At 45.9% G+C, this 72,089-nt stretch overlaps 1 long non-coding RNA gene across 1 annotated transcript; it reads right to left on the minus strand.

Annotated features, from left to right (window-relative positions):
• Positions 1-9,244: 9,244 nt before the first annotated feature.
• Positions 9,245-22,829, minus strand: LOC121005161. The gene is made up of 3 exons (XR_005779880.1): positions 22,617-22,829; positions 22,542-22,544; positions 9,245-9,256 (listed from the first exon to the last, which is right to left on the minus strand). It is a non-coding gene; the product is annotated as an uncharacterized LOC121005161 (long non-coding RNA).
• Between the last annotated feature and the right edge of the window lie 49,260 nt (positions 22,830-72,089).

The raw sequence follows: 72,089 nt of genomic DNA on the forward strand, positions 1-72,089 counted from the left end.
CAATACCTAATATGTATACTTTTTTTTATTTAGTGTTTCCATAGTCTGAGAGCCATAGTTTTTTCAGTTTTTGGGCGATTATCTTGGGTAGTGTATGATTTTTGCAGGATGAGATGACGGTTTGATTGGCACTATTTTGGGGTGCGTCTAACTTTTTGATCGCTTGCTATTACACTTTTTGTGATGTAAGGTAACAAAAAATGGTTTATTTAGCACAGTTTTTATTTTTTACGGTGTTCATCTGAGGGGTTAGGTCATGAGATATTTTTATAGAGCCGGTCGATATGGAGGCAGAGATACCTATATGTAAACTTTTATTTATTTATGTAAGTTTTACACAATAACAGCTTTTTTAAAACAAAAAAATAATTAGTTTTAGTGTCTCCATATTCTAAACCATAGTTTTTTTATTTTTTGGGCGATTGTCTCAGGGGCTCATTTTTTGCAGGAGGAGGTGACGTTAGATTGGTACTATTTTGGTGGGCATACGCCTTTTTGATTGCTTGCTGTTGTACTTTTTGTGATGTAAGGTGAGAATTTTATTTTATTTAGCACAGTTTTTATTTATAATTTTTTACGGTGTTCATCTGAGGGGTTAGGTCATGTGATATGTTTATAGAGCCGGTCGATACGGACGCGGCGATACCTAATATGTCTTTTGTTTATTGACTTTTTTGTTTATTTTTACTTGAAACGTAATTTTTTGGGGGGAAAACTTTAATTTTTAAACTTTTTTTTTAAACTTTTTTTTTGTCCCACTTTGGGACTTCAACTTTTGGAGGTCTAATCTTTTACAATGCATTCCAATACTTCTGTATTGGAATGCATTGCCTGTATGAGTAATATGTAACATCCCAGAGTTATGTTACTAAACTCTTTTTCCCCGCTACTATTTGTTGGTAACATGTGCCTTGTCATCTAATGTGATTTTATTAAATATTTCTCACAAATGTGCATTGAAAGCCTTGTTTGAATGTACTTTGCTGTAATTTCCATGTACACCAGCAGGTGTCAGCAATTTGTCAGCAGGGCCTTTGTTCAGTTTAGCATATCTAGACTGGAATAGTACATTCCAGTTTACCTCCCCCCTCCTTGAGCAGAGTGGGCTCGCCCATATCCTGCCTCATGGGGAGGAAAGGAAGTTACAGTTAATGTGCCAGCCACCCCGGCTAGGGGAAGGCTGTGCAAGTAGGAGCTCCCAGTTCTAGGGATCCAAGCCAGTCTCTTGTCTCGGCTGAGACCAAAGATCTTCATGTCCAGTCTGAGCCCTTCAGCCTCAGCTGGTTGACAAGCAAGCAGCCACCTCCGGAACTCCAGGAAGAGCCATTCCCTGTAAGCATAACTGTGAGTACCATCCAGAGACCAGGAGAAACCAAATTCCTCCTCAGCTAGTCAGTCCCATACACAGCAGAAGATAGACAGAGCAGAAGATAGATTCCTGCCATATTCTCCAGGCACATGATAGGAGCAGAAGAGATATTGATCCCTGCCATACATTGCCAATACCTGCTGGGACCCAAGGACTATTGCTGTATCACGTATGGATTAAAGCTGCAACCAGTAAAGACACGTTGAATTATATCCAAAGTCTGGATCTCAATTATTGCTACCAAAACCCTCAATTACTCCTACTAGCAACACACTCATTTATTGCAAGTGAGCCAGGATCCAGGAGTTCAGCCGTACCAAGATAGGAGACACCGTTGACACTATACCTACTACTATATAGAGACATTACACCACTCTGGCATTCCTAACCTGGTATGTGAGTTGCAACACCTTAAAGGGCCCTGAGACTGTACCCTGTGCACGCTGCAATTGGCATCACGAACAAAAACTCTTAACTATCATTTACACCTGACCCAGTCAGTACATATTGTTGCGCCACTGTGCATTAGTCCAATCCGGCTTACTGCATATTCAGTGAGTATTACTCATACAGCTTCCGGCCTGTGAGATCCAGGGGGCTGCATCTCACAGGCACGTCACAGGAAGGCAGCGCCGATGCCTCAGAAAGGCATGGTGCTGCCTTCCATGCCATCGGGTCCCCCCTACAGCCCCACGGGGACCCGATGGCACCTGCGCCCGCCGCCGCACCAGGTAAAAGCCGCAAACCGCAGGTCTGAATTGACCGCGCGGCGGTGATCGGAAAAACACAGGACATACCGGTACGTGCTGTGTCCTTAAGTATCGGAACATCAGGGCGTACCGGTACGCCCTGTGTCCGGAACAGGTTAAAGGGTTGTCCCACAAAAAAAATATTCTACAGTTTTCAAACCAGCACCTGGATCTGAATACTTTTGTAATTGCATATAATTAGGATACTTTCACACTAGCGTTTTTGCTGGTTTAGCAAAAACGCTTCCGTTACGGATAATACAACCGTCTGCATCCGTTATGAATGGATCTGGTTTTATTATCTTTAACATAGCCAAGACGGATCCGTCATGAACTCCATCGAAGGTCAACGGAGGACGGATCCGTTTTCGATTGTGTCAGAATGTGTCAGAGAAAACTGATCCATCCCCATTGACTATCATTGTGGGTCACGACAGATCCGTCTTGCTCCGCATGCCATGACGGAAAGAAAAACGCAGCGAGCTGCAGTTTGCTCTCCGGTATGGGAACTCAACGCATTTTGGAGCATTCTGTTCTGTTCAGTTATGTTTTGTCCCCATTGACAATGAATGGGGACAAAACTGAAGCATTTTTTTCTGGTATTAAGACCCTATGACGGATCTCAATATAGGAAAATAGAAACGCTAGTGTCAAAGTAGCCTTAGACCTTTAGCATAGCTACTGAGTTATTCAATAAAATGTAAAATAATAAAATCTGTGTAGCGCCACCTGCTCTTTCTGAGATGGCCGCACATGCTCCGTTTCATTCTTCAACTGCCTCCTGAGCTGTGATAGGGAGTGAGCTCCAGCGGAAAAGACACGCCTCCTGTGCTTGTGCTGTGATAGGCAGCGCTGAGACACGCCTCCTGAGCTGGAGCAGAAAAGACACTCCCCTTGAGCTTCCAGCTTGACATAAAAGATCTATGGATCCATGCGAGGTACAAGGCTGATTCCAGCTTTGTTAGAAAGATATTGTCATGTACTATATGATTTTAGTTTTTTTTTATATTCCTCATTCTACATTTTTCAAACCAGCACCTGCAACTGAATACTTTTGTAATTGAATGTAATTAAAAATGTTGCATTGCCACTGATTTATTCACTGAAATCTATCTGTAAAGGACCACCTGCTGTTTGCTATTTTTCTAATTTCTATGTCCTGCTCACTGAGATGGAAACACATGCTCAGTCCCATCCTTCAACTGCCATTAGCTGCAGCAGAATGAAAACACCCCTAAGAAAGTGTATGCTTCCTAAGCTGTCAGCTTGAAATAAATCTAGCCGAGCAATAGGACCAATGAATGGGTAAATCTTTGGATCCATGTGAGGTACAGGGCTGGTCTGATTTCATTTTTTACATGAACCCATACATGTATGACAGATGTTGATCTTTAAATATGGGATCCGCTCTAGAGTGGAGCAAACGCTATAGCTAGCGGTAGTGTTGATCGCAATTTTTTTTTTAACACAGTACATATCCGGTAATCATCCCTCCCTTCTTCTAGCTTGTGGGCCAATGAGAAGGCTTTGTCACAGCTGAGCAACAACCCTAGAAACCTACAGAAAAGTTGCCTACCTCTTACTATATAAGATCCTCTCTAGCAGATATTTTCTTAAGTTTATTGCAGTTATAAAAGAGACAGCAGTGTCATTGCTGTGCTCTGTGCTTTGTGTTATTACATTAGACAGTTAACTTATGCCGTATATATAATTCAGATAGTTAGGGGGAGATAGTCAGTGTAGGTTAGATTCTATAGTGTTGCAGATATTGCCAAAAATTCGCAAGGGCGAAAATATTGGCGCACTCTATCTGCATATAAAGCTATTCTAATGTTCTGACGTGTCAATCATTTTCTCCAGTTTAAAAAAACTTATACCAGCTTGAAAAATTTAGCATAAGTGACCTACGCCTGTATTTTGCGCACATTACGCAAATATTACATTGCCGATTTTCTCAATCAAGAATATAATCTCAAATTCGCAAATATATGACGAATACTCTACAAAATATTCGCAAAATTTCTTCACTAGCTAGCGGGTGCCTGTTGTAATGCAGATCAAGGACGCTTAACCCATCAGATTCCGAGAAACCTGGAAATGTGTGCTTCATGGGCAGGAAAGTAATGAGCCTGAGTCTGCATGGGATAACCCATTTTAACCCTTCTGTCATATTGCAGGTGGCATGCCTGGATATCAGCAAATTCAGCTTATCCTGTAGTTCTATGGAAATAGAGTATAAGCTGTAAAAAAAATTGAGTACTAGATATTGGAGCCTCCTGGAAGGGCTATAAAAATGGTAAAAAAAGGAAAAATAAAAAATAAAATATAAAAATTTAAATCACCCCCCTTTCCCTAAAATAAAAAATGAATAAATACATAAACAATTAAAAATATAAACATCATGGGCATCATTGCATCCAAAAACGCCAGTACTATTAAAATATAAATATATATTTATCCACTGCAAATGGGGTAATGAAAATGGCCGATTTGCCATTTCTTTTATCCCTTCTCTTACTCCAAAAAAGTAAATAAAATGTGATCAAAAAGTCACATAGACTCCAAAACTGTATCAATAAAAACGATCTTCCTCCAAAAAATGAGTCCTCCACACAGTTTAATTGACATAACTATAAGAAGGCTATGGGGTTCAGAATATAGTGATGTAAAAAAAAATTTAAAACGTTTTTATTTGTTCAATATTAAAACACAAAAAAAAACTACACATATGTTATGTCATTGTAATCACACTGACCCAGAGAATGTAGAACACAGGTCATTTTTGCCACATAGGGAGCGCCATAGGGGCCAAACCTGTAAAACTGTGGCACAATTTGTCCTGCAACAAAAAACCCTCATAAGGAGGGCAAAATAAAATAAAAAGTTATGACTCCGGGAAGACAGGAAAGGAAAATGAAAATGCAAAAGGAAAAAACTCAGTTATCCAAGGGGTTAAGTCATATATTACTCCAACAGTCTTTATAAAAAAAAAATATATATATATACAGTACAGACCAAAAGTTTGGACACACCTTCTCATTCTAAGAGTTTTCTTTATTTTCATGACTATGAAAATTGTAGATTCACACTGAAGGCATCAAAACTATGAATTAACACATGTGGAATTATATACGTAACAAACAAGTGTGAAAAAACTGAAAATATGTCATATTCTAGGTTCTTCAAAGTAGCCACCTTTTGCTTTGATTACTGATTTGCACACTCTTGGCATTCTCTTGATGAGCTTCAAGAGGTAGTCCCCTGAAATGGTTTTCACTTCACAGGTGTGCCCTGTCAAGTTTAATAAGTGGGATTTCTTGCCTTATAAATGGGGTTGGGACCATCAGTTGCGTTGAGGAGAAGTCAGGTGGATACACAGCTGATAGTCCTACTGAATAGACTGTTAGAATTTGTATTATGGCAAGAAAAAAGCAGCTAAGTAAAGAAAAACGAGTGGCCATCATTACTTTAAGAAATGAAGGTCAGTGAGTCAGCCGAAAAATTGGGAAAACTTTGAAAGTAAGGGCTATTTGACCATGAAGGAGAGTGATGGGGTGCTGCGCCAGAGGACCTGGCCTCCACAGTCACCAGATCTGAACCCAATCGAGATGGTTTGGGGTGAGCTGGACCGCAGAGTGAAGGCAAAAGGGCCAACAAGTGCTAAGCATCTCTGGGAACTCCTTCAAGACTGTTGGAAGACCATTTCAGGGGACTACCTCTTGAAGCTCATCAAGAGAATGCCAAGAGTGTGCAAAGCAGTAATCAAAGCAAAAGGTGGCTACTTTGAAGAACCTAGAATATGTTATGTATATAATTCCACATGTGTTAATTCATAGTTTTGATGCCTTCATAGTCATGAAAATAAAGAAAACTCTTTGAATGAGAAGGTGTGTCCAAACTTTTGGTCTGTACTGTATATATATATATATATATATCATTTTATGTATGTTCAAATCTGTTTCTGTAAATCCTGTGTAGTATAATCCTGAAGTCATTTATTACTTCAGCTTCTTTGCCCTTCTGTTCTTGAGAAATCTACAGACAGCAGAAGTGGGGCATGACTGCAAAAGTAGACAAAACAAAGTGTTTGTAGTCTGTAACCATGGAGACATATTAAATAGGAGATGTGTACACAAAACAACAGTATCATTTTAATGAATACTATTTATTAAGAGCTTACATAACTGCCATTTATCATAGGATTAGCCACACTAGAAATTTGTGTTAAAGACTTACAGGGCTCTCCTTAATATACACTGACCAAAAATATAAACAAAGCACTCTCGGTTTTGCTCCCATTTTGCATGAGCTGAACTCAAAGATCAGAAATATTTTCTACATGCACAAAAGACCCATTACTCTCAAATATTGTTCACAAATCTGTCTAAATCTGTGTTAGTGAGCACTTTTCCTGTAACGGGGTTCCGAAGGTGCACTCGGTCCCCCCATTAGCCGCAGACCTGCTGCTTAGCTTCGGGAGCGAGGATCTGTGTTTGACCTCGTTCCCAGGGCGGCTTTACTAGCTAGGTGGCTCCCTGCTCTTAAGTCTGCCTTGAGCGCCGAGCTGATCACTCGGTGCTCGACTGGTTGGTCTGTCGGTCATGTGACGCTGGCCACGTCACATGACCCTCACTCCCCACTATAAATACAGGCAGCCTGCTGGCCACAGGTTGCCTGTTAATTTAGGTTCCACCTGTGGTTTTGTCTTTCCTGGCGTACTTACCTCCTGCTGAATTCCTGACGATCCTCTGCCTGCTCCTTGTGTACTTTGCTGCTCTCTTGGTATTCTGACCCCGGCCTCCTCCTGACGATCCTCTGCTGACTCCTTTGATACTACACGACTCTCCTGGTATTTATGACCCCGGCTTCTCCTGACAATTCTCTGCTTGCTCCATTTGTACTTTGTAGCTTTCCTGTTATTGACTCGGTCCGTTCTCGTTCTGTTGTTGGTCTGTCTGTCATACCTGCACTTAGTCCAAGCTAGGGATTGCCGTCCAGTTGTCCCCTGTCATTAGGACTCGCGAGGCAAGTAGGCAGGGCCAGGGGTGAAGGTGGAGCGCAGTGGTCACTTTCCTCCCCCCTGTGTGTGTGTGTACGCGACCGTTACATCTCCTTTGCCGAGATAATCCATCCCACCAAAGAATTTCTGCACAAACTGTCAGAAACCGTCTCAGGAAAGCTCATCTGCATGCTCGTCGTCCTCATTGGGGTCTGGCCCTGACTGCAGTTCATCGTCGTAACCGACTTGAGTGGGCAAATGCCCACATTCGTTGGTGTCTGGCACGTTGGAGAGGCGTTCTATTCACGAATGAGTCCCGATTTTCACTGTTCAGGGCAGATGGCAGACAGCGTGTGTGGCATCGTGGGGGTGAGCGGTTTGCTGACGTCAATGTTGTGGATCGAGTGGCCCATGGTGGCGGTGGGGTTATGGTATGGGCAGGCGTATGTTATGGACAACGAACACAGGTGCATTTTAATAATGGCATTTTGAATGCACAGAGATACCGTGATGAGATCCTGAGGCCCATTGTTGTGCCATTCATCCACGACCATCACCTCATGCTGCAGCATGATAATGCACGGCCCCATATTGCAAGGATCTGTACACACTGGCGTACATACAGGGGTCGCAGTTGAGACCGGGCCTGGCACTCCAGGGGGCCAGGCCACCTGTGGACCCCCCCCAGGCCGCTGGCAGGGGCCCCGCTGTACTCACATGTAATGGAGCGCTCTGATGGGGCATGAAGTACGGTGGCAATTTCGGGCCCCATCAGAGCGCTCCATACCTCCATTACATGTATAATATAGGGGGGGTGAAGGAAGAGGCGGGGGAGCGCGCACTCACTCACACACACCCGGCCAGGCAGGTCGTTTCCATAGCGAAGCAGGAAAACCTCTCTGCTCCCTGATCCACTGATCCCCCTGCTGGCCCCACATCGCGCTGCTGGCTATGGGAGGAGAGCTGAAAGCCCGGGAATTTGACTTCAGCACAGCCAGCAGCGCGATGAGTGTGGGAGCCTGTCATCAAGGAAGAAGGTAAGTATGTGTTGTTTTTTTTTAACGCTGCAGACTGGGGGCAAGGGGGGGGGTGTTTGATGGGCACAACTTGAGTGAGGGGGCACAAAAGTTGGCATCTCTACTAACGGGCACCTAATCTGCCATAACTAATTTGAGGGGCCACCTAATCTGGCATAACTACTGTGAGGGGGGCACATATGAAAGCATAACTATGAGGGGGCACATATGAAGGCATAACTACTGTGAGGGGGCATGTAATCTGCCATAACTACTGTGAAGGGCACATATGTGGGCATATTTAATGTGAGGGGCACATAATCTGGCATAACCACTCTGAGGGGGCACATATCTGGGCATATCTACTTTGAGGGGGTATATAACTGGACATAAATACTGTGAAGGGGCACATAATCTGGCATTACTACTGTGAGGGGACACATATTCTGGCATAACCACTCTGAGGGGGCACATATCTGGGCATATCTACTGTGAGGGGACACATAATCTGGCATTACTACTGTGAGGGGCACATAATCTGGCATTACTACTGTGGGGGGGCACATAATCTGGCATTACTACTGTGGGGGGGCACATAATCTGGCATTACTACTGTGAGGAGCCACATAATCTGGCATTACTACTCTGAAGGGACACATAATCTGGCATTACTACTGTGGGGGGACACATAATATGGGCATTACTACTGTGAGGGGCACATAATATGGGCATTACTACTGTGAGGGGCACATATTTGGTATTACTACTGTGAGGGGACACATAATATGGCATTACTACTGTGAGGGAGGCACATATCTGGGCATAACTACTGTGACAGGAACAAAGGTGGGCATAACTACTGTGAGGGGCCACAAGGTGGGCATTAGTACTGTATGGTTGCACTTAGGGGAAATGTCCTAGATTACCCTGCTATACATTGGCATGGCTCAGTCTTACAGGCCAGCATAGTGCCCCCTGCTGGTGATTTCACAGGGGCAGTCACCATCCCTTCCTTATGTGATTATTCTTTTTTTCTCACCACAGGGACCTTGTTCTGGATCCAGTGGATATCACGCCGACTCCAGTGACACCCTGGATGAGGTAGGACCAGATTTTATTAGGACTGGGTGAGTGTAGCCATGCATTGGGCTTAGGGCTCTTTAACACGAGCGGATCCTGAGTGGGTAATTTGCTGCGTGAAAGAGAGCCAAGCCCCGTTCCGGACAACAAAGACACGGAGCATTACCATGATTGATAATGCTCCATGCCTCTCTATGATCTTTTTACTAAAAAATCACAGTGAGATAAAGTTGTCACCATGATTTTGTAGTAAAAAGATCACAGTCAATCATGTTACTGCTCGTGTCTCTGCTGTCCAGAATGGGGCTTGGCACTCATTCATGCAGTGGATTAGCCGCCCGGAAAGAGCCCTTAGTAATAAAATCTGTCGCTTCTTTGTAAAAATGGGGGGGGGGGGGGGAGCCCAATCCAAAGTTTGCACTGTGGCCCATAACACTATAGGGGGTGGAGGCAGGTTGGGGGGGGTGATGGGGAGGGGGCCCTATGGATTATTTTCACACCGGGGCCCCATTGATTGTGTGTACGCCACTGTCTGTAGACAATTTCTGGAAGCTGAAAACATCCCAGTTCTTGCATGGCCAGCATAGTTACCGAACATGTCACCCATTGAGCATGTTTGAGATGCTCTGGATCGGCATCTATGACAGCGTGTTCCAGTTCCTGCCAATATTCTGCAACTTCGCACAGCTATTGAAGAGGAGTGGACCAATATTCCACAGGCCACAATCAACAACCTGATCAACTCTATGCGACGGAGATGTGTTGCACTGCTTGAGCTAAATGGTAGCCACACTAGATACTGACTGGTTTTCTGATCCCCCCCCCCTCCAGTAAGGCAAAACTGTGGGCAGTCTAAGGCACACCTGTGCAATATTCATAGAAAATTGATGCGGCACCTGAGGGGTTAATTGTGCGGATTACAGCCCCCTGTAAGAGATCGGGTGCTGCCAGGCAGCAGGGGGCCGTTATGTACACAGTTCTTAGTATATTCTAACTTGAAGCGTCCCCATCACCATGGGAACGCCTCTGTGTTAGAATATACTGTCGGATCTGAGTTTTCACGATCGTGAAAACTCAGATCTGAAAAAGCTAATACTATTATTTTTCGTTATAACCATGTTATAATGGAAAATAATAAAGTGAAGTTCGGGTCCCCATTGACTTTAATAGGGTTTGGGTTCGGGTCCAAGTTCGGATCCAGTTCGGGTCCCGAACCCGAATTTTTTTTTATAGTTCGGCCGAACTCCCCGAACCAGAACATCTAGGTGTTCGCTCAACTCTAGCGGTACCGGCTGCTCATCGAGCCAGATACTTCTGGGGGAACCTGCCTGGCATGAACTATTGGGACAAATCGAATTTAAGTTTAGTTTTTTATAAGTTTAATCAAGTTTTGGTTCCATTTAATATTAAATATTTAATACATTTTATTAAAATAATGAATTGTTGCCTAAGACAGGAGAGAATTGTCCAGTCTTCTGGTTAGCTACAGACAATGAGAACACAAAGCTTCAAGATTGTTTGGAGCCCGGACGAGTCGCAAAGTTCATCAAGATTCAAACCATAACTACCAGCCCCTGGTCTCTTCATCAGGGAAATCATCACGAGTTCCTAGTCATCATTGAAAAAGCTTAGAATTAACGTTGAAAAATATATGGCGGAGGTGTGTGAGGACATCATCATGATAGGACGGGTACGCCATCCAGGGCAGATTGTATATGTGGGCGACATACAGAATATAACCAGGAATCAGATCAGACAATTCAATCTGATAATTGGCGGCAGTCCTTGTAATGAATTATCTGTGGTTAATCCGCACCGGAAAGGCCTTTATGGGGGAAGTGGACAACAGTTTTTTTTACTTTCCACGATTACTCAATAAAGTGTTGCCTAAGACAGGAGAATTGGCCAGTCTTCTTGTTATTCAAGAACGTGGTTGTGATGGAGAAAGTATTCCAAAACACAATTTCTCTCCACCTGTAGACGAATCCTGTCAAGATTGATGCAAGTGCGGTATCGGCTGCTCATCGAGCCATATACTTCTGGGGGAACCTGCCTGGCATGACCAAGCCTCTAGTAGCTACAGACAATGAGAAGACAAAGCTTCAAGATTGCTTGGAGGCGGAAGAGTTGCAATGTTCATCAAGATTTAAACCATAACTACCAGCCCCAGATCTCTTCGTCAGGGAAAACATCACAAGTTCCTAGTCAGCATGGAGGACATCCTGTGGTGCACGGAGATGGAGAGGGTCTTCGGATTTCCCCTGCACTATACGAACGTCTCAGAAATGAACCGCTGCTCCCGACAGAAGCTCCTCGGAAGGTCATGGAGAGTCCCAGTCATCCGGCATCTATTCGCCCAAGCTAAAGAAATATTTTGAAAGTGTGAAGAAGCCACACAGGGCTCCCACGCTGCAGATTTATCATGGAGACACCGGATTTTAAAATATTACATTGTATATCTCAAAAAAGGAAACAGGCTCTTGGCAATAACCAAAGACAATTACCTTTCCCAACTGGTTCAGGACCCGACTAGAGGGACGGCCATACTGGACTTAGTATTAACCAATAGACCTGACAGAACAACAGATGTGCAGGTTGGGGGTCACCTGGGAAATAGTGACCATAAAGTAATAACCATCCAAATATCATTCAAAAAAGTGTTTCTTCAGGGAGGAACAAAAATGCCAAACTTCAAAAAAGCTAAATTTGGACAACTAAGAGAGGTCATAGGCCTAACTAACTGGGACAAAGTTTGTTGGGTGACATATACCCATTTTTGGTGTGAGGTACACCTGCACTGTATCTGTGACAGGGAAATTAATATAGTTAAACCGTCTGTTAGTTCAATGGGTGACATATACCCATTTCTTTGTGTGAGGTACACCTGCACTACATCTGTGACAGGGAAATTAATATAGTTAATCTGTCTGTTAGTTCAGTGGGTGACCTCAAAGAATAAGGAGAGCATCAAATAAGGGATGTGGCCCTGGTCGTGGTGCTGCTGGTGTTGGTGGAGCTCTTGTTGCAGGGTGAGCATATGGTCGATCTGTGCCAGCTACACGCCCAAATGAAACACCTTCCTCAGGTACACATAGGCGACAAAACGTTCAGCGTTATTTTGTAGGCCCCAATACCAGTGCACTAATGGTGAGGTCAGAACAAGTAGATTCGATAGTAGATTGGGTGGCTGACAGTGCCTCCAGTTCCTTCACATTGTCTACCACCCGGTCCCATGCTGGAAGCGCAGAGTTTGCACCTGCAGTTCATTAGCACCTGTCTTTCACCCTACCCCCTTACCCCCATCAGCCAAGCAGTCTGAGCCCCAAGTCATGCAACAGTCTCCTATGCTTTTTGATGACTCTGCTTGCAGGGTTTTCCAGGGCCATCCACCTAGCCCTGCCCCAGAAGTAGAAGAGATTGAGTGCACTGATGCCCAACTACTTATGTTTCAGGATGTGGACATGGGAGGCCCACCGCAGCACGTCTCTGATGATGACGAAACACAGGTGCCAACTGCTGTGGCTTTTTGCAGTGTGCAGACCGGCAAGGAGGGCAGGGGTGAATAGTGGGTGGAAGATAATGTGGAGGATGATGAGGTCCTAGACCCCACATGGAATCAAGGTCATGCGAGTGACGTGTGCAGTTCAGAGGAAGAGGTGGTGGTCACACAGCGCCAGCCGCACAGCAAAAGAGGGAGCAGGGTGCAAAATCAGAGTGGCGTCCCCTAGTCAGTACGCCTGCTACTGCCCACCGCACCCAGGGACTGAGCACACCAAAGCCAGCTGCAAGGAGTTCCCTGGCGTGGCAGTTCTTCAGACAATGTGCTGACGACAAGACGTGAGTGGTTTGCATGCTGAGCAATCGGAGCCTGAAGCGAGGCATGAATGTTCTAAACTTAAGCACCACCTGCATGACCATTACACACCTCAAAAACCACAAAGGATCTCAGGCTCCTCCTGGTCCCTCTTATGCTTCAGTCTCAGCCTCTTCCTCTCCCTCTGGAGTGACAGTGGCTCCTGCCACCCCGCAAACAGAGGAAGTGGCAGCAACACCACCACCACTTCCGTCACCAAGCATCTCCACACTGTCCCATGGAAGCGTTCAACTGTCCATCCCCCAAACACTGGAGAGAAAGAGGAAGTACCCCCCTACCCACCAGCGATCACTGGCCCTGAATGCCAGCATTTCAATATTCCTGGCCTTTGAAATGCTGTCATTCCGTCTGGTGGAGACTTTTAAAAACCTTATGGCGGTGGCTGTCCCACAGTACGTGGTTCACAGCCGCCACTACTTTTCCAGGCGAGCCATCCCTGCCCTGCACAACCAAGTAGCGGACAAAATCAGGTTTGCACTGCGCAATGCCATCTGTGGCAAGGACTACATAACTACCGATACGTGGATCAGTAAGCACAGGCAGGGATGTTATATCTCCCTAACTGCACACTGTGTAAATGCAGTGGTGGCTGGGCTTGAGGCGGATAGAGGTTTGTCCTTCCACCACTGAGGATTGCAGGACATTTCTCTTTGCCTCCTGTTGCCTCCTCCTCCTACTCCGCTTCACCCTCTACTGCCTCCTCATCCGGTCAGTGTAACACCTGCACCACCAACTTCAGCACAGCCAGGGGGCTGTTTTTAAACTCATCTGTTTGGGGGAAAAACCCCACACCGTGCAGGAGCTGTGGACTGGCATGGAACAACAGACCGATGAGTGGTTGGTGCCAGTGAGCCTCAAAGTAATTTTTCAGAGGTGATTTGTTTAACCTGTCTTGAAGGAGTGACACCTTCATTTGTGAATATGCTCCTATCTTGGGAGCAGGGGCGGACTGACAACTCATGGGGCCCCCGGGCAATAGGAGAATATGGGGCCCCTGTGTCCCCGCCAACCCTCAAGCCACACCCACGCACAGCCCGACCCACATATTGCGCCACGCCGGCTCTAGTCTCAGTGGGCCCCCCTATACAGTGATAACCTTCTGAGTACAGATAATATAGTAGATGTCCCCTGCAGTCCTATGTAACAACACAAATAACACAGTGATGGCTATCTGAGTACAGAAAATGTAGTAGTGTTACCTGCAGTCCTATGTAAAACCACAGATAACACTAGTGCTGATAATGTGGCAGTGTTACCTACGTCCTTTGTGTGCCTCTCCCACGGACTCCATGTTGGTGGCGCTGCCTCCTCTTCCATCTTCTTCTTCTTGCCCAGCACAGAACTCCCTGATTCAGCTGCGTCAAGACATAGGAACACTGTGGGCATGGTGATAGAGACAGACACAGGGAGAGACACACATGGACAGACACACACACACAGGGACAGACACACACACTGGGATGGTCAAATACACACAGGGACAGATGCACACAAAGAGACTGACACACACACACACACAGGGACAGACTTACACACAGGGACAGACACACACACACAGGGAAAGACACACACACAGGGACAGACAGACACGCACACACACAGGGACAGACACACACACAGGGACAGACAGACACGCACACACACAGGGACAGACACACAGCTAGGCCTCACCACAATCCAGCCAGGCTCCTCTCTGTACAGGAACACACAGAGTCACTAGTGGGGGAGAGCAGGGTCAATAGTGGGGGGGAGCAGGGTCACTAGTGGGGTGACAGGAGGAGGGAGGAGCAGAGTCACCAGTGGGGTAAAAGGATGAGTGGGGAGCAGGATCACTAGTGGGGGGACAGGAGGAGTGGGGGGACAGGAGGAGTGGGGATCAGGGTCAGGGCCGGCATCATAACCAGGCAAACCCGGGGCCCAATGCTCCTGGGGGGGCCACTGAGCTGCTATGAGCACTTCCATCATTCTATTTAGTTGTTTTACTGTTTCATTAAGCAGTTTGCCTCCATGACACCTGCCCCCCCCCCATATCCTGTCCTATCACATCCTCATGGAGCCCCTGCTGTCTCCTTTCCTCCCTCATGTATCCAGAGCTCCTGTTCCACCCTCCTATCTCCTAATGCTGCCCTGCACAGACCTCCTGCCACTACTTGTTGTATGAATCCCCCTCAGAGCCCCTTCCACCTACTTGCTGTGTCCACCCCTCCTGTCCATCCAGGACCCCTGTCTCACTCCTCTGCCTCTCATTATGGTGGCAACTGAACTGTATTCACCATAAGGACCTTCTAACGTCACAGAGTCATTTGACTGTTCCCCCCACCCAGTACTGTGCCCCTCACCCCATACTGTGCCCCTTTATACCCTGCATTGTGCCCTCTTACCACACCCTGTACAGTGCCCCTAGTCACTCCCTGTACTGTGCCCTCTTATACCCTTTTATCCGGTCACTGTATGGTGGTTTTATCATTGTATGGAGGTGGTATCCAATAACTGTATGGTGGTGGTATCCAATAACTGTATCCCCTTCCCTGCCCATGCAACTTTTTTTAGATCTGGCATGAGCAGGAAAAGATACAGATTGCGGTGCTAAGGACCTTTGCGCCACATCTGTGTCAGAAATACGCCTAACATAGACGTATTTCTATATAATAAATGACCCCCTAATTGTATTATTATTCGGGGGTAGGGCTAATATCTTTAGATTATATAGATTCTGGTGTATTATACTGTGCCCTGTATTTCCCAGTAGAAAATTATCCTTGGGAAACACAGTCCTCATCCCTGACCTTATTCTGAATGGGGGGCGACTGGGGGTTATGATTCTGAATGGAGGGCCGCTGTGGGGTCATTATACTGTGTGGGGGGCATTGGGGAGTCATTATACTGTGTGAAGGGCCACTAGTGGTTATTATACTGTATAGGGGCCACTGGGGGTCATTATACCGTGTGGGAGCCATAGAGGGACATGTAATTGTAAAAAAAATGCCTCAAGAGGGCCCACTGGGATATATCACCCAAAGGCCCACATGATCCTGAAGCCGGCCCTGATCAGGGTCACTAGTGGGGTGACAGGAGGAGGGGAAGCAGGGTCACTAGTGGGGTCATGGACTGCAGTTGCAGCCCTGTTTCAAAGATGGAAAGCTGGCGCTGCTCTACAAAATGTCTAAGTGTAGCGGCAGCCCCAGCCATTAACTATAGAACATGTCACTCTATATGAGGCTTGTGATTTATTAATCTGTACATTGAAGAAGCAGTTATGTAATGTTAATACTAGGGTTAATAGTTATTGAAGCAGTTATGTTAATGCTAACTAACATATCCACCTGTGCCATCTCCTGTCCGGGGGCATGGTCAGCGCTCATGTATTGTCACACGCACCCTGACATGAGATGGCACAGCCTGATATGTATTAGCCTAGTTAGTATTAACATAACTGCTTCAATGCACAGCACAGATTATGAAATCACAAGGACACAAGCCTCATGGGCAGACTAGATGGGCCAAATGGTTCTTATCTGCCGACACATTCTATGTTTCTATGACGTCTGTTTTTATTATGAATGAATTATTTAATTATTTTCATTGTAACATACTCTATAACTTTACTCACTATCATCTTACAGACTACAAGCGCCTTGGTGGGCGTTGCGAACTTGCGTAGCAGCAGCAGGCCGGCAAGAAAGCAGTGTAAGTTCGTCACTCACCGCGTTACGCTGCTCCTCCCACTTATGAAGCAGGCGGAGCAGGCGCGTGACGAAGTGAATGACGTTACACTTCCGTCCGGCCAGGCCTGCCTGCTGTGCGCTACTTTGATAGTGAGACTCACCACTCGTCGAAATCATGGGCGAGTAGTAGTACAGTACATAGTAGACCCTGCAGGATCCTCTCACCGGGGCGTGCCCCCTAGTGGCCGAGGGCCCTCGGTCCATGCCCGAAGGGTCAGTCCGCCCCTGATTGGAAGTAATATTCATGTGCACCTATCTAATAGGCGACCTTGATTTAAGGTGGTACATATAGTTGTGTGTGCTCCTCCTTCCACCGGTTGCTTCTGCACATGAAGGTAACTAGGAGCAACACACTATATGTGTGGGGTCTGCACTCCTGAACATAAATGCATAATGGCATAGGCAGGTTTAGCGTAGGACCCGCCTGAACTGAGACCACCTTGTCGCTTGGTAGGTGGGCTTAGATGTGTTTTGATAAAAATGTATTGAATGACCAAGTGTCTCAGATTTTATCAATAGAGTCAGGGCTTAGTCCATATGTTATGCTTGCATCTATTATTATAGTGCATTATTTTCTGTGATTGTATAAATGTAGCCATGTACATCCGCAACATTCATTATCATATCGTGCAAGATGTTTTTTTATTTTATTTTTTTCTGTGATTTTATTTTTAAGAGGTTCCTGAAAAATTACCCCGATATGTCACAGCTGCTGCAGAAAGTGTGGTCCGTCTGTGCGCGCTTTCGGCATTTGAACCCTGCTGCTGCTCGCCTGTCTGCGCTGCAGCGTAACTTCAGCCTTCCCACTCACCACCTCATATGTGACATACCCACAAGATGGAACTCCACCTTGCACATGCTGGAGAGACTGTGCGAGCAGCAGCGGGCAATAGAGGAGTGTCAGCTGCAGCATGAATGGGTGAGTCGCTCTGCAGAACAGCACTACTTCACCACCAACGAGTGGACCTCCATACGGGACGTGTGGGCTGTGTTGCGCTGTTTTGAGTACACCACAAACATGGCCAGTGCCGATGACACCGTCCTCAGCGTTACTATGCCACTTCTATGTCTCCTTGAAAAAAAACGCTTCGGGCGATGATGGAAGAGGACGTGACAGAAGTAAGAGGAGGAGGAAGAGAAATCATTTCCAAAGATATCAGGCCAGTCATTCACAAGTGGCTCAGAGGGTGGGTTCCTGCACCAACAGAGGCCAGGTACACAACTGTCCAGCCAGGACACAGTTCTGGAGGATGAGGATAATGAGGAGGAAGAACCGTGTTCACAGCAGGGTGGCACCCAAAGCAGCTCCTGGGCATCACTGGAGCGTGGCTGGGGGAATACAGAGGACACAGACGATACACCTCCCACAGAGAACAGCTTTTCGTTGCCTCTGGGCAGCCTGGGACACATGAGCAACTACATGCTGCAGTGCCTGTGTAACGACCGCCGAGTTGCCCACGTTCTAACCAGTGCTGATTACTGGGTGGCCACCCTGCTGGATGCCCGCTACAAGGACAATGTGCCATCCTTAATTCCATCACTGGAGCGTGATCGGAAGATGCGCAAGTACAATCGCACGCTGGTAGACGCGCTGCTATTGGCATTCCCACCTAACAGCGGGGGCTCAGTGGAACCACAAGGCAAAGGAGAAGAAAGAAGTCACCAACACAGCTGGGTCACCGCGACCACATCAGAAGGGAGGGTTAGCATGGCCGAAATGTGGAAAAGCTTTGTCAGCACGCCACAACAGCCAGCACCACCAGCTGATACGGAACGTCTTAGCAGGAGGGAGCATTTCAGCAACATGGTGGAACAGTACGTGTGCACACACCTACATGTAATGATTGATGGGTCTGCCCCATTCAACTTCTGGGTCTCCAAATTGGGCACATGGCTTGAGCTTGCCCTTTACGCCTTGGAGGTGCTGGCCTGCCCTGCGGCCAGTGTATTGTCCGAACGTTTGTTTAGCATGGCAGAGGGGGTGATCACAGACAAGCGCAGCCGCCTGTCCACAGCCAACGTGGACATATTCACATTAATTAAAATGAACCAGGCATGGATCCCACAGGACTTTTGTCTGTAACTTGTGCTGAAAAAACAAGTATACCGGCCGCACCAAGCCATTGTACTCCAGCGCACTTTTTCTTTGCGTTCTCTTTTCTATTTGCCAATGTTTTGGGGCCTTCCCAAATTTATAAAAAAGAAATAGCCAAGACTGTTTTTGTTTTTTGTTTATCTCCTCCACCACCGCCTCCACCTACACCGCCACGTTTACTGCCTCCTCAACCTCCTACTCCACTTTGACCTCCGCCTCCTAGTTCAAGATTATTATTTTATTTTTTTTCTATTCTATGTTATTTTGAGTCATTTCCCTATCCACATTTGTTTTCAGGACAATTGCCCTGCTCTTACCCCCATTTTGCTTCCTTTTGCAGCCCTCTAGCTCTTACTACAACTGTATGACTATTTTACAGCCATTTTAGTGCACCAAAGTTCGGCTCCCCATTGACTTCAATGGGGTTCGAGTAGTGCACCAAATATCGGCTGAACCCGGCGAACCCGAACATCCACGGGTCTGTTCATCCCTACTCTTGAGCCCAAACCTGAAATCTGTAGCTAGGTTCCACCTGCATCCATATGACATTTATTATATTGGTGTCTTCTTATGTAGCAGAGAGGTCTTTGAAACCGCTCAGACATGAGGGCCTACAGTAGGTACAACTGTTATATCTATATACCTGATCCTTCTCCAAGCTTTTTAGCAACTCATTGTTTAAATAGTCCCCCCTAATGATAAGCTAGTCACAGTGTTTCCTGCTGCTGGGACTTTCCAGAAATGTAGGGGAGGCTGCTGGCATGTGTTCAATTCTTTCACTGTGCCACCACATAGGAAAGAAGGCATTGAATGGACGACCTATTGAGCACAATCATGGCAAATCAACAAATAACTGACTTTGATTTAAATCAGTAACACTATTTTACAGTACTTCACCGAGCCATTTTGGGGCAAAAAGGAGGCAATTAAGACAAATTCAGCACTGCTACATCTTTAGGTCTACCCATTATTTATTGCATAGTTACACTAGCTGGAGGTATTCCCAAATGTCTTCTTTGGGCCTTGGCAATTTTAATGCAAATATTTGTACTTTCCTGTGATAAATAGTCATAATAGCTTCCCTTAAGCTAATATTTTCTTGTGTACTCTTTTCATTTTTTTTTGCATAAACATGTTAATAAGACAGATATTAGGTCAAAAAGATGCCAGGAGGGAAATTTTTTACAAATATTTTAAAACAAACTATAATCCTTCCTAACAAGTAGAGGGTTTGGTTGTATAGCCCCCCCTTCCTAATAAATTCTTGTAGCGCTGCTATAGTAACTGTCTTAACTTCGATTAATGTAGAACGCATTAGGAAAGCATGTTATTATTATTCTAAATTAGGTTTTGCTTGAATTAATTTTTATGCTTGGCTGCAGGGATGTAAAGAGTTTGAAAATGATAATTCTAACAGTCTTGTGCTTTTAAGATGAGATAGCGAACACAAGGGCACCCTGCTGAACGCATTTTGTATGTTGGATGTGTAGCTGCAGGCCTGACATATTGGTGCATCATCTGCTAAACTAACATTGTTCCGCCGTGACGCTAAATGAGAATTTGGGATTAAATACTGCAGATAGCTCTCAAATTTCATGGAATGGGAGATGTAGGTTTCTTTTAATGTTGAAGTGAACTTGCTAAGATTGTTACTTTCTTATGGACTTCTCAAAAGAGGAAAGAACCATGTAAAGAATTTGATTACACGTTGGTTCCCAGTCTGGTGAATGAAGCTTGCAATTGGGCCTTGATGATAGATTTAAATCTCCACAATTGATGCAAAGTTTGCAAACCAAGGCCAAGTGGTGAACAGAGCATAAATGTAAATGGTGAACACTGCCAATTGTGTTTCTTTGTGGATATATAATGCTAAGTAAACTGCAATATTCTAGCAGTGTCATTAGGTTGTGCGCTTTGATTATGAAAAGCTGTGTCATATGATCACCAGTCTGACTACCAGTTCAGGGCTTGCTCTCCTGTGTGCCGTGCATGAGAGATATGTGATCTGCACACCAAATACACACCTGGTGCAAGTGGAAGGCAGTCAACAATCTCAGAATGTAAAGTAAGTCACAGCACTCCTGGAGTAACATAGTAACATAGCAGCATAGTATATAAGGCCGAAAAAATACATTTGTCCATCCAGTTCGGCCTGTTTTCTTGCAAGTTGATCCAGAGGAAGGCAAAAAAAGCCCTGTGAGGTAGAAGCCAATTTTCCCCACTCCAATCAGGCAATCAGAATAACTCCCTGGATCAACGACTCCTCTCTAGTAGCTATAGCCTGTAATATTATTACGCTCCAGAAATACATCCAGGCCCCTCTTGAATTCTTTTATTGTACTCACCATCACCACCTCCTCAGGCAGAGAGTTCCATAGTCTCACTGCTCTTACCGTAAAGAATCCTCTTCTATGTTTGTGTACAAACCTTCTTTCCTCCAGACGCAGAGGATGTCCCCTTGTCACAGTCACAGTCCTGGGGACAAATAGATGATAGGAGAGATCTCTGTACTGACCCCTGATATATTTATACATAGCAATTAAATCTCCTCTCAGTCGTCTTTTTTCTAAAGTGAATAACCCTAATTTTGATAATCTTTCAGGGTACTGTAGTTCCCTCATTCCCGTAATTACTTTAGTTGCCCTCCTCTGAACCCTCTCAAGCTCTTCTATGTCTGACTTGTTCACAGGAGCCCAGAACTGTACACAGTACTCCATGTGAGGTCTGACCAGTGATTTGTAAAGTGGTAGGACTATGTTCTCATCACGGGCATCTATGCCCCTTTTGATGCAACCCATTATCTTATTGGCCTTGGCAGCAGCTGCCTGACACTGGTTTTTGCAGCTTAGTTTGCTTTTCAGAAAAATGCCTAGGTCCTTTTCCATGTCAGTGATACCCAGTGTTTTACCATTTAGTATGTACGGGTGACTTGCATTATTCCTTACCATGTGCATAACCTTACATTTATCAGTGTTAAACCTCATCTGCCACTTATCTGCTCAAGCCTCCAGTCTATCCAGATCGCTCTGTAGTAGTTTACTGTCCTCTTCAGTGTCAATTACTTTACACAGTTTAGTGTCATCTGCAAAAATGTATATTTTACTGTGCAAACCTTCTACAAGATCATTAATAAATATATTGAAGAGGATAGGGCCCAGTACTGACCCCTGAGGTACTCCGCTAGTGACAGTGACCCAATCTGAGTGTGAACCGTTAATAACCACCCTCTGTTTTCTATCATTGAGCCAGTTACTTACCCACATACAGACGTTTTCTCCCAGTCCGAGCATTCTCATTTTATATACTAACATTTTATGTGGTACAGTGTCAAATGCTTTGGAGAAGTCCAGATATACGACATCCATTGATTCACCGCTCTCAAGTCTAGAACTTACCTCCTCATACAAACTGATTAAATTAGTTTGAAATGACCGATCCCTAATGAAGCCATGCTGATATGGTGTTATTTGCTTATTTTCATTGAGGTGCTCCAAGATAGCATCTCTTAGAAAACCTTCAAACAGTTTACCCACGACGGATGTTAAACTTACCGACCTATAGTTTCCGGGCTCTGTTTTTAGACCCTTTTAGAATATTGGCACCACATTTGCTATGCGCCAATCCTGTAGAACACTCCCTGTCAGTATAGAGTCCTTAAATATCAGAAATAATGTCTGGCTATGACATTACCTAATTCTCTTTAAGTAACGGGGGTGTACGCCATCTAGTCCTGGTGATTTTTCTATTTTAATCTTTTTAGGACGCCGCTGTACTTCTCCCTGGATCAGACAGGGCTTTTTTATTGGGGAATTTACTTTTACATTCTGCATTTCATCTGACAGTTTATTTTCTTCAGTGAATACGGTGGAGAAAAAAATATTTAATAGCTTTGCTTTCTCCTCATCGCTTTCTGCAACTACCCCCTCATCACTCTGTAAAGGGCTGACACCTTCAGATTTATACTTTTTACTATTTATATAATTGAAGAACATTTTAGGGTTAGTTTTGCTCTCTTTGGCAATTAATCTCTCGGTGTCTAGTTTGGCTGCTTTTATTTGTTTTTTACATATTCTAGTTTTGAAGTGCTTCCTCGCTACCCTCCTATTTTAGTGACTTAAATGCTTTATTTTTGTCATTTATTGCCTTCTTTACAGTTCTATTTATCCACATTGGTTTCTTCTTGTTCCTTAACCTTTTATTCCCATAAGGTATGTATCTCTCACAATTCGATTTTAGGATGCTTTTAAAAATATGCCATTTTGTGGCTGTATTTTTATTTTTGAGGACTTTGTCCCAGTTAGTTAGGCCTATGGCCTCTCTTAGTTGGCAAAATGTCGATTTTTTTTAAGTTTGGTATTTTTGTTCCTCCCTAAAAAAACGCTCTTTTGAATGATAATTGGAAGGTTATTACTTTATGGTCACTATTTCCCAGGTGTCCCCCAACCTGCACATCTGTTGCTCTGTCAGGTCTATTGGTTAATACTAAGTCTAGTTTAAAATGAACTCCAATTAGTATTTTATTAATGTTTTTGCCTTTATGTATTTCTAACTACAGTGACTCCACATGTTCATGTCCCTCCCTTATATCTTCTCGGACTGTGGGCTTTAGACAGGACTTTGGTTTTGGCGATCCTTTTTAAACAGACTGTAACCCTGTACATTAACTTTCCAGTCATAACTACCATCCAGTCATGTCTCAGTTTTTTCCACTATGTCATAGTCCTCCTCACACATCACTAATTCCAGTTCCCCAGTTTTATTAGTCAGGCTTCTGACATTAGTATACATACATTTAAGAGGTTTATTTATATTTTTAACCCTACACCTTTCCTTCTGAACTGTTCTAGTCCCTCCATCCATTCCTCCATCTTATTCAATGCTTTTTAATAAATCATAAGTGATGATCATACATCAAATTCATATCCAGAGTTATTTTCATATTGTATAAAGCCCAATTATAGTATCCAAACGTTTTGGTCACCCAGTGACCTTTGTCAACGGTTTCTGTCACATTTGAATGATGTATGAAGACAGATCTCTGTACAGCATTTGCTCAACACTAGGGGTGAAGTAATCAGTGATGACGTCTAGAAATAAGATCAGTTTAAAAAAAATTCATTTAGTCGGTTCGCCAAATGTTTCCCAAAAATTTGCTTTGATTAGAATTAATTCATCATGAAGCACGTTAAATCAGGCCTACCATTTAAATCCTGTTAAATACCCGTTTAATCAGGTCTAAACTTTTGACAAAATCCATCCTGGTGTACATCACTGTGCAGTGCAGCAACTGGCATAGCTAGTCCTTTCTGGTAGTGAAACAGTTACTGTGCGTCTGAATGACAAAAGAAAAAAAAAAGGAAAAAACACTGCACTCCCCTGAAGGTTTCCCAATGACTCTTTATTGGAAAAAAATAAGGACATGGAGGTAGCGCCAATAAAGTAGTGGAGAAAAAAAAGGTTATTTTAATCCATGTTATGCAAACACATACATTTGAATCCCTTCTGTTAGATGTGGAATGACTGTGCGTCACTATTAGGCTTTACTATTAGTTCACACTTCACTTATTTGGTGAGTAATTGTCAGCCCAAAGCAGGTGCCTATCAAACTCACAGAACAGGTGCAGATCTATTCTTATTACCTAATCAGAGAGTAGGCTTGGCTCCTGAATTTGCCTCACAATAAGTGATATAAATAACTGACCAAATAACAGAAGTGAGAACTATGCCTTACAGGTCTCCTGTTTCCACAGAGATTGCTTGAGAACCTGGTGTGTAACACATTGATACAAGTAGTGGCCCCATTAGAGTGGAGAGGGTGTCAGCAGTTAGGCCATGTTCACATCACTGTTTATTTTTTAATTCTTCTGATCTGTCAGAGGAAACAGCCCCGAAAAAGCGTATCCTGTAGTTTGAGCATCTGCCTTCACATTATCAGTATTTGGTCAGCATTTGATCAGTATTGGTAAGGCAAAAACAGGAGTGGGTCCAAAACAGAAATAACATGTGATGGAAATATTTGCATGTCTTCTGTGTTTTGGACCAACTCCTGCTTTGGGCTACCAAATCATGATCAAATCCTGATGCAAAATATTGCCCGTATTAAATAAACTTCATGCTCAATTTGCATAAGTTTTGGCCATCTAAAATCGGTTTAATACAGATGGAAAAGAAGTCCTGTATGCAGGACTTTAATGGCCTCCATTCGGTCAATATTTAGTCAGTTTTTGCATCAGTATTTGATCAGTATTGGTAAGGCAAAAGTGATCGATTCCTGGCGAAACACGTGATGAGGAGTAGAAGGAGCATCAGGAGCAATAGACGAAGGGAAGGAATGGCAGCTTCCATCTGCTGCTAAGGTTTAGGATTAACTGCTGGAGAAGGCATGCAGGCTGCTGGTAGATGCAGTGGTTGCTGCATCAGGCTGGACCCCTACATTAGTGCCACGATTTTCCCAGGCCACTTTATGGTGATGCTCCATGTGTTGACGCTTGGTCGTGGTGCCAACATTAGCACCCTGACTGTGCTTCACCTTCTTCCCACATCTCCTGCATACCCCCACGCTAACGTCCTCCAGCGACTTGATAAAAAATTCCCATACTTCAGAGTATGGCATTTTTTTTCCCCCCCACCACTCCATGCTGACTGCCTGCCGCTGCCTTTATGAACCTGTGAACTGCTAGTTGTTTCCTGACAGGTAAGCTCCTGAATAGCAAACTGTCTTCTCTGGGTGCGTTTGGTTCCAGTTTTTCCACTGCTTCCACCCTGCTGGCTCAATGGCAAGCTTCTACCCTGCTGCTGTCTCATGGGCCTGCTACCAACCTCACCCCTTTGCAAAACGTGCTCCTGACTGCTTGCAAAACGTGCTCCTACCTGACTGTCATCATCGGTAGTTGCATGCCTAAGGGAGGGCACAGTGGTCCTCATCTCCAAGTCGGTGCTGGCCTGTAGCTGCTGACTCACTAAGCTCGTCTTCGCTGAAAAGCAGAGCAGATCTGGCAGCATACATAACTTCCCAAGCAGAAGGAGCAGCAAAAAAAATAGGCAGGACAGGTGAGGGCACAGGAGTTGTTCCTGGGCCATGCCAACTGAGTGTGGCGTCAGAGGAACACACCTATTCCTGGCTATGTGTATCTGTTGTCACCCGATATGATGTTGAAGAGCGAGTCAACCATTTCAGTACAGCTGGATTGTTGGTCAAAACACGACCGCTGGATGACAGTGGCAGCGCTGGCCTCTTGCTGTGGTTGCTGCTACCACCACACCTCCTTCTACTGCTACTTGTGCTGGCTACAGCAACATTTTTGCCACTGCCTGTTCCTTTTGAGGGCCTAGGCAACTGTCTGTTGGTCATAGGGTACAGTAACTGAATCAACTGTAACTGTAACAGATGAAATATGAATGGTGCAGCAGATAGACTAGAAAAATGTCCCTTTATATTACACCATTAACATTGTCTGTTGACAATAAGTCTGATGCACAGTCTATGTATAACAGAAAAGAGTACATATAAATGGCCCAGCAGATATAAACTTGCCTATATCTTACACCGCTTGTTGACAATGAGTGTGATGCACAGTATGTCTATGTATAACTGAACAGATTAATTATTAACGACGCAGAAGATTAACTAGGTACATAAGCCTATACATTAGACCAGCTGTTGAGGCTAAGTCTGGTACACAGTCAGTCTATGTATAACAGAACAGATTAAGAATCAATGACACAACAGTGGAAAAAGATGCACAGGACGATTACACAGAGCCTGCACTGTCCCTGCAGTCTCCCTATGCTCTCCCTATGCTCTCCTTACAGTGTCTGAAAACTTTCCCTACGATCTCTCTACACTGCACTGTCCCTATCCAAGATTCAACAATTAAATCTTAGTTAAACTCAGTCCTTAGCACTTCGCACATCTGTGCTCAGTTCACTGTAAAATGGCGCAGAGCGGACAGGATTTGGCTTTTTTCTCTACGGCTGTGACATCACAAGGGATGGCTGGGATCTGCTAATTGGCTGGCTGCATGTCATTATGGGTCATATCTCCCTCCCTGGCTTTTTACTTTCACTTTGTAACACTTGTAGCCACCATTTTAGGAAAAAATTCTGATTAATTGCGAATCAAACTTTTCCTGAAATTCAGATCATATTAAATTTGTTTCATTTCGATTTTCTCAACACTAAAGACGTTACCACACCAGGCCAGCGTTGACGTGGTGACAGACACAAATGGATAAGGTGAGTATTTTTCTTCACCCTAATTAACCCTTGAAAGGCCTCATATGCTGCAATCAGAGATGAAAGCAGCATCTGAGGGGTTCACTGAGATCACTGTGAACTATAGGATTACATAATGAGATTGAGGGGTGTTGATGTCTGTGTACACAGGCTGGGGCCTAGTGAAGGCCCAGGGCTTGCCTCCAGTGTGTTTTATTAAAATAAAAAGTAAAAAAAATACCTTTTTTCAATTGAAATTGAAAAAATGGCACCACACAATTATCATGTAATTTATCCCATTTGATGAAACCCAAAATGCATCTACAACTTGTTTCACAAAAAAGAAGCCCTTATACGGCTACATCTATGGGGGGAAAAAAATTATAGCTCTTGGAATGCAATAATGAAAAAAAATAAAATAAATGGCTTGGTCATTAAGGCCCAAAACAAGCTGATCACTAAGGGGTTAAATGAATAAATAACATGCATTACTGAATCCTGTTCCCACAAAACTATATATCAATCTGCTTAGCTCCTCCTGCTCTATTACATGCTTCCTGCAGATTGAACCGCATTTAGCAGTGACAGGTTCCCTTTAGGCCTAGCTCACACGAACGTATGGCTTTTATAGTTTTTTGCGGTCCGTTTTTTACGGATTCGTTGTTCCGTTTTTGAGTTCCGTTGTGTTTCCGTTTCCGTTCCGTTTTTCAGTATGGCATATACAGTATACATTAATTACATAGAAAAAATTGGGCTGGGCATAACATTTTCACTGAAATGACCGTATACGGACCGTATACGGAACACAAAGAAAGTCCCGTACACTCGCAAAAAAAACGATCGTGTGAACTAGGCCTCACAACGGAACAATGGATCCGTAAAAAAAACGGACCGCAAAAAACTATAAAAGCCATACGTTCGTGTGAACTAGGCCTTAGGCCTCATGCACACGGCTGTTGTGCATCACGGTTGCGGACCCATTCACTTGAATTGGTCTGTAATTCCGGAGATGTGGAACGGAGTCACGAAACGGAACACCGGAAGCACTACGGAGTGCTTTCGTGGTGTTTATTTCCGTTGTTCCGCACTGCAAATAAATATGACATGTCGTATTTTTTTGCGGTGCGGACAGACCACGGACCCATTCAAGTTGAATAGGTCTGGCCCGCTGCACGAATGTTGCCTGTGCATTGAAGACCGCAATTGCGGTCCCAATGCACAGAATGGCCGCACAACAGCCGTGTGCATGAGGCCTTAAGAGGATGCACCTATATGGAATAACCATTTTTCTATACCAAAATCACACGCATTTCTATTTTTCAGTTCACAGACAATGGAAAGTTCTGTTTGTTGTCTTACAACCCTTCAAAGCCAATTATATTTTCCTGAAGGCTCAGAATACGGGATGGCACCTTAAAAGGTTTTTGCTGGCACTCTCCATCCAGTGGCTTATGTATTAATAATAGATACTCTTTTTGATTTATATTGTATACAGATAGCACTGCCATCCAGCATCTTTTGAGGAGAAAAATCACCTCTGACCTGCTGAATAACTCAAACTTTTACAACATTTGGCCAATTATCGACAGAGGAGAACCGTAGGTCTATACAAAGGCACTTTGGATCCTGTAAATCACCTGGAGGACAGGAGGGTGAAGGGTGTCGGCAACTGGGGATAGATTCTTACCTACTTGATTATGGCTAAGATAAATGACCAGTGTGGAGCTATCCCAAAATGAAAAATGGTCTAGATACAGGAATGTACATATGTTGTTTGTTAGCAGGAAATAGGTCGGTATAGCAAAGAACCAAGGCTAAGCAGAAAGTCATTATCATTGCCTCCTCTGGACAATATGAGTTTCTTCATATTAAATGGAATGTGTCCCCTTAGGCCTCTTTCACACAAGCAAGTTTTCCGTCCGGGTGTGATGCGTGAAGCAAAAACATAGCATCTGGATTGAATCCTAACCAATTCATTTCAATGGGTCTGTGTACATGAGCGTTTTTTTTCATGCATCAGTTCTGCGTTGCGTGAAAAACACAGCATGTTCTATATTCTGCATTTTTCACGCAGCCCTGGCACCATAGAAGTGAATGGGGCTTCAGTGAAAAACGCATGTTGTTTGTAAACATTCAGTTTTTTATCACGTGCGTGAAAAACGCTTTAAAACGCATTGCACCCGCACTAAAAAACTGAACGCAATTGCAGACAAAACTGACTGAACTTGCTTGCAAAATGGTGCAAGTTTCACTGAACGCACCCTGAACGCATCCGGACCAAATCCATCACGCTCATGTGAAAGAGGCCTTATTCTTTTACCAAATAAACTGTAAATTGGTCTTCAGTTTTCTCTATATGATTTTGGAGGTAGCTATCTTGTTTGAGCTGGAGCCAAAGTAGCTATTGAGGAAGTTGGAAAAATACTTGAGCATGCTCTGTGGCCGAGGCAGAGGTCACTTTGCAGGCCATCATCTATTGTAAATGGTGGATCCTGTGTTATATGCCTTTATAATCAAGGTGTGGATTTGTATTCTTGCTGTCTGATGATAATAAGGTAGCGGGGTATATACAAACCTAAAACACCCTTTTTCTAATTTATGGCAGGGGGGTTCTAATATATAGCCACTTCAAAGCAACTTCAGAACTGAATCAGTCCCTAAAAAATAGGATTTGGAAATATTCTTAAAAATTTGTACACTTGCTGCTAGTCTTCTAATGCCACCTTCCCTCCAAAAAAATTAAAGTAATTTTCAAAAATGATGCCAACATAAACTGGAAAATGTTACATATAAACTTTTTTGTGTGGTATGACTATCTGTCTTCAAATCTTGGAAATTGCTAATTTCCCCCCATTTTGATTTTTGTAGACAAAAGCACAAACCACAACAACCCAAATTTGACACTAGTATAAAGTAAAATATTTTGCAAAAAACAATCATCACTTGCATAGGTAGATGCATTCCAAAGTTATTACCACATAAAGATTTGAAACATGGGGCATGCGTCTTTAAGGTCAAATAAGGCTTTGTATGTAAGGGGTTAAATAGATCAGCTACTATACAATGTAGGGCACTGTGCTCAGTATACTATAACAGGGATATAGTGCTCATTGGAGCGAGTGCCATGGCCCCTTCAAACAGCTGAATAGAAGGGATGTCAGCCTAGGTGAAGGCCAGAGCACAGATTTGGCGTACCCTCGGCTTTGGCTGGGAGTTGCCTTTTTGTCTCGGGCCCTTGCAGGGGCCTTCTGGCCTGAAGGGACTGGGAAAGATTTATGGGGGGCCCTTCTCTTACAGAGTGGGCCTGCAATAAACAGTAAACTTGCGAACGTTTTTGTGTGGTAAGCTTCACGATTTTGATGCATGAGTGTAGAAAGCACGCTCCTCGGGCTTTAAAAAATTAAAATAAAAAAGTAGTTAGCAAATAAAGTGGTGCTGCTATAATGACAGGTAGCATTTCTCTGGTAATACTTATTTATCATTACAAGCAGTACACAGGGGTCATTCCATGAGGAGGATAAAATGCGATGGTGTAGTTCCTTCAAAAGTGTTTTACCATTAGGGGGAAAATGCCTTCTGTGTTTTGTGAGGAGGCAGAGAGAATAATTTCATTATCACTGTGGAAAAATAACAATGCTTTGAAGCTAATTAGTACATTGACGATGACCCAGGCAATCATAGCCAGTGAAGCTTGGCTTTCTTCTCCCTCGATGCGTTTGTTGGCTATTCTCTTTGTAGAGAATTAATATTTAAAAATTCTGACTTTTGGGAAAGTAATGGCTAGACGGTCGATTAGCGGTGGGAAAAGCCCAGGACCTGCTCTGCACAGTAGTCAAGGCAGTCATAATATCACATGAGATGGCGGTGTGAAGGAAATTTATTCAAGAGCTGTCAGCCACAATGCCAGGATTCATGTTCAGTTCACAAACAACAAACAGGGTGTCAGAAGTTCTGTATAAAGCCAGATAGCACATGAAGTAGACACAGAGCACTGGCAGCAGTAAGAACTAGTTGTAGATATGGCACTTTGAGGATAATTACCATAGTGTTACTCCTTCTAAATAAGAATATAACTACTATAATACTGCCCCTTTTGTACAAGAATATGACTATCATAATACGTTCTCCAGTGTACATGAATATAGCTATTATAATAATGAACTCCTATAATACTGACCCCTATGTAGAAGAACATTACTGTAATACTGCAGTTTATGTACAAGAATAAAACAAATACAATACTGTCCTCTATGTACAAGAGTATATATACTATAATACTGCCCTTATGTGCAAGTATATAACTACTAGTGTTGAGCGAAGCATCCAAAGCGGAATTCGGTCCGAAGTTTAGGAAAACTCTAAACTAATTTGAATTTCCTTGCACCTCGTGGTAACGAATCAGGTTTCCCAAAATGGCGGCTGCACATTTTAAAGTAAGTGTAGAGGAGAGAGTCCCAGGAAAGTGACATCACCCATAATGCATTGTAGCAGGCCAATCTGCAGGTAGAAATCCCCCTGTGATGTCGCAGCTAGGCAGAGCCCTATAAAACCCTGATCCAGAGTAGCTGCCGTCTTGCTGTGTTGTTGCAAACTTTTAACAGAGATTGTAAGAAAATATTGTACATACAGAGTGCACGGAGAGTGGAGGGAGAGCGCAGGAGATTGCTGAATTACAGACTCTGCTACAATTTATCTCCATGTACTTAACTGTGCAGTGCACCAAGATTCATAGCTAATCGATTCTGTTCACTGTAGAGTTACTGTGCCATCAGTATTACAAGGCAGGTCTAATTTATAGCCATGTACATAAATGTGCAGTGCAGAAATATTCATAGCTAATCCGTTCTGTTAGCTGTAGAGTTACTATGTGTCAGTATTACAAGCAAGTCTAATTTATCACCATTTACAAATGTGTGCAGTGCACCAAGATTCATAGCTAATTCATTTCGTTAGTTGTAGCGTTACTGTGCGTCAGTATTGCAGGCCATTGTTACCGGCAAGTCTAATTTAATGACGTGTACATAACTGTGCAGTGCACTATTCATAGCTAATCTGTTCTGTTAGAGATATAGTTGTTATATACTATAGTCAACAGACAGTTGCCTGGGCCCTCCAAAGGAACGGGCAGTGGCAAAAATTATGCTGTATCCACCACAAGTAGCAGCAGAAGAAGGGGTGGTGGTAGCAGCAGGCCAGAGCTGCCACTTTCATCCAGCGTTCGTGTTTTAAGGACCGCTAGAGAAGAGGCTTTCAAAAGCCGGTCGTCCAGATAAGGAATGATGGTCAGTCCTTGAAATCTCAAAGCCGCCACCACAGAAACCACCACCTTGGTAAAAGTTTGAGGGGCAGAAGAAATGCCAAAGGTAAGGGCAACAAACTGAAGATGCCCGACGATCCCGGAAACCTGGACCACGATCTTGAGATACTTCCTGGAAGCAGGATGGATCGGGATGTGCAGATATGCATCCTTGAGGTCCAGGGTTGCCATCACATCCCAGGATTGAGGACGTGAACTACTGACCTGACATTTTCCATACGAAACTTCACCTTCCTTATGAACTGATTGAAATACCTCAGATCTATAATCATCCGGAGATCTCCTGAACCTTTGGGAACCAGAAAAACTGGTGAATAGATCTCTAGGCCTCGTTCTCCTGCCAGAACCTCCTCCAGAGCCCCATTGCAGATGTAGTCCTGAATGTAGGACTCCAGGATCGCCTGCCTGGTAGCTTGTAGAAGGTTGGTCTTGACAAACCTGTCCAGAGGTATAATTAAATTTCCCTCGGAAATGATGTTAAGGACCCAGGGATCCAAGATCTCTCGGATCCACTCTTCCCTGAAGTGGGAGAGACGACCCCCGATACGTACATGAAAAATAGGAATGGGGGAGCTTACTGGCAGGAGCAACGGGACTCAGGGCTGGCGCCACCCATAAGCAGAGTAGGCAACCGCGTAGAGCGCACTCTGCCTGGGGGTGCCTTGCACCAGCCCTGACGGGACTTATCCAAGAGCCTCGAAGAGGCCCGAAGTCAGGAGGTGGATTTTCCATCTTTGGCTCCTCCACGAGAGCGCCTCGAACCCCTTCTCCAGTCCCTTCGAGACCTTGCTTGCTGGCCAGACCTACCTCCGCGGTTTTGTCTGCCCCGCCCTCAAAAGGACTGCTGGGGAAGGCTCCTCCCCTTCTTGTCTGAAAGGCCCTCCATGATTTTATCCAGCTCCGAACCGAACAAGCGGTTGGGCTCAAATGGAAGGCCACATAAGCTATATTTTGAGGAATTGTCAGCGACCCAAGGCTTAAGCCATAAAGGCCTAGGGGCCGCCTGTCACAGCGGGCGTGCACATAGTATAACAGATAACGCACCAACCAGGCTCTGGGCGAGAGACAGGGGAAGGGTCACCTCCTAGCTAATCCCTGACCTCTTTCTCTGCACTGCTCAGCCCACCTACAGACCTTGAAGGTAGATCTGAGATGTCCCCGTGCCTGGGCTGACAAAACCCTGACTTCCCTGAGATGGTGAAGTGGGAAATAGGAGCAGCCTGCTCGCACAAAACCTGGATGGGATAGATGACACAAAACAACCAACTAGAAACAACACTTATCTTCCTGAGCTGGAACAGACAGCCAACCTTCATTCCTAGCTTCCAAGACCACAATGATGAGTATAATCCGCTCAGGGCACTGGGCTGAGGAGCTATTTAAACTAATGACTCCATCCAGTGCACCTGATGAGGGGCGGATCCAGCACGACTCCAAAACAAACACTAAACTCGTGCTGCAATCCTGGCCGACCTCCGCACATCGTCAGAGTGGGGCATGACACCGCCGATACCAGGGCCATGGATTTGGCCGCTAACTTCAACTGGAACTGTGCGGTATCGCACAAAATGTCCGTAGCCAGGTTGATGGTCTTGAAGGCAGTCAGTATGTCGTCCCGGGAAACCCTCCGGTCCATGTCAACTTGGATTTGATTCAGGCGAGACCAGAGGAACGTAGAGACCTCAGAAGCCGCTATGGCTGTGAAAGTGGAAGCTGCAGCTGCCGTATAACCCCGTCTTAGGGTGTACTCTGCTCTCCGGTCAAGAGGATCCTGCAGACTAGACCCATCATCTGCAGGAACCAGAATGCGCTTGGACAACTTGGCAATAGCCATGTCCACCTTGGGAATGGACCCCCATGAATCCACCAAGGGTTTAGCCAACGGGGACATGGATTTAAACTTCTTTGTTAAAACCGGACCTTTCTCTGTTTTTTTCCACTCTGTACGCATGACAGAGAGGCGGGTCTCATCCGCTTTGAAGACAGGAGGTGCCCGACTAGCGGGAATCGGAAGGCTCCCCAGGGTCAACATCATGGTCCCCCGACTTGATGGACTTGAGCAATTTTTGTGTCTTTTCAAGGGGGAAAAAACACGACATCAGCTCCTCCTCATCCGAGGAGGAAGAACCTAAGGAGACCACAGAAGGTCTCTCCACCGGGACAGAGGTCTCCATTGGGGCCTGGGCAGGCATAGGAAGCCTTTCATCCAGCAGGCCTATGACTCCCTTAATAGAGCCATCCACAAAAGTATTCACCCACTGATACATCTCCTGCATCGTAGGTTCACTTGAGGGCTGAACCCTCGAACGACAGCTGTTACATCTGGAGTAGGGACAGCTGTCCTCCAGCAGGGCGCTACAATCGTAGCAGGATAGATGCTTCTTCTTGGAACTCACTTTCCTGCCTTCCGAATCCCGCGGAGATGACATCACTGCGGGAAAAAAAAGAAGAAATAAGACATTTGTAAATTACCTATCTCAGCGAGAAAGGTAGAAAAACAGACCGGAGGCAGCTGGAATAAGGACCGGAGGAAAAAGACACCACAAGTGGAACAACACCAACTTCAGGACTCTGGTAGCTAGCTTGAAAAGCATGTGCATCCAGAGACCAAATTGATGCACACTGCTTCCTTAAATAAGGGAAGGGGAGGGCTCAGCCAAATCACGTTGAACGAAATACCCCGAAGTGACACGATGGAGAATCCCCACGTCACTTCCGGAAGATGGTGGCGCCCAGGGACCGAAAACCTGGAACGAGGACGCCACCAACCTACCTTAGCCAGGCGCAATAGCGCGGGCCTGGCAGCATATAAGCTGCCGGCAACCTAACAAGGTGCATAAGAAAAAAGGGGCAACCCTGTTACCCAACGAAAAAAAGGATCCCCGCGCTTTCAGAGAGAAAGGGGGGGGATCAACCGCCTAGTCCACCTGTCCGGGAGGACAGAAAAAAAAACAGTGGGCTGGGGGTTGACTCTCTCCTTTTAATGGGATACTTAATTGTTAAATTGAGTTATTATGCTTGGGCTCATTAAACATTCCGCCGGTCCTACCAGTCCACAGGGACACTCACCAATTATAAATCGCCGGAAGAAGCCAGGTTGCTGGCGAAACGGCGTTGGGAGAAGGAGACTTAGGGATCGGCGCGCCTACCTTGGGTATTTTTCTGAGCTTCTTGAATTCCACATTGCCTACTTATGCTCCTATTGGATTTTTTGTCCAGGGTTCCTTGTCTTTTTTGGCCCTTATGTGGCGTTTCACAATACTTTTTGTATGCCCATGTGTGTTGATCGCCCAGTCCCCTTCGGGTTTTTTCCTTACTGAAATATGCCGGTCTACTGCTGTTTTTATATATGACAATAATATGTGATAATATTTATTCAATAAAGATTTTTTCTTACTATGAGATGGAGCTTTAGTTCTATTGTTTGGATATCATTCCACTGGGAGTGGTTAACCCCATCTGTGCTGCTACTAGGACATAGGGGAAGGCAAAATTCTCTTCCCCAACATCGCCTGATAACTGACGTTATCTGTTGAAACGCCTCTTTCCATATGTTAGACCGCCTGTATGAGCAGAGGAGGTTGTCAATGATTTCTTAGGGTACTTTCACACTAGCGTTAGAAGAATCCAGCAGGCATTTCCATTGCCGGAACTGCCTGCCAGATCCTGAAATCCGTATGCAGATATCATTTGTTTCCAGATCCAGATCCGTCTGACGAATGCATTGAAATACCGTCTCTACGATGTCATCCGGAAAAACGGATCCGGTATTTATTTTTTTAAACATTTTTAAAGGTCTGCATGTGCGCAGACTTGAAGACCGGATCCGTCAATGCGGCAATTTCCTGAACACTTGGTACCAGACACGGCATTAATACATTTCAATGGAAATGAATGCCGGATCTGGCAATCCAGCAAGTGTTCTGGAATTTTGGCCGAAAAAACACCCCAGAATGCTGCAGTATTTTCTCCAGCCAAATACCGTAAATTGGACGGAACGGAAGACATCCTGATGCATACTGAACGGATTGCTTTCCATTCAGAATGCATTAGGACAAAACATGCGTTTTTTTCCGGTATTGAGCCCCTATGACAGAACTCAATACCGGAAAACTTGAACGTTAGTGTCAAAGTACCCTTAATGCAGTAGACAGACAGGATAACTTCCCAGTGTAATTTCCATGTTAACCAGTGGCAGCTCATGCATGACACGTGCTGTTTGCTTAAGCCCTTTGAGAAGGCCACTTTATTTGTCAGTCGGCAGAACTACGGGATGAATTATGCCATTTAATTCCTTCACATCCTGGAGGTGATGCTGAGAAACATGATGAGAGGACAGAAATGCCCAGGAATTTTATCTTCCCAAGGGACAGGAAAGGAGCGAGAAGAGCATGAGATGCTAGAGGACGACGACGGAGATGAGGCAGATAACCCAGACAGACCGTTGCAGTATGCAGTGGAGATGGAGGCAGGGAGGCCCTCTGAGTTCTTGGTGCAAATGGGCAGATGCATGCATTGCTGTCATATTTGCATACTGAGAGTTGCATTGTCAGGAGAAGCACCAGCTCCATAAGCAGCAAGTTAAGTCTTGAGTCTCCGATGACCAGTTTTCTTCAGCCGCCTTCTGAAGAAACCACCCAGCTGCAGTGGGACATCCAGATCAACCTGAACAGGTAGGTGGTGGCATACTTCGACAGCACCCTGTCACCCATGATCCAAGATCCCCTGGCTGAGTTTGCCATGGGCATGCTTTCCTACACGGCCAGTAGTGTGGCATCATAGCGGGTGTTCAGTGGGGCGGGGGGCATAGTTACTCCTAAGAGAACTTGCCATTCCTCCAGAATTGTAGCAGTGGCCGGACTGAGGGGGGGCGGAGCCCCCTTTAGGGGAGGCCCCCATGACTGGGGTTTGGTTTCAGTGAGCTGGGGGGGGAGTGGTCGGGCTAGGGGAGAGGGAGGGGGCTTTGGCAGGGAGAATAAGTTAGGATAGGTTAGGGGTGTGAGGGGGTGGAGTCGAGGGGTTTAAATTGGCAGGGAAGAAGAAGGCTACGGGCCATTTTAGGTAGAGAGAAAAGCTGGTACATCACCTGAGAGATGGAGCGTCTGGAGGCCATGATCGGCGAGTTGCGGGCAGCGGCTGAGGTGAGAGGCCCAGCGTGGGTCCAGGAGCAGATCCAGCTGCTGCTGAGGGGGCCGAGTGAGGTGCCTGTCTTGCCTCACTCACCGGTATTACGGCTGTGGCGGGCCAGGCCGCCGGTGCGCCTTTCCCCATCAACTTCCCCCCCTAGGGCTCAGCGCCGTATTAGGAGCCCCTCTCTGGACCCTCCACGTCGGGTGCCGCTGACACCAGCTTCTACTAGGCCCCGGCGTGGGAGGAATCCTCACTGTAGGCGGAGTCTTGTGGGCGGCCGGGCCCGGCCGTCCACTCCTGCAAGCGGCGACGGCGTGGGAGCGGGACCGGGCACTGCGGGCGCCCCTGTAACTCCTGGCACAGGGGCGGCCCCTCGGCGTGGGAGGTCAGGCATTCAGCGCAGGGCTGCTGCATGTGGATCCGGTGGTAGCAGCAGGCCCCAGGTTGCAGACAGCTCGAGAGGCTCCGCCCCCAGGAGCAGTTATGATGACATCGTTAACCCTGTTTTTTTATAGAGCCAGGGGACAGGAGCCGACCGAGCCCAGGAGATGTGAGGAGGTCCGGATCGTGGAGGGATCCTGTTGCAACGCGCGTTCCTGCCCTGCCAGGAGGCAGGGTGAGGATGAAGGTTCCAGCGGCATAGTCTATCCGGGAGAGGATGTCCCTGGTCCCAGCGGGTCCAGGGGACAGAGAGACGGCGACAGCGTGACGCAGAGGAGGGATCTTCAGGAGTCAGGACTTGCGGCTGATGGGAACAAAGCGCCCAGGCAGCCAGGTGAGATTGCATGGGGTCCACTTGCGCAGGTAGTGCAGGGTGTGGGGGCTGGGGTGGGGGGTGTTTCCCAGTTAGAGTTGAGTAAGGGCCTGGGGCAATTGTTGGGGGGTCTGGCGGGGTTGGTTGCTAGTTGGGGGTTGAGTGGGGGGACACCGTTGCAGGCCTGGGGCGTGCAAGGTTTGGCTGCAAGCGGAGGGTCGTCGGTGGAGCCGCAGCGGGGGTTGCCGGGTGTGGGGGTGTCGGTACAGACGCAGGCGGGAACGGAGGGCGACGAGGATTCTGTGCGGGTTGATGATAAAGCAAAAGGGGAGGTTTATGTTTGCTTTGAGGGTCCGTTAAGGGCGCATTTGAAGTCGGAGGTGAGGGAGAGGATTTGGAAGGGGGAATATGTGGAGATATTTTCCTTGCTTCCTTTGGACCGCTTCAATCTGGATAGGGTGCGAAGGGAAGATGGTAAGCGGGAGGAGGAGGAGAAGCGCCGGTATAGGTTAATACCGAGGACGTTTGCAAACTGGTTGCAGGCGTTCGCGATATTGGCGAGTGTGATTGGGGAGAAGACTCCGGAGGCTTGTTCGGGGTTGTTTTGATATTTGGACGCAATCGGGGAGGCGTATCGGGTGTATGGGGGAGTGGCGTGGTTGCGGTATGACGAACAGTTCCGGCAGAGGAAGGCGGTTCGCCCTGAGATGCGGTGGGACCATAAGGATATTGCTTTATGGCTGAAGGTTACGGCCCCAGTGCGTTCGGGGCAGCCCTTTCGTGGGGAAGGTAGTAGTGGGGGGTCGGGCAATACAGCGGTTGCCTCAGCGAGGGGACTGTGTTTTGCCTTCAATGAAGGCACCTGTAGGTTCGGGCCTAAATGTAAATTTAAGCACGAATGCTCAGGCTGTGGAGGGAATCACGGGGCAGCGCGGTGTTTTAAGGGAGGCAAGCAGAGAGGGGGGGATGGTTTTGGGAAAGGGGGTGATGCCGGTTCGGCTGGAAAGGATGCAACCGTACTTAGATAGGTACCCCAATAGGGAGGGGGCGGGTTTGTTGGTTTTGGGTTTTGCGGAAGGTTTTCGAATTCCGTTTGTTCCGGGTGAGGCGGTGTTGCTCAGGAAGAATTTGCGGTCTGCTAGGGAGAATCAAGAGGTGGTGGGGGAGAAGTTGGGGAAGGAGGTGATGCTGGGGCGGATGGCGGGTCCGTTTTTAGAGCCACCGGTTTACAATTTGCGGGTGTCACCGCTGGGGGTTGTACCTAAGAAAGAGGCGAATAAGTTTCGCTTGATTCATCACCTGCCGTTCCCGAGGGGCTCCTCGGTCAATGATGGTATTGACCCGGCGGTTTGTTCTGTAGTATATACATCGTTTGACGCAGCGGTCGGTTGGGTGAGGCGTTTTGGGGCGGGAGCGTTGATGGCAAAGACGGATATTGAGGCGGCGTTTCGGTTGTTGCCGGTTCATCCGGATTGTCAGCATTTGTTGGGATGTTTTTGGGATGGGGGGTTCTTTGTGGATCGGTGTTTACCCATGGGGTGTTCATTGTCGTGCGCTTACTTTGAAACTTTCAGCTCGTTTTTGGAGTGGGCAGTGGTGGACTCGTTGGGTTGTGAATCGCTGATTCATTACCTGGATGATTTTTTGTGCATAGGCCCCCCGGGGTCGCCGGTTTGCGCATTATTGTTGGCAACGTTGAGTTCGGTTTTTGAGAGGTTTGGGGTCCCGCTGGCGGAGGGTAAGACAGTGGGGCCGGTGTCAGAATTGAGTTTCCTTGGCATAGTGATTGACTGACTCGGTGAGGATGGAGTGTCGGTTGCCGGGCGATAAGCTGGTAGATCTGAAAGGCTTGGTGGCTAGGGCGATTCGGGCAAAAAAGTTGCAGTTGAGGGAGCTTCAGTCGCTGTTGGGGAAGCTTAATTTTGCTTGCCGGATAATGCCCATGGGGCGAGTGTTCTGTAGGCGGTTGGCGCAGGCAACTGGGGGGGTGGTGGCTCCGCATCATTATATTCGGTTGGGTAGGGAGCTGTGGGCGGACTTACAGGTTTGGAGTTCTTTTCTGGACCAATACAACGGTCGCTCGCTGTTCATGGGGGAAGTTGTTGAGGCGTTTGATTTTGAATTATTCATGGATGCGGCGGGGGGTTCAGGTTTTGGGGCTTTTTGTGGAGGTCAATGGTGCGCTGGAGTGTGGCCAGCTGTTTGGGTGGAACGGGGCTGGGTGAAGAATCTGGCTTTGTTAGAGTTGTTCCCTATTGTGCTGGCGGTTGTGTTGTGGGGAGAGCGGTTCCGAGATAAAAAGGTTCGTTTTCACTGCGACAACATGGGGGTGGTTCAAGCGATAAATGGGCTGTCGGCATTGTCGCCATTGGTGGTGCGGCTGTTGCAGCGGTTTGTGTTAGAGTGCTTGTCACTTAATGCTTGGGTTGTAGCGGTGCATGTGCTGGGGGTTGACAATTGTATTGCTGACGCCCTTTCTCGTTCGCAGTGGAATCGTTTTCGGCAGTTGGCTCCGGAGGCGGAGGTGATTGGATTGGAGTGTCCGGGTTGCCTGTGGGAGCTGCTGGAGGAGCATTGATGGGGCTTATTCGGGCGTCATTAGCTCCGGGTATGTGGGATGCGTATATGAGGGCTTGGAGGGTGTGGGAGGACTGGTGTGCCGCTTTGGGAGGAGGGATTGAGGAGCCGGAGTTGGTTTTGCTAATGTTTTTGGGTCACGGTAGGGAGCAGGGTTGGTCGGTTAGCAAGATAAACAGTTACATGGCCGGGTTGGCTTTTGGTTTTAAGGCTCGGCGGATGGTGGATGTGACAAAGTAATTTTTGGTGGTGCAGGCATTAAAAGGTTGGAGGAGGATGGGTGCTGGGGTGGACGGGAGGAGGCCAGTCTCGTTTGGGTTGTTGCTTAAGTTGGGGGGGCAGTTGCGGACGGTTTGTCGGTCAGAGGGGGAAACGAGGTTGTTCCGGTTGGCTTTCACGCTGGCCTTTTTTGGGGCTATGCGGGTGGGGGAGTTGGTTTGTCCGTCGGTGAGTCGGGTTGGGGGACTTTTGAGGAGGGATGTTGAGCTGTTTGATGATAGGGTAGAGTTTTATTATTCGGCGGTCAAAGACGGATACGTTGGGTAAAGGGAAGAAGGTGGTGCTTTTCCGGGTGGAGGATTGTGACATGTGCCCGGTTCACTGTTTGCGGGATTATGGGTTAAGGGGGGGGGACGGGTCCCCATTGTTGGTTCATATGGATGGCACCTTTTTGTCTCGCTTTCAGTTTTCTGCTATTTTTTCGAGGTGTTTGAGCCCTGGGGGTGGATAAGGTGGGGTATTCTAGCCACTCCTTTAGAATCGGGGCAGCGACAGAAGCGGCTAGATGGGGTGGGGGTGAAGACGTTATTAAAAGGATTGGCCGTTGGGAATCGGCGAGGTTTAAATCTTATGTGCGTTTGGATCGCTTGTAAAGTGTGGAGGGTTGGTTGGTGTTAGGTTTATTGTGTTTGTGCAAAGCTGCGGTATTGTTCTTTTTGTTCTCTCGTTACAGATACAGCGCCCGCTCTGGTGTGGATTGTGGGGCATTCCTATGTCTTCTGGGGGGCCGTCCGGGCAGCGGTTCGACCGGACGGTCAACAGCTAGGATTTGACAGGGAGTCTGCGGTGGTAAGGTGGATTGGGAGGCGGGGTATGGTTTGTAAATGGGTGCTGCCTGAAATTCATAGGTTCGTGAGGATGGATAGGGCACCGGAGGTGTTGGTGGTACATGCGGGGGGCAATGATTTGGCGGCGAAGCCTATCCGGGAGTTGGTTAAGGAGATCAAGTGGGATTTCTTACGGTTGTGGTCGTTATTTCCGGATATTGTGACCATATGGTCGGATATTGTCCCCCGGCAGGTGTGGAGGGAGGCTAGGTCTGTGGATGCGGTGAATAAGGCGAGGATAAAGGTGAACAGGGCAGTTGGGCGTTTTATGGCTAGGAACGGGGCGGTGGTAGTCAGGCATAGGGATTTGGAGGCGGGAACGGGGGCTTTTTGGAGATCGGACGGAGTGCATTTGAATGCGGTGGGGTTGGATATGTGGAGTTTGGCGTTGCAGGAAGGCATTGAGGTGGCCCTGAGGTTGTGGAGGAACGCCCGGAGTTGAGGTGGTCAAGTCCGGTCGTTGGTGGCGGTGGGGGGGGGGGGGTCCTTGGAGTTGGGCACGGTGGAATCTGAGGACAATTGGGGGGGCCCCACCGTGGGGGCTGGACTCCCAGGTGGACCGAGCGGTTGTGGTGAATCGAGGGGGGGTCATTCGATGGTGCCTTTGAGCTGGGCGGTACGGCTGGAGGCAAGAATGGCTCACCCTGGTTTGACAGCTCGATGTTTTGGGGCTTCAAGGACCTCCCCCCATTGGGGTTTTATACTGTATTATGTTATGTTATGGTTGTAAATGTTATTTAATAAACGGCTGCTGTGGCCATTACATTTCCAATTGGTGGTCCGAGTTTTATTGGGATTAGAGTTCTGCGGTGGAAAAGTGTAATGGTGGTTTAGAGGTGAGTAAGGTGGGTATGAAAGTAATGGTCGAGGCGAACATGGATAACCAATACCCTCGTCAAGCAGTGGCCGGACTGAGGGGGGGCGGAGCCCCCTTTAGGGGAGGCCCCCATGATGGGAGTTTGGTTTCAGTGAGCTGGGGGGGGGGAGTGGTCGGGCTAGGGGAGAGGGAGGGGGCTTTGGCAGGGAGAATAGGTTAGGATAGGTTAGGGGTGTGAGGGGGTGGAGTCGAGGGGTTTAAATTGGCAGGGAAGAAGAAGGCTAGGGGCCATTTTAGGTAGAGAGAAAAGCTCCCACCCACCCTCCCCCTTTTTTGTTGGGCAGTTTTGGAATGGAGGGGAGCGGGGTTGTGGTGCTGGGATTTATTGTGGGGAGTGGGTTTTTTGTCACGGCGGCTTGTGGCGGTGGGGGGGGGGTCCTTGGAGTTGGGCACGGTGGAATCTGAGGACAATTGGGGGGGGCCCCACCGTGGGGGCTGGACTCCCAGGTGGACCGAGCGGTTGTGGTGAATCGAGGGGGGGGGGTCATTCGATGGTGCCTTTGAGCTGGGCGGTACGGCTGGAGGCAAGAATGGCTCACCCTGGTTTGACAGCTCGATGTTTTGGGGCTTCAAGGACCTCCCCCCATTGGGGTTTTATACTGTATTATGTTATGTTATGGTTGTAAATGTTATTTAATAAACGGCTGCTGTGGCCATTACATTTCCAATTGGTGGTCCGAGTTTTATTGGGATTAGAGTTCTGGGGTGGAAAAGTGTAATGGTGGTTTAGAGGTGAGTAAGGTGAGTATGAAAGTAATGGTCGAGGCGAACATGGATAACCAATACCCTCGTCATGAGAAACCAACCTTCAGAAAGATGATTCAGGCATGGATCAACCAGGATTTCCAGACATTGGTGCCTGATGCAACAGAATAGATCATTCAGCCACTAATAATCATACTGTAGTGTGCTGGCACATCGGAATATTCAGCAAAATTTGCCACGGGCTGCTGCCACCATTTTCTGATGCCACCTGCCTGCTGCCTCTACTGCCATTCCTATAATGGGGCTTCTTGGTATACTGATATGTACTTCTTACATTTTTAAAAGGATATGCATGCCATTGGGCCTTGCTATTACACTGCTGTTTTTAGGCTCTGCTACTACTGTGATCTGCCGTCATCTTGTGCTGTAAGCCACTGCTGCTGTTCCCCTCCCCACTCTGTCATGGGGCCACTATTGTCACTGTTACTGCCACTGCTGCTGCCATCCTCCCACTCTGTCATGGGGCCACTACTGTCACTGCTACTGCCACTGCTGCCATACTCCCCACTCTGTCATGAGGCCATTACTGTCACTGCTTCTGCCACTGCTGCAACACTCCTGATTGTGTCATGCGGCCACTACTGTCACTGCCGCTGATGCTGCTGCCACCCTCCCCACTCTGTCATGAGGCCATTATTGTCACTGAGACTGCCACTGATTCTGCTGCCACCCTCCCCACTCTGTCATGGGGCCACCACTGTCACTGCTACTGCTGCTGCCATCCTTTCCACTCTGCCATTGGGACACTACTGTAACTGCTACTGACACTACTGCTGCTGCTACTGCCACCCTCCTTACTCTGTCATGAGGCCACTACTGTCACTGCTACTGCCACTGCTCCTGCAACCCTCCCCAATCTGTCATGAGGCCACTATTACCACTGTTACTTCCACTGCCACTGCTGCTGCCACCCTCCCCACTCTGTCATGGAGCTTCAACTGTCACTGCTACTGCCACTGCTGCAGCTACCCTCCCCTCTCTGTCATGGGGCCACTATTGTCACTGTTACTGTCACTGCTGCTGCTGCTTCCACCATCCGCACTCTGTCATAAGGCCACTATTGCCACTGTTACTTCCACTGCTGCCACCCAGGGCCTGTTTTAGACAAAATGTGGCCCTGGGCAAAATCAAAAGTGGGACCCCAAATCTTGGAATAATGTACTAACAACACATTTACATTCTTTCGATTCCGGCGCTCCCTCACAGATTTACACCCCATAAAGCTCCTCACACAGTTATTCACCCTCATGGCCCCAGAATACACCACATGCCCCCTCCCCATACAGCAACGAGTTCCCCTCACTCACGGCACCTGAGAGTGTTAAAAACCAGAAGCAGGGGATTCCTCTTCAGGTGCGTTTTTTCCCAGCGGACTTCGGAGAAAGCACCCTGTTCTAAAAATGAGCCGCAGCCTGTACTAGGCTTCCAGGCTCATTGTTAGTATAACCCAGTTCAGACCACTAGGTGGCATCACTGAACTGTGATATAGTAATTTCTATACAAAATAATGGAGTAATTTACATCTGATGATTGTAAGTTGTGGTCCACTTGGGGAACTTAACAAAAAGTACAAAAAAATTTTTAAAAAGTTTTGAAAATATAAAAAAAACCTTAAAAATTTTAATCAGCCCATTCCCCAAAATAAAGAGAAACAAAAAAAATTGCATTATGGGCATCACTGCATGCGAAAACGCCTATACTATTTTAATATTTTTTAAAAGTTAGCCCATATGGTGAATGGCGTAACATAAATAAAAAAAAAAAAGGCTGATTCGCGTTTTTTTCAGCACTTTATCTCCCAAGAAAATTGAATAAAAATTCATACACACAAAAAGTTATGAGGGTCAGAATATCGCGATGAAAAGAGAAAAATAATGTTTTACGAAGTGAGTCCTGATGAGGCTTAGCTTGCTGCAGAGAGTGGGCCTATAGACATTCTGAGATGGAGTGCTGTTAGGGTTGCCACCTTTTCCAACAAAAAATACTGGTTATACTTGGTTGTATTTAATCATATTTTACATTTTGCTCTATTTTATTGAGAAATAATTAAACAATTAAAACAATTAAAAAGATATAAAAATTCAAATCACCCCCCTTTCCCCCAAAAAAAAAAAAAAAACACATCATAGGTATCCCGGCGTGCAAAAATGTCCATACTATTAAAATATAAAAAATTAAATCCCATATGGAAAATGGCGAAACCAAAAAAAAGTTGAAATGGCCGATTCGTTGTTTTTTGGTCGCTTCTTCTCCAACAAAAATTTTTTCATAAAAAGTGATAAAAAAGTCGTACACAAAATGGTTGAAATAATTGAAAAGTAGAGATCTTCACGAAGAGCCGCATACATAAATACAAAAAAGTTATAGGGATCAGAATATGGAGACTAAAACAAAAATATTTTTTTTCAAGGTTTTTATTTTTTTTCAATATTAAAAAAAAATATATATATATATATACATATGTGGAATTGCCATATTCATACTGACCTGGAGAATGAAAGCAACTGGTCAGTTTTATGATAAAGGCAACGCCATAAAAACAAAACCCCAAAAAATGTTCTGGAATTGTTTTATTTCTAATTTCACCCCATTTATAATTTTTTTTCTGGGCGGCCCACCACAATGTATTTAACCATCAATAGTGCCATTGGAAAGGACACATAGCACTCATACAGCTAAGTGAACAGAAAAATAAAAAAATAAGTTATGGCTTTGAGAGGGCTGGAGTAAAAAACGATAAAATAAAAAACATCTGGTCATAAAAGGGTTAAGATAAATGATCGGCAATAGCTACTTTCTGCACAGTTTTGACTTCCTAAATCATGACTATTATCAACAGACATATTGATGACAGGTCCTCATCTCTGAGGACCATGGCTGAGCTCCAGTGGCTGGAACTTATCATGTGGACAGATGTTTTTACAGAGATCAAAATAGAAGGCAGCGAGGGCAATATATGTTATGTCTATAATTACTGCAAAAGTTCATTGTGACATTTTGTTGAAAATACTTTCCTCTTTGCAGATGCTGGTGCTTTGACAGGTTCAGTTAAAACATAAGAGGGCCAATAACGGCTACTGGATGCGGCCTGTCTTTGACAAGCTTGATAAGTCAGCAACCTGACTCAAAGCTCCTTAATTGCCCAAAAAATTCAAATAATTCCATATTGTTCATGGTAGCAGGGTCTTTTCTAAAGGCTATTAATCAGTCAGTGGAAGGTCTTCTTCCATATTGAACAGCAGAAAGAGGTATGTGTCTGCTCTGCCTAGAAATCTTAACAATTTCAATACCATCGTCCCTTTGTTCCCTATGTTCTCTATGATTTGTATAATGCCAAGACTTTAGTCTTGCAAAAGGGGTTAAATGTTTTAGAAAATGTATTTTCCTCATAGCAGGGGAATATGTCACTCTGTTTTGCTCTTTTCAGCTTGGTCTTGTAAAGGTGAACGATGTTTGGGTGCCTGATTGGTACTCCGAATACCTGAAGATCTAGTTGTATATAATGGGTTTTAAATAATGGTGTTTATGTGGGGCTATTTTTAAAGATTTATGGTGATGTGAGTGCTAAAGTGTATAAAGAAGTCCCGGAAGAGGGGTATATCTCACCCAGGTTCCTCAACTGGGTGAGGTAAGTAAAGTTCCAGAGTGGTGCTGGATTCAGCAAGGCATAGTTGCTGGAGCTATTTTGTTTAGTATTTAAAGAGAGTCTTTCACCTATACTGACCGTTATAGAACACTAACACCATTATCAGCATTATAGTCCCCATATGTGAATGCTACTTACTGTTTAGCTGGCCGTTGCTTATTTTCTTCAAAAAACACTTTTATTCAATATGCAAATTAGGTCTGAAGGTGCCCAGGGGCGGCGTTCAAGCGGCCGGTGCCCAGGCCCCTCGTCGCTATTTATCTGAAACCCCTCCCCTTCCACCACTCTGGCTCTGGTTCTTCTGATAGTGTGAAATGCCGCGCCTGCGACATGCATCCGAATCACCGCGCCTACGCACAGCATTACCGATTATGGGCATCGGCATCCGAGCATTTATTGCGCATGCGCCGGCCCCAACATCCTGATCTAGCATGTCCCGAATCAGAGAGAGTGCTGCTGGAGATGCCATCAGTTCGGAAAGTGTGCACCTGATTGTCCTATGGTCAGGAGTCATACGACCACGAATCAAAGGTGGGAGGTGCCTATAATAAAGGAGAAGGATGATGACCTCGGTGGGGATGTTCCTGGAGACCCCTCACCTCCTGAGCCTGACAACCCCGTGATGCCAATGGGTAAGACTGTTCCTATTATTGATTGTGTAGCTGGGGACAATGTAAGGGACATTTGTGCGGATAGGAAGAACTATACGGTGGCTCTCACTGAGTGTGAGACACCAGTGCGAACTGGGAATTATGAACTGAGGGTTGCTGATATGCTTGGGCTGTGCTTTCCCCTCGTTTTGGAAGTTGTCATGAAATGGAGACACATCTGCAGTCAGTGATGCAACTCCTGCAGAAGTTGTACCTGTCCCTTTAAGGGAAGATGTCAAGTTAAATGCATTTCCTGATGAAGGTGTAAAGTTATGTAAAATATGTAGTAATGATGAAGGTTTATTTTCTGCATCTGGTATTTTTCAAGAAGAACTTTATGACTTGATCAGGAGGTCTGAAGAATTGCATATAAGTAATGTGGATTCCTCTGAAATATCAGAGGATGTCAACACATTTTCTTTGCAGGCTGTGACTGGCAAAGAAGCTCTCCCTGTTGGTAAAAATGTGTATGGTATAAAAATGATGATTGATGTTGAAAGTTCACAGCTCAGGGAACCCACTGTGGAAAATGTGCAAGGAAATGTGGCAGGGCTAGAGTATGTACCACACATACCAGAGGAGAATGTGCAGTCTCTCCAGTAATCTATGGTTAATAGGGAAATGTCCAAAGTGGGGATTAGCTTATGTGTGGACCCAGAGGTCAGAGTTGATAATGACCCGAGCGGTATATATGACATATGTGCTGTGACCGATAGCAACTCAGAGTAAATCTACCACGTCAAGGTCTTGCGAATTTAAGGTAGTTACTAGTAGCGACCAGACGACAGTTATACCTGACGTGACGAGAGTTAAGTGGGGGAACGTCAGCATAGGGTCTGAGAATTATACCCAGGCAGTGGAAGACTTCCTGGCAGATCTGACCAACCAAAAATAGCATGCAGAAAAGCATGACCGACTGCTGGCAGAGGCTCATTACCAACTGGGCCTGGCAGGTCAGTACAGCTGCAAACTTGAAGATGTTTTCGCTTGCTCCGCACAGTCCCTAGATACACTAGAGAAGGGACTAGCTGTTCTCACGGAGCAACTAGAGAAAGCTCCAGAAGAATCAAAAGAGGAGACTCAGAAAGAGATAAATGAGGATCTAGAGTCACAAATAGAAGCAGAAATTCTCCAACTTCAAGAGGAACTTGCAGCTTCTGAGCGATCCAGATGTCATGCGGAGCAGGAAAGAGATGAGCTGGCTGATGAGGTCTCAAACAACATCTCAGGAAAATCTGCTCTCTTGGAGGAGAAAAGACATTTGGAAGCCAGGATTGCTCAACTTGATCAAGAGTTGCATGATCGTATGGTGGACCTGGACCACCAGAGACAAATTGTGTCTAAGTTGAAGAAGAAACAGAAAAAGTTTGACCAGCTCCTGGTGTAGTGTCCCACTACGTAAGGGTGGGCACTACACAAGGGTCAATTGGGTCACGTTGTTCTCCACCGCCTGAGGAACATGGTCATTGTATTTTATATTACATTTTAATGTATATTGTCATGTTATTTATGTTTCCTGTGTACCAGGCCTGTTAGGGGTGTAGTTTCTCCTCCCAAGCTGTAGAGGGAGCTAGGGAACCCCCTAGTATATATAGTTATGCCCAAACAGGAAAGAGTCAGTTAGAGTAGAGTGTTCAGAAGCCAAGAGTCACTTCAGCCAGGCAGGAGCTGAGGAGCAGCTTCTGACATGCAGCTAGATAGCCCAGGCTCCTAGCTTGCCACCAGGGGAAGAAGTTACCTCCTGAGAAACCAAGTTCCTATGAAAGTACAGTGCAGAGCCAAGTTGATTCCAGCCAAACAGAGAGCTGAAGGGCAGAAGGATATATTCCATAGCAAGGAGACACATACCAGAGGAAGTTTTCCCTACCCAAGGAAAAAGCCATCAATAGGGCATACGGGCCTTGGAGAAAGTCAGACAGGATTCTGAGAAAATGCAGCCTGATCTGTAAGTGTTTAACCCTCTGAGTATCTTGCAAGAACATTGCCTGCCATTTGATATATAAAGCCTGCCTGTTACAACCTTTTTACATGTGTAACTGACTAAAGACTGTAAATAGTTGAACTGTTCAGTAAAAGGAAGTTTTGGTTCACTGCAACGTGTGTTCCTCAATTATTATTACAAAAAAATCGGTGTGCCACCGTTACCGGCACTGGCGTCACAAACTTACAGGGATCTTGCCACCGGCACACTAAACCTACAACACCCAGGGTACCTCACCTACCACCTGGCCTGGTCCCTATACACAGAGTTCCCCAGAGGATCCATGTGCCAGCCTCTCCATCACTGCTGTACGCCTGCCCAGGGTATATAAAAACTGTGAGTACCAAGAGCAACCCTCAGTTTGTTAACTACCCCTGTGACCTCACCATTCGCTCACCCTGCAGGGCTGCATACTGCACTGGCTGAAGAGAAAGACACCTCGGCCCGGTATGCCGAAGAACATGACCGAGCGGAGACTGATGCTCGGGAGAAAGAGACCAAGGCCCTCTCCTTGGCTAGAGCCCTTGAAGAAGCGATTGAGGAGCAAGATAAATTTGAGAGGCTGAACAGGAAATTCAGAGCAGAGATGGAAGATCTCATGAGCTCAAAGGATAACGTCAGATAGAACATCTGTGAGCTGGAGAAGTCTAAGCATGCTTTCGAGCAGCAGGTGGAAGAAATGAGGACTAAACTTGAAGAATTAGAGGCAAGAGTTTCTCGATGACAGGTTGGCTCAATCAAAGGAAAATTAGAAACCTGAAGAGGAGAGTCCTCTGAAAGATGCCAAGAAGTCTAAGCCAGAGCCTGTTAAGAATTGGTCTGGAGATGGTGGCGCCGTGGTGCCGGCCAAGGCAGAGAAGATGGAAGATGGTTCTGCGGAACCAGGTAACGTGGCTGATATGGAAGGTGCATCCGTTTGCAGTTCCTGTCTATTACGATGGGCTGGCTCTCCTGAATCCTGCCCGAAAGGAGAACAATATCCTGGGTGAGCCTATGGAGAAAATGCCAGAAGATGAAGAGTCTGATAAGGACCCCAGTATGCTCAGTGCCACCAACCTTGATGCCAAAAAAAGGAGGAATTGGGAGTGCCGGTATGTGATACCCTATCTGAGAGGGATGAGAAAAATATTACAGAAAATGGTGACTCCAAGAAGGCAAAGGCTGAAGAAGCTAAGGCCGATGTGTTGGAGTGGGAGAAATCCTCAGATGCTGTAGAGCCCAAAGAAGAGGCTGAAGGAGAGTCTGCCAAACCTGAGAAAACCACTGCTGAAGAGAAGGAAGTGCAGGGAAATGAAACTTCTTATCGTTCCAGAAATAGCAAAACTGGAAGCAGAAATGCTGGAAAAACTGTAAAAAAAAAGATGCTATCTTTTGATGAAATAAAGAGTGAGATCAGAGTGCGAGAGCATATCATCGTAGCTTGTAAAAGAAAAAAAAAAAGAGAGTATCTGGCCATTAGGCACTAGAGTCCGTTAGATATTATTTACTGGGAAGAAAGTCAGTATTAGTGATAAATAGGGTTGAGCGAACCTGAACTGAACGGGTTTCTACCGAACTTAAGGATTTTTGGACCCCGGACACGAACCCGAACTTTTCAGTAAAATAACTTTTATCTGTCTGTTAGTTAGGTGGTCGGCGGCGGCCATTTTATGCAAGTTCTGTGCACCAGCACAGCATATGTGCATTTGTGACAGTCAAATAGAAGCTTGAAATACTGCAATTATATTCTGGGTTTAAAAAAAATCACCCATTTTTGGCAAGACCCTACATCTGTGGACTTTGCAGCATTTTCATTGTTAAATACAAGCTTGAAACACTGCACTAATTTTCTGGGTTTAAAAAAGCACCAATCTTTGGCAATACCCTCCATCTGGGGCCTATGCAGCATTTGCCAATGGGCAATTTAAGCTTTAAATATTGCAATAATTTTCTGGGTTTTAAAAAACACCCTTTTTGGGCAAAATACAAAATTTTACAGCACTTGCTGCATCTGTCAGTGTGAAATACACGCGTTAGATACGGCTGTCATCTTCTGTTATTAAAAAAAACACCCATTTATTGAAAACTACAAAATTTACAGCACTTGCTGCATCTGTCCGTGTAAAATACACGCGTTAGATACTGCTGTCATCTTCTGTTATAAAAAAAAACACCCATTTTGGGAAAATACTAAATTTGCAGCCTTTGCTGCATCTGTCAGTGTGAAATACACGTGTTAGATACTGCTGTTATCTTCTGTTTTAAAAAAAAACACCCATTTTGGGAAAAATACTAAATTTGCGGAGAATGAGGAGAGCGTCGAATAAGGGACGTGGCCTGCTGGTGGAGCTCCTGTTGCAGGGAGAGGACGTGGTCGATCTGTGTCAGCTACACGCACAAGTGAAACACCTTCTTCAGGTGCGAGTAGTCGACAGAACCTTCAGCATTATTTGGTCGGGTCTAATGCGGCTCTACGAATGGTGAGGCCGGAACAAGTACAGGTGATAGTAGATTGGGTTGCTGACAGTGCCTCCAGTTCCTTCACATTGTCTCCAACCCAGTCACCTGCTGAAAGATCAGAGTTGGCACCTGTAGCCCATGGCCATCAGTCTTTCACCTCACCCCCATGCAAATCACCCAAGCAGTCTAAGCCCCAAGCCATGCAGCAGTCTTTTCTGCTTTTTGATGACTCTGCTAGCAGGGTTTCCCAGGGCCATCCACATAGCCCTGCCCCAGAAATGGAAGAGGTACATGGAAGGAACACCGCAGCACGTCTCGGATGATGACGAAACACAGGTGCCAACTGCAGTGGCTTTCTGCAGTGTGCAGACCGACAAGGAGGGTAGGTGTGAAGACTGGGTGGAAGATAATGTGGAGGACGATGAGGTCCTCGACCCCACATGGAATCAAGGTCATGCGAGTGACCTGTGTAGTTCGGAGGAAGAGGCGGTGTTTGCACAGAACCACCAACACAGCAGAAGAGGGAGCAGGGTGCAAAAGCGGAGCCGCCGTCCCCTAGACAGTACGCCTGCTACAGCCGAACGCAGCAAGGGACCGAGCACACCAAAGCCAGCTCCAAGGAGATCCCTGGTGTGGCAGTTCTTCAGACACTGTGCTGACGACAAGACACAAGTGATTTGCACTTTCAGAGTCTAAAGCGAGGCATAAACGCTCTCAACCTGAGCACAACCTGCATGACCAGGCATCTAAGTGCTAAGCACGAACTGCAGTGGAGTATACAACTCAAAAACAAAGAAAGGTCTCTGGCTCCTCCTGCTTCCTCTTACTGCTGCAGTCTCTGCCTCTTCATCCACCTCTGGAGTGACAGTGGCACCTGCCACCCCACCAACAGAGGATCTGCCAGCAACACCACCACCTGGGTCACCAAGCATCTCCACAATGTCCCACGGAAGCGTTCAGCTCTCCATCTCTCCAAACACTGGAGCATAAGAGGAAGTACCCCCCTACCCACCCATGATCGCTGGCCCTAAATGCCAGCATTTCAAAATTACTGGTTTTAAAATGCTGTCATTCCGTCTGGTGGAGACAGAGCGTTTTAAAAGCCTTATGGCGGTGGCTGTCCCACAGTACATCGCGCTCAGCTGCCACTACTTTTCAAGGCGAGCCATCCCTTCCCTGCACAACCAAGTGGGGGACAAAATCAGGTGTGCACTGTGCAACGCCATCTGTGGCCAGGTCCACCTAACTACGGATATGTGGAACAGTAATCACTGGGTAAATGCAGTGGCCGCTGGGCCTGAGGCGGATAGCAGTTTGGCGCATGTCCTTCCACCACCGAGGATTGCGGGGCACTTCAGTTTGCCTCCTGTTGCTTCCTCCTCCTACTCCGCTTCCTCATCCTCTACTGCCTCCTCATCCGGTCAGCATAACAACTTCACCACCAACTTCAGCACAGCCAGGGGTAAACAACAAGAGGCAGTTTTAAAACGTATCTGTTTGCTGGACAAACCCCACAACGTGCAGGAGCTATGGACGGGCATGGAACATCAGTCTGATGAGTGCTTGGCGCAGTGAGCCTCAAGCCCGGCCTGGTGGTGTGCGATAATGGGCGAAATCTTGTAGCAGCTCTGGGACTAGCCGGTTTGACGCACATCCCTTGCCTGGCGCATGTGCTGAATATGGTGGTGCAGAGGTTTCTTAAAAATTACCCCGATATGTCAAAGCTGCTGCAGAAAGTGTGGGCCGTCTGTGCGCGCTTTTGGCGTTCACACCCTGCTGCTGCTCGCCTGTCAGCGCTGCAGTGTGACTTCTGCCTTCCCGCTCACCGCCTCATATACGACGTGCCCACAAGGTGGAACTCCACCTTGCACATGCTGGCCAGACTGTGTAAGCAGCAGGAGGCGATAGTGGAGTTTCAGCTGCAGCACGCACAGGTGAGTCACTCTGTTGAACAGCACCACTGCACTACCAATGACTGGGCCTCCATGCGAGACCTATGTTGCGCTGTTTCAAGTACTCCACTAACATGGCCAGTGCCGATAACGCCATTCTCAGCGTTACTATCCCACTTCTATGCCTCCTTGAAAAAACACTTTGGGCTATGATGGAAGAGGATGTGGCACAGGAAGAGGCTCTGAGGGTGGGTTACTGCACCCACAAACGACAGGTACACAATTGTCCAGCCAGGGCACAGTTCTGGAGGATGATAAGGTGGAGGATGAGGAGGAGGAGATGGAGGAGAAACCGTGGTCACAGAATAGCACCCAAACCAGCTCATTGCCATCACTGGTGAGTGGCTGGGAGAATACAGAGGACATAGACGATGCAACTCCCACAGAGGACAGCTCGTCATTGTCTCTGGGCAGCCTGGCACACATTAAGTCTCTCTGCAATGACCGCTGAGTTGCCCACATGCTAACTTGTGCTGATTACTGGGTGGCCACGCTGCTAGATCCACGTTACAAGGACAACGTACCGTCCTTAATTCCGTGTACAAAGAGGGTTCGGACCGCGCGTATCGTAAATAGACGGTATAAAACAGGTTTTTTTCTCTTTCTCCCTTCAAAAAGGTACCGAGGTCCTTAATTCCGTCACTGGAGCATGATCGTAAGATGCGCGAGTACAAGTGCACGCTGGTAGACGTGTTGCTGGTGGCATTTCCACCTGAAAGCGGGGGCACAGTGGAAGCACAAGGCGAAGGCAGAGGAGGAAGAGGTCGCCAACGCAACTGGGGCACCAACAGCACCTCAAAAGGCAGGGTTAACATGGCCGAAATGTGGAAAAGCTTTGTCAGCACGCCACAACAAACAGCATCACTAGCTGATATGGAACGTCTTAGCAGGAGGCAGCATTTCACCAACATGGTGGAGCAGTATGTGTGCACATACCTACGTGTACTGAATGACTGGTTTGCCCCCTCCAACTTCTGGGTTTTCAAATTGGGCACATGGCCTGAACTTGCCCTTTATGCCTTGGAAGTGCTGGCCTGCCCTGTTTCCAGTGTATTATCTGAATGTGTGTTTACTACGGCAGGGGGCGTTATTACAGACAAGTGCAGCCACCTGTCCACAGCCAATGTGGACAATCTCACGTTCATTAAAATTAACCAGGCATGGATCCCACAGGACTTGTCCGTACCTTGTGCAGAATAGACATGTATACCAGCCTTACCCAGCCATTGTTATACTCCAGCGCAATTGCTCATTGTTGTATTTTTGATATTTCCCACTCTTTTGGAGTGTACCCTAATTTAAAAAAATAAAATTAAAAAATTAAAACCAAAAACCGGTGTTGGCTACCTTGTCCTCCTCCACCGCCGGTTCCACCTACACCGCTATGTCCACCGCCTCCTCAACCTCCTACTCCATATGGACCTCCACCTCATACATCAAGATTATTTTTTGTACGTATTTGTAATTTGTACAGATTTTATTTTATTTGATGTAATTTCACAAATTTGTCTGTTACATTTTCGAATGAAATTCACCAATTTTTGGCTGTGATATACCCCTGCTCTACATAGTAGACAGGTAAACAAATTTCACTAATTTGTCTGTTACATTGTCGGGCGACAATCACCAATTTTTGGCTGTGATATACCCCTGCTCTACCTTGTTGACAGGTTAATACATTTCACTAATTTTTCTGTTACATAGTTGGGTGACATTCACCAATTTTTGGCTGTGATGTACCCTGATCTACCTAGTAGACAGGTAAACAAATATCACTAATTTGTCTGTTACATTTTCGGGTGAAATTCACAAATTTTTGGCTGTGATATACCCCTGCTCTACCTAATAGACAGGTTAATAAATTTCACTAATTTTTCTGTTACATTGTCGGGCGACAATCACCAATTTTTGGCTGTTATATACCCCTGCTCTACCTTGTTGACAGGTTCATAAATTTCACTAATTTTTCAGTTACATTCTTGGGTGACATTTTACCATTTTTGCCATGGGACCGGTGACAGGGACCGAAATTTTAAAAAATCATCTGTTCCATTGGTGGGTGACAAATAACCCATTTCTGGCGATGAAAACCACCTGCTCTGCATTGTTGACAGGGACTTAAATTTCTAAAGTTCATTTTTAATTGGCCCTTTCATTCGATCCTTCTGCATTAATAATTTGTCCCACATTTCAGCTTGATCACATTGCAGCCATTGACCTCCCTTTGATGTGGTCTCCCTTTCTCACGCTCCCTCTCCGGCGTGGAACCCTGATTCGCCGCTAACCGTGATCAACATGGTAGGCATAAAAGAACATCGAAAGTTGATAGAGCAGATATTCAATTGGATCGTAGACATCACGGGGACGTGCAACATGGTTGAGCAGTATGTGTGCACATGCCTACACGTACTGACTGATGGGTCTGCCCCATTCAACTTTTGGGTCTACAAATTGGGCATATGGCCTGAACTTGCCCTTTACGCCTTGGAGGTACTGGCCTGCCCTGCAGCCAGTATATTGTCTGAACGTTTGTTTAGCATGGCTGGAGGGGGTTATCACAGGTTCCTAATTTTAGGGGGTGTACCCTATTTTAAACAAAAAAAATGATAATAATGAAAATAAAACCAAAAAGCAGTGTAGGCTACCTCCTCATTCTCCACCGCCGCTTCCACCTAAACCGCCACATCCACCGCCTCCTCAACATCCTACTCCATATGCACCTCGTCCTCCTAGATCAAGATTATTATTTTTTTATTTTTATGTATTTTATGTTATTTGAAGTCATTTCCCTATCCACATTTGTTTGCAGAGAACTTGCCATGCTCTTAATCACATTTTGCCGCCACTTGCAGCCCTCTAGCCCTTTCCATGACATTTTTACACCAATTTTAGTGCTCAAAAGTTTGGTTCCCTATTGACTTCAATGTGATTTGGGTTCGGGATCAAGTTCGGGTCAAGTTTGGGTCCCGAACTCAAACTTTTTTGTGAAGTTCGGCCGAACCCGAACATCCAGGTGTCCGCGCAACTCTAGTGATAAACCAAGCTCTCCTGGCCTAGGCATTGCAGAATAAGGGGAAAAAGGTTATACTGACCACATATTCCAGGGGGAACATTGAGCCCGAAGGTTGTAGGATAAGGCGGATGTCCTGTCGCGAGCATCTGGTTGGCGCAAGTGTTCACCCCTCACAGGTTTGAACAAAGAGGGAGGGTGTGTGGTGATGTGAGTGCTAAAGTGTATAAGGAAGTCCCGGAAGAGGGGTATATCTCACCCAGGTTCCTCAACTGGGTGAGGTAAGTAAAGTTCCAGAGTTGCATAGTTGCTGAAGCTATTTTTTTAGTATTTAAGGGCTGGATTTTACTTGGATTGGGAGGTAGGTTGGTAGTGGGATCTCCCAATCCACCCCTCTAATTCCAGGGCAGGTTTTCCCTAGCATGAGGGATCCTCAGGTGTAATCCACCTGGGATTATTACTGGGAAGTAAAAGCTCATCACAGACTGTCAGTCTGGGGAATGTATTTGTGAAGCAGAGTCCTGGTGAGGCTCTGTGTGAGTGGTCTCAGCCGGGGTGGCTGAGGGGCCATGAGGCTAGGCGATAGCCTGAAGTTTGGGGGAACCCAGCGACGCCTGCTGGAGCGATGGTCGCATGGCCAGAGTCCGGACTCGGGAGGACTACTGGGCCACACTCCCCCATAAAGGTATTGGACTTGTTACAGCCTGGAGGCTGCAGGACTGTTTATGGTGAGAAAGCCGCATGTGACTACCGTATGTGAACGGTGCTCTACAAGAGAGGTAGGGACGTTTATGTGTTTAGTAAAAACAATAGTAATGATGGCTGGCTATCTGATTTTGCATGAATCAACCCAATTTCTGCATAATTATACATAAATATTTATTAAAAATGTATCACATAAAAGTCTTAAAACAATTCACATTCACAGTACTCTGGTCAAATAAATTCCAATACTGTCAAAATAGATGGCATATAATGGAGTTAAATGTCCTTGTCACAATGGGGTAGGGAAGCGTGCATCCCTGACTCCACCCACTCCTCTATCCCTGCCTGACTGTCCTAGGCAACGGAGCGCAACTGGGCGGCAATCCCTAATATGCGTAAGTGCGGAGGGACAGACAAACATGCAAATACAGTGAGGTCAAACAAGCAAGGTCAAAACTAGGATATAACAGAGGTACCAGGGAAGAAGCAGAAGCAGCGGCAATGTACAAACAGAAACTCAATATGAGGAGAAGCAAAAATAGGACACAGGGAGCAAGCGAGGAAAGTCAAAGTCAAGCAGAAGTTAAATACCAGGAGATGCAAAAGTACAAAAAGAGCAAGCAAAATACAAGGTCGAGTAACTAGCCAAAGTTCAATACAAAGTGAAAAGCAAATGGAGTATACACAAGGTATAGGACCTTAATCTCAGGCAACCTGTGGCCAGCAGGCTGCCTGTTAAATAGGGAAGAGCAGGAGTCATGTGACATTGCCAGCGCCACATAACTAAGTGTATGCCCCCTGCATACAGCTGAGCGCTGAGTGCCCAGTTCGGCGCTCAGACACTTCACAGTCACTATGAAAGCGGAGGACGCCGATAACGCTAGGGAAGCGTGTGCGTCCGGGTCCTCTCCGCCCCCGTTGCTTTGGAGACGAGGATGCAGCGGGCGTCCTCGCTCCGAACATGTCGCATGTTGCCGGCGGCACTGAATGGATAGAGTGCGAAGTCGGTGCCCTGTGACAGTCATCCCTTTGTTGCTTTATATTGAGATGGCAAAATGTGTTTATCACTCCTTTTAAGCCGCTTGGATTTCCATATAAAGTATAGTGAGTGACGTGACCAATGTCAATAGGTGAACAAGTACATAAAACTTCAAATGGCCGTTATACTCTTAGTGGCCTTTAATACAGCATGATCAACTTATTAGGAAGAATGTTCCATGTTATATTGCAGACACATAGATAGTATTTGTGTTTGTTGGTGTTACTTTTCCACTTGTAGAGTTAATGCTGCGATGGCTCAAACTCCCCGCCGTCTTTGCCAGCCAGATTCAGATAGTGTCCCACCTGATCGGGAAGCAAGATCTGCGCTTGTACTCCGGGTCCTAGAGCAGGTTGCATAGAAAATGATCGCATGTCAATTATCCTCAATGGCTCACGTTTGATACTGTTTAATATGCACAATCCATAACTTGCGGTATATTATGGAATGATGGAATTCTGTTGTAAACTGTCCAATACTAGAGTTGAGCGGACACCTGGATGTTCGGATTCAACGGATTCAGCCGAACTTCGCAAAAAAGTTTGAGTTCAGGACCCGAACTTGACCCCGAACCCGAACCCCATTGAAGTCAATGGGGACCCGAGCTTTGGAGCACTAAAATGGCTGCAAAAGGCAGAAGAATGTGGGTAAGAGCATGGCAAGTGCTCTGCAAACAAATGTGGATAGAGAAATGACTTCAGATAACATAAAATATGTAAAAAATAAAATAAAAAATCTTGATCTAGGAGGAGGAGGTCCATATGGAGTAGGAGATTGAGGAGGCGGTGGAGTGGCGGCGTAGGTGTAAGCGGCGGTGGAGGAGATGGAGGTAGCCAACACAGGTTTTTTTATTTTATTTATTTATTTATTTATTTTTTTGTTCAAATTTAGGTAGACCCCAAAACATTGGGAAATATAAAAAAATAAAACAAAGATAATGTGCGCTAGAGTACAACAATGGCTGGGTGAGGCCAGTATACATGTCTATACTGCACAAGGTACAGACAAGTCCCGTGGGATCCCCACCTGGTTCATTTTAAACGTGAGCTTGTCCATATTGGCTGTGGACAGGCGGCTGCGCATCTCTTTGATAATCCCCTCCAGCCGTGCTAAATGTTCAGACTATACACTGGCTGCAGGGCAGGCCAGCACCTCCAAGGCGTAAAGGGCAAGCTCAGGCCAATTTGTAGACCCAGAAGTTGAAGGGGGCAGACCCATCAGTCAGTACATGTAGGCGTGTGGACACATACTGCTCCACCATGTTGTACGTACCCGTGACGGCCACGATACAATTCGATATCTTCCCTATCAACTTACGATGTTCTTTTATGCGCCTACCATGGTGATCACGGGTAACGGGGAATAATGGGGCCGGAGAGGGAGCCTGAGAAAGGGATACCACATCCAAGCCAGGTCAATGGCTGAAATGTGGCCGAGCGGAAATGTGGGCCAAGTTATTGAAGCAGAAGCATCCAAGTAAAGGAGGGGGAGCGCGAAAATTACCCACTCCCAACTCGGGGAGGTAGTGACGATAAATAACAATACAGGACTCTTAAGATGCCCTGTTATTGGAATGATTAATAAAAGATTACAGGGAATGTCACTGCGGTATTTTGGATTAGGAAACGTTAGACAGGAGAGGCCCTGCCGCCGCTTTGTTGACTCTAGATAACTTCAGCCTGATCGAACGTCCCCGTGATGGCATTGATACAATTGGCTATCTTCCCTATCACTTTTCGATGTTCTTTTATGCGCCTACCATGGTGATCACGGGTAACGGGGACAAAAGGGATACCACATCCAAGGGAGGTCAATGGCTGAAATGTGATTGAGTGGACATGTAGCACAAGTGGCAAATACCCACTGACGACTTAGGGAGGTAGTGTCGATAAATAACAATACAGGACCCTTAAGATGCCCTGTTATTGGAATGATTAATAAAAAATTACAGGAAATGTCACTGCGGTATTTTGGATTTGGAAACGTTAGACAAGGGAAGCCCTGCTGCCGCTTTGTTGACTCTAGATAACTTCTGCCTGATCGCACGTCCCCGTGACATCCACGATCCAATTGGATATCTTCTCTATCAACTTACGATGTTCTTTTATGCACCTACCATGGTGATCACAGGTAACGGGGAATCAGGGTTCCATGCCAGAGAGGGAGCCTGAGAAAGGGATACCACATCCAAGTGAAGTTAATGGCTGAAATGTGATCGGGCGGAAATGTGGGACAAGTTATTAAAGCGGAAGGATCAAATGAAAGGAGGGGCCGCGCATCAATTAAAGACAAATTTTAGAAATTTAAGTCCCTGTCACCTATGCAGAGCAGGGGTTTATTCATAGCAAAACTGGGTTCATGTCACCCACCAATTGAACAGACGATTTTATAAAAATTAGGTCCCTGTCAACTATGCAGAGCAGGGGTTTGTATACGGCAAAAATAGCAAAATGTCACTTGAGAATGTAACAGACAATTTTTTTAAATTTAGGTCCCTGTCACCTATGCAGAGCAGGGGTTTATTCACGCAAAAATGGTAAAATGTCACCCAAGAATGTAACAGACGCTTTTGCACCCTGCCTCTGTGCAACCACTGCCTCTTCCTCTGAACTGCACACATCACTCGCATGACCTTGATTCCATGTGGGGTCTAGTACCTCATCATTCTCCACATCATCTTCCACCCACTCTTTACCCCTGCCCTCCTTGTCGGTCTGCAGAGTGCAGAAAGCCGCAGCAGTTGGCAGCTATGTTTCATCATCATCAGAGACGTGCTGCGGTGGTCTTCCCATGTCCTCATCCTGAAACATAAGTGGCTGGGCATCAGTGCACTAAATCTCTTCCACTTCTGGGACAGGACTATGTGGATGGCCCAAGGAAACCCTGCCAGCAGAGTCATCAAAAAGCATAAGTGACTGCTGCATGACTTGGGACTCAGACTGCTTGCCTGATTTGCAAGGGGGTGAGTTGAAAGACAGATGGCCATGGGCTGTAAGTGCCAACTCTGATCTATCAGCAGGGGACTGGGTGGGAGACAATGTGAAGGAACTGGAGGCACTGTCAGCCACCCAATCTACTATTGCCTGTACTTGTTCTTGCCTCACCATTCGTACTATGCTAAATGTAGTGTAGGACACAAATGTACTTTCTAGCGCAAAATATAAGCATTTGTCACCCAAGAAAGTAACAGACGAATAAGTGAAATGTATTTCCCTGTCCACAAGATAGAGCAGGCGTATATCAGAGCTAAAAATTGGTTAATATCACAAAACAATGTAACAGACGAATTAGTGAAATGTATTTCCCTGTCCACTAGGTAGAGCAGGGGTATATAACAGCCAAAAATTGGTGAATGTCACACAATGTAACAGACGGATTATAGAAATGTATTTCCCTGCCCACTATGTAGAGCAGGGGTATATCACAGCCAAAAATTGTTTAATGTCATATAACAATGTAACAGATGAATTATTGAAATGTATTTCCCTGTCCACCATGTAGAGCAGGGGTATATCACAGCCAAAAATTGGTGAATGTCACCCAACAATGTAACAGACGAATAAGTGAAATGTATTTTCCAGTCCGCAATGTAGAGCAAGGGGTATATCACAGCCAAAAATTGGTGAATTTCATCAAACAATGTAACAGACGAATTAGTGAAATGAATTTGCCTGTCCACTAGATAGAGCAGGGGTATATCACAGCCAAAAATTGGTGAACGTCACTTAATGTAACAGACGAATTTGTGAAATGTATTTCCCTCTCCACCATGTAGAGCAGGGGTATAGAACAGCCAAAAATTGGTGAATGTCACCCAACAATGTAACAGACGAATTAGAGAAATTTATTTCCCTGTCCACTATGTAGAGCAGGGGTATATCACAGCCAAAATCTGGTGAATTTCACCCGACAATGTAACAGACAAATTAGTGAAATGTATTTCCCTTTCCACTAAGTAGAGCAGGGGTATAATATAGCCAAAGATTATTTAATGTCACCCAACAATGTAACAGATGAATTAGAAAAATGTATTTCCCTGTCCACTATGTAGAGCAGGGGTATATCACAGCCAAAATCTGGTGAATGTCATCGAACAATGTAATCGACGAGTTAGTGAAATTTTTTCCCTGTCCACTATGTAGAGCAGGGGTATATCAAAGCCAAAAATTGGTGAATGTCACTAAACAATGTAACAGACGTATTAGTGAAATGTATTTTTCAGTCCACAATGTAGAGCAAGGGGTATATCATAGCCAAAAATTGGTTTATTACACCAGACAATGTAACAGACGAATTAGTGAAATGTATTTCCCTGTCCACTAGATAGAGCAGGCATATATCAGAGCCAAAAATTGGTTAATGTCACGCAACAATGTAACAGAAGAATTAGTGAAATGCATTTCCCTGTGAACTAAGTAGAGAAGGAGTATATAACAGCCAAAATTGGTGAATGTCACCAAACAATGTAACAGACGAATTAGTGAAATTTATTTCCCTTTCCACTCTGTAGAGCAGGGGTATAACACAGCCAAAAATTTTGAAATTTCACACAAAAATGTAACAGACGAATTGGTAAAATGTATTTCCCTGTCCGCTATGTAGAGCAGGGGTATATCACAGCCAAAAATTTGGGTATGTCACCCAACAATGTATCAGACGAATTAGTGAATTGACTTAAAATAACATAAAATACGTAAAAAAATAAATAAAATAATCTTGATCTAGGGAGTGGAGGTACTTATGGAGTAAGAGGTTGAAGAGGCGTTGGAGGTGGAAGCGGCGGTGGAGGAGGAGCCAACACAGTTTTTTGGTTTAAATTTTTTTGTTGTTGTTTAAATTAGGGTACACCCCAAAACATTGTAAAATAGAAAAAATAAAACAAACAATGAAACAATGAGAAATTGTGCTGGAGTATAACAATGGCTGGGTGAGGCCAATATACATGTCTATTCTGCAGAAGGTACGGACAAGACCTAAGGGTTCCATGTGTCACGAGTTAGAGATCCAGCGAAAGACCTCTGCATCGTCAAGCAATAAACAAATGGAAATCAGGTACAGACACACAAGAGTTTATTGCACAAACAAAAACCAGGGAAGGCAGCACAGACAAAACATGAACTCTATGTACCGTCAGCACAGTGGTAGAAAACCCCCACTGCGCCACTGTCTAGTAATACTCCAGAGGGGCGTGACTAAGCAACTTCTGGTATTCACTAGGGCCCCAGATGGTAGGGTAAGACTTTTCAGCAGGAAGTTGCCAGGGTCCACTCCAGAGCATGAACTAGACAGTGACAGCAAGAACGAACGGACAACAGGTACCAGAAGGCACCGACGGCACATAGGCAAACATAACATAGACAGGCACATATAAACAAGGCAACTGATAACACAAGCAGGAGTACATCGCAAAGAACCAGGAGTGACAATGAGCAGAGGAGGACTTGCTCCACCAGAAGTAAACTGCATGGCCTTGCCCATGGCACTCTGCTGCAAATAAAGGTGCAGCAAGGGCTTGCAGAACAGAATATCCCCTAAAGCAGAACCCTCCATACAGAGGAACGAATATAAAATAGGGGAAGACAGGCACGATACAAGATAGGCAAGACAAATAAGGGCAGAGGCATAAAGACATAATAATAAACACAGGGGAACTCAAACATAACTGGCAACCCTGATAACAGAAACACAGAAGATAGGACGACAATGAACAAGAAGGCAAACTCACAGAACACAGAAAGACACGAATCAGCAGCATGGTAGACAAAATACAAACCAAGAGAAGGACAGGACAAACACATACAAGAAGAGCTGACCCAGAACTAAGGGAAAATCAGCCTTATATACAGATTCCATGAGTGCAGCAGAGAGGCCACACCCATGGAGCAGACAGAGAGGATTAACTCCTAATAGGCACACAGGGGAGTTAACCCATGAAGAACCACAAACAACACACAGGAACGGAGCTGCAGCGAGAGCATAGACAGAAGGTCACAGCCAGAGGTAACGACTATGACACCATGCCTGGTTCATTTTAATGAACGTGAGCTTGTCCACATTGGATGTGGACAGGTGGCTGCGCTTATCTGTGATATCGCCCCCCCCCCCCCCCCCCCCCCCGCCATGCTAAACACACGTTAAGACAATACACTGGCTAGCTAAAGGGCTAGCTCAGGCCATGTGCCCAATTTGGAGACCCAGAAGTTGAAGGGGGCAGACCCATCATTCAGTGCATGTAGGCGTGGGCACACATACTGCTCCACTATGTTGCTGAAATGCTTCCTACTGCTAAGACGTTCCATATCAGCTGTTGGTGCTGGTTGTTGTGGCGTGCTGACATAGCTTTTCCACATTTTGGCCATGCTAACCCTGCTGGTGCTGGCGGTGACCCAGCTGTGTTGGCGACCTCTTCCTCCTCCTCTGCCTTCGCCTTGTGCTTCCACTGTGCCCCCGCTGTCAGATGGGAATGCCATCAGCATCGTGTCTTGTACTCGCGCATTCTACGATCACGCTCCAGTGATGGAATTAAGGACAGTAAGTTGTCCTTGTAATGGGGGATCCAGCAGCGTGGCCACCCAATAATCAGCACAAGTTAGAATGTGGCCATTTGTGCCAGGCTGCCCAGAGGCAACGACGAGCTGTCCTCTGTGGGAGGTGTATCGTCTGTGTCCTCTGTATCCCCCCAGCCATGCACCAGTGATGACCATGAGCTGGTTTGGGTACCACCCTGCTGTGAACAAGGTTCCTCCTCCTCCATCTCCTCCTCCTCATCCTCCACCTTGTCATCCTCCAGAACTGAAGCCCTGGCTGGACAAATGTGTCCCTGGCGTATGTTGGTGCAGGAACCAACCCTCAGAGCCACTTGTGAATGACTTGAAACCCTTGTAAATGATCCCTCGTTCTCCTCCTCCTGTGCCACATCCTCTTCCATCATCGCCCGAAGTGTTTTTTCAAGGAGGCATATAAGTAGGATAGTAACGCTGAGAACATCATCAGCACTGGTCATGTTGGTGGAGTACTCAAAACAGCGCAACAAGGCACACAGGTCTCGCATGGAGGCCCACTCATTGGTGGTGAAGTGGTGCTGTTCCGCAGAGTGACTCACCTGCAGCTGAAACTCTACTATTGCCTGCTGTTGCTTGCACAGTCTGGCCAGCATGTGCCAGGTGGATTTCCACCTTGTGGGCACGTCGCATATGAGGCGGTGAGCGGGAAGGCCGAAGTTGTGCTGTAGCACTGACAGGCGGGCAGCAGCAGAATGAGAACACCAAAAGACAGCCCGCACTTTCTGCAGCAGCTCTGACATATTGGGGTAATTTTTTAGGAACCACTGCACCACCAAATTCAGCATATGCGCCATGCAAGGGACGTACGTCAAATTGGCTAGGCCCAGAGCTGCTACGAGATTTCGCCCATTATCGTATACCAACAGGCCGGGCTTGAGGCACACTGGCACCAACCACTCATCTGTTGTTCCATGCCCGTCTACAGCTCCTGCGCGGTATGGGGTTTGTCCCCCAAACAGAAGTTTTAAAACTGCCTGCTGTCATTTACCCCTCGCTGTGCTGAAGTTGGTGTTGAAGATGTTACAATGACTGTATGAGGAGGCGGTAGAGGATGAGGAAGCGGAGTAGGAGGAAGAAGCAACAGGAAACAAAGAGAAATGCCCTGCAATCCTCGGTGGTGGAAGGACATGCGCCAAACTGCTATCCGCCTCAGGCCCAGCCTCCACTGCATTTACCCAGTGTGCTATAAGGGAGATATAATGTCCCTGACCGTGCTTACTGGTCCACGTATCCGTAGTTAGGTGGACCTTGCCACAGATACTGTTGTGCAGTGCACACCTGATCTTGTCCCCCACTTGGTTGTGCAGGGAAGGGATGGCTTGCCTATAAAAGTAGTGGTGGCTGGGAACAACGTACTGTGGGACAGCCACCACCATAAGGCTTTTAAAACTTTCCGTCTCCACCAGACAAAATTACAGCATTTCAAATGCCAAGAATTTGGAAATGCTGGCATTCAGGTCCAGGGATCGCGGGTGGGTAGGGGGGTACTTCCTCTTTCACTCCAGTGTTTGGGAGATAGACAGCTGAACACTTCCATGGGACATTGTAGAGATGCTTGGTGACCCAGGTGGTGGCGTTGCTGGCACATCCTCTGTTTGCGGGGTGGCAGGTGGCACTGTCACTCCAGAGGTGGATGAAGAGGCCGCGACTGCAGCAGAAGAGGAAGCAGGAGGAGCCAGAGACCTTTCTTGGTTTCTAAAGTGTCTACTCCACTGCAGCTCGTGCTTTGCACTTAAATGCCTGGTCATGCAGGTTGTGCTCAGGTTTAGAACGTTTATGCCTCACACACTGCAGAAAGCCACAGCAGTTGGCACCTGTGTTTCGTCATCATCCGAGACGTGCTGCAATGGTCCTCCCATGTACTCATCCTGAAACATAAGTGGTTGGGCATCGGTGCACTTAATTTTTTCCACTTCTGGGGCAGGGCTATGTGGATGGCCCTGGGAAACACTGCTAGCAGAGTGATCAAAAAGCAGAAGAGACTGCTGCATGATTTGGGGCTCAGACTGCTTGGCTGATTTGCAAGGGGGTGAGGTGAAAGACTGATGGCCATGGGCTGCAGGTGCCAACTCTGATCTTTCAGCAAGGGACTGGGTTGGAGACAATGTGAAGGAACTGGAGGCACTGTCAGCAACCCAATCTAATATCACCTGTACTTGTTCTGGCCTCACCATTCGTATAGCCGCATTCGGCCCGACCAAATAACGCTGAAGGTTCTGTCGCCTATTCTCACCTGAGGAAGGTGTTTCACTTGTGCGTGTAGCTGGCAAAGATCGACCATGTCCTCTCCCTGCAACAGGAGCTCCAACAACACCAGCAGCACCACGACCAGGGCCACATCCTTTATTTGACGCTCTCCTCATTCTTTGCGTTCACCCACCAAACTAACAGATGGTTTATGTCAGGCGACAATGTAACCGCCAATAGTCAACAATTAAGTTCACTGACAGTAAGGCTGTGTCGGTGTCATAAGAGGAAAAATGTATTGAAGTCAAACAACAGTGTGACATTTTATACAATTACTTCACGGTCACAAAAAATGTGAATTTGTCAACCAACAATGTAACAGCAGTATTGACTGGTTGTATTGGACTCTCAGAAATGCAGCCAAGGCCGCAATTGTAGTATCTTGCACAAAATGGGTGTTTTTATAAAACCAGAATATAACAGCAGTATTTAATGCTTATATTGGACTCTCAGAAATGCAGCAAAGGCCGCAAATGTAGTATCTTTCACAAAATAGGTGTTTTTATAAAACCAGAATATAACAGCAGTATTTAACGCTTGTATTGGACTCTCAGAAATGCAGCAAAGGCTGCAAATGTAGTATCTTTCACAAAATGGGTGTTTTTTCTAAAACCAGAATATAACAGCAGTATTTAATGTTTGTATTGGACTCTCAGAAATGCAGCAAAGGCTGCAAATGTAGTATCTTGCACAAAATGGGTGTTTTCTTAAAACCAGAATATAACAGCAGTGTTTAACGTTTGTATTGGACTCTCAGAAAAGCAGCAAAGGCCGCAAATGTAGTATCTTGCACAAAATGAGTGTTTTTTCAAAACCAGAATATAACAGCAGTATTTAATGCTTGTATTGGACTCTCAGAAATGCAGCAAAGGCCGGAAAGGTACTTAATGGTAAAAAAAAAGAAAATATATGATTTTCTTCACCCACAGTTAGGCCCCTTTCACACGAGCGAGTTTTCCGCGCGGGTGCAATGCGTGACATGAACGCATAGCACCCGCACTAAATCCTGATCCATTCATTTCAATGGGTCTGTGTACATGAGCGTTGTTTTTCACGCATCAGTTCTGCGCTGCGTGAAAATCACAGAATGTTCTATATTCTGCGTTTTTCACGCAGCCCTGGCCCCATAGAAGTGAATGGGGCTTCAGTGAAAAACGCATTGCATCCGCAAGTAAGTGCGGGTGCGATGCGTTTTTCACTGATGGTTGCTAAGAGATGTTGTTTGTAAACCTTCAGTTTTTTATCACGCGCGTGAAAAACGCATCAAAACGCAGTGCACCTGCGCGGAAAAAACTGAACAACTGAACGCAATCGCAGACAAAACTGACTGAACTTGCTTGCAAAATGGTGCGAGTTTCACTGAACGCACCCTGAACGCATCCGGACCTAATCCGTCACGCTCGTGTGAAAGGGGCCTTAAACAGATGGATTTACTGATTTTATTTCACTATCACAAATGCAGTGCAAAAATAAATAAATTGTCCCCACAGAATTTAACAGATGGATTTACTTGGATTCTACTTTACTGAAAAAAAAAATGAATATGTCACCCCCTGTGTCCCTGAACTCACTGACGTAATACCTATATTATTTTCACTTCTGCTGGCACATATGCTGTGCTGCTGCACTGAACTTGTACAAAATGGCCGCCGATGCCCACCTAACTAATAGACGGATAAAACGTATTTTTCTGTGTCACTGGGCTCAGGGCAGGGTACAAAAATGTTGCACTGCACCCACAAAACAAAATTGCTGTAGATCGCAGAGTTAACAACAAGTTGTGATGTGATATCAGATAGATTCTTTCCTATTCTCTCCCTCACAGCAGCAGCATCCTTTCCCTACACTAGTAAGAGCAGAGTGAAGTGCGGCGCTACGTGACTCCAGCTTATATAGAGGCTGGGTTACATGCTGCACTGGCCAATCACAGCCATGCTATTAGTAGACATGGCTGTGATGGCTTCTAAGGGCACACGTGTTAAACGCTTGTTGATTGGCTGCCCTGTAGCATTTCAAAATCGCTGAACACCGAACTCAAACTTTTATTGAAATGTTTGGGTTCGGGTCCGGGTTCAAAAAATCCTAAAGTTCGGTATGAACCCACACTTTACAGTTCGGGTTCGCTCAACCCTATCCAATACTGCGAAAAACCAAATGTGTTTCGGAGACTAATGTTCTCCTTCTTCAGTGGCAAAGTGAACACCAACAAACACGAATACTATCTATGTGTCTGCAATGTAGCATGGAATATTCTTCCTAATAAGTTGATCATGCCGTATTAAAGGTCACTAAGAGTATAACGGCCATTTGGAGTTTTATGTACTTGTTCACCTATTGACATTGGTCACGTCACTCACCATACTTTATATGGAAATCCAAGCGGTTTAGAAGAGGTGACAAACACATTTCGCCATCTCAATATAAAGCAGCAATAAGAGGGCATTTAACTCCATTATATGCCATCTATTTTGACAGTATTGGAATTTATTCGACCAGAGTACTGTGAATGTGAATTGTTTTATGATTTTAATGTAATACATTTTTGATAAATATTTATGTATAATTATGCAGCAATTGGGTTGATCCATGCGACATCAGATAGTGAGTGCCAATCATCATTAAAATAGTTTTTACTTATTTTCCTAAATTGACATTGGGTGAGTTTATTGGTGTGTGCACCCATTCCTGCTTGAGTGTAGTTAGAGCCACTGGATATTAATCGTTTATGTGTTTAGGTAGAGCCCAGACGGGCAGGCTTTTTTTTTTGTACTGTTTTTGTTATTGGTGCTTATGTCGCAATAAAGCAGTTTTGATCTGAAAATACGTGGTCTGAGAGGAAGTCTGTGACGGTGACCCCACTAAAAGTAGAAGATCCCTTACAGATTCAAATAAATGTGTTAAGCTATTGAAATACATTGCATTTTGCTTGACTCATATACATATAAAATTTCAATTGTGACTACTACAGGGCTGGTATAATTGAACTGTTTCCTTTGCTTGCTGTGACACTGTCACAGTGGCCACCAGTGGATGCTACTCAGGGGAGTGTATTATAAAGATTTATGCAGTTCCCTTGTGTTCATTCATAACAACAAAGGTAGAGTTTTCAATATGGACTCATTTTGAGTTGTGCTATAGGGCCATATGAATTCTGTGTCACAAGATCATTGGCATACATATTGGAAGAGGCACTTCATCATAAAACCAAAATTGCTTACTCTCTACTCCAAGTTTATATATGACCAGTGGTCATATACTGGAAATCTGGCTATAATGCAGGAGATTGTCATCAGCAATGGAGCACTAATTCTTCCAATATTCACTCCAGTTTTCCACATTGTACCATTATTTTCTGGCTCAATGGCTTCACGAGCCAGGACCAACCACACTAGAGCTCTGCAAGTGCTATAACTTTAATGATGACTTAGCCTCCCCAGAAGAGGTGTAACCAAAGCCCCAATGAAGAAATCTATAATGACCCCCTCACTTGTCATATGCTGGTATCCTCATATGTGGCAGAGGTGTCTTTGGCTTACTCAGGCACCAGGACCCTTAACACGATTGCACTCCATTCCCAGTAGCTATGCCTCTGATCCATAGCCTACAGCCAGCACAATTGTTACAATGGGGACCAACCTGAAGATGATACAAATGTAGACAGAGGTGATCTGGTGTTAATTTAGAATATCTATATAACAATAATATTAGACTTAAACTTTAAATAGCTTCAGTATCTTTCTGTGGTCTACCAGGGAAAACTTCTTGTCTCAGTAGACTGCTTTTCTATGTAATGTAATAATGACATTTTCTTCACGCCATAACATTACAGCTGTTATTTCATCTGAGTTCTCATCTGAAGCTTCTGTCCGGGTATCAGAATATTTTCTTTGCAGTCTTTAGAAAAGTATATGTGTATTTTATTGTCCACAGAAGGTTTTCTAATAAGTATCAGCTACCCTGAAGGTGTCATCAGAAAAAGAGACTGACACTGAAGCAACAAAGGTTAAAGCTCAACCAACTTCACAGTTCTCTATAGAAGATTTCCAGCTTTCATTTACCCTCTACTAGAGATCATATGGAGAACATTCAGTGTTTCCTAGGTGCCGTGTGAAAACGATGGCAATTATTTTGAGCAGGATTTTGCTGTAGACATACATTTGCAGGACATTAAAGGCATAGGCTCAATTAGTTCTGCCCTTTCCGTCTCATT

This window comes from Bufo bufo, chromosome 6, assembly GCF_905171765.1.
Source record: "Bufo bufo chromosome 6, aBufBuf1.1, whole genome shotgun sequence".
NCBI classification, from domain to species: domain Eukaryota; kingdom Metazoa; phylum Chordata; class Amphibia; order Anura; family Bufonidae; genus Bufo; species Bufo bufo.